The sequence below is a fragment of the Manduca sexta genome, chromosome 12, assembly GCF_014839805.1.
Source record: "Manduca sexta isolate Smith_Timp_Sample1 chromosome 12, JHU_Msex_v1.0, whole genome shotgun sequence".
NCBI lineage: Eukaryota > Metazoa > Arthropoda > Insecta > Lepidoptera > Sphingidae > Manduca > Manduca sexta.
In genome coordinates this window covers 6347938-6420026 of record NC_051126.1, presented here as the reverse complement: position 1 = coordinate 6420026, position 72089 = coordinate 6347938, and the positions used below count along the sequence as shown (strand labels likewise).

The 72089-nt window shown below is 34.4% G+C and overlaps 2 protein-coding genes across 2 annotated transcripts; both read left to right on the top strand.

Moving 5' to 3' along the window:
* The first annotated feature begins 12931 nt into the window (after positions 1 to 12931).
* LOC115440390 lies at positions 12932 to 13802 on the top strand. The gene is made up of 2 exons (XM_030164668.1): positions 12932 to 13291; positions 13513 to 13802. Exons 1-2 carry the CDS (start codon positions 12988 to 12990, stop codon positions 13800 to 13802), a joined length of 594 nt encoding a protein of 197 aa, XP_030020528.1. The 5' UTR covers positions 12932 to 12987.
* A 6751-nt stretch (positions 13803 to 20553) lies between these two features.
* Positions 20554 to 68320, top strand: LOC115440421. Its single transcript, XM_030164708.1, has 6 exons — positions 20554 to 20870; positions 54972 to 55138; positions 59549 to 59732; positions 62755 to 62894; positions 65765 to 65987; positions 66745 to 68320. Exons 1-6 carry the CDS (start codon positions 20813 to 20815, stop codon positions 66822 to 66824), a joined length of 852 nt encoding a protein of 283 aa, XP_030020568.1. The 5' UTR covers positions 20554 to 20812; the 3' UTR covers positions 66825 to 68320.
* Positions 68321 to 72089: the final 3769 nt, after the last annotated feature.

Below are 72089 nucleotides of genomic sequence, written 5' to 3'. Positions count from 1 at the left end.
CCAGTCATGATTTTGATTTCTTTATGCAAGTTAAATAGGTCATGTGTTGCATTTAGTTGTTCCAAATATTCACATCTTTGTTGGTGCCAGGAGTTTCGAGCGTACCGTACTTCTCTCCGTATCTCTCTGTTTAGAGTTTAAAGAAAAACGTAGAAATAATTAATATGCATGGATATCTCGGCCTTTAAAATTTCGTCATATTAAATTTTATAGGCCGAAATATCCATGCATATTAATTATTTTTACGTTTTTCTTTCAACTGCGAAAACTGATCACTAACTAGACGTGAATTTAAATTCTTTACTTGTCAATACTTGTTTAGTTACCCAGATTAAAGGTGAAACAAAATGTTGAAAATGGACCTTAAGCTATAACCTTAACATTGAAGATTTTTTCGGGGCTTTTGAGGCTTCTTACATTCCACGTTGCAATGCTATAATGGGGCCGCCCGGAGATTCTTCGCACCCCTGTTCCATTTAAGGAACGCCGAGCACTCGGGGCCTTTTCCTGTACTTTATTCATATGTAAGCTGATTACTAGGGATTATTAGTGCAGTGGTTTCCCGTTGCCTTCTGCACCAGACATTTTAGAGGTGACTTACTCCTCTAGGCCGCTGAAGCCTCTTCGGTTTTCTAGCAGGGGGCACCGCGACGGCTGTAAGGCCGTCGCCGTTGGCTATTCTGAAAAGAACTACCAACGCGGGCAGGCGAGGATTACAGTAGGGTCGGATGAGATGTTATGCTCCGGTCTCCCTTACCCCCTTGTAAGTTAATATGGCGTAAATATTATACAGATATTATCTCACGGCTTCAATGCTTATTACCAGCCTCACTGACATGGAAAATATCAATAACATTGTTAAGAAATGTTATCTACGACATGAATAGACAGACTTGCGTAGTGACTTGAATGAGTTTCATGCAAATCGGCTCACTGACTTGGTTCATATTTGCGGACAAACGGACATCTGTACAAAATTCAGTGCAACCGGACCGTGGAAATAAATTCACCGATGTACATAAATATTTAAGGTATTTGACATTGATGCATGTTCGAATCGAATACACCTCCTACATTTTTAAAGTTGGTTTGCATATCTGAAAACATTTTTTTCAAATTGATGGCTATTTGATTGTTTGTATTTTTTTTACTTTTTGCGTCAACTCGTGAATGCTCGTTTCCAATTAGGTAACATGGACCGAGATTTATGGTACAATAGTATATCCAGTATAATCGTTTTTTGTAGAGTTTTTTTTTAATAGAAGATGGTAAACAAATTTGCGACCAAGAACTGGTCATAGAAACTGTGGCAGGCCTTCAGTGAGATGGGCCGACGACTTGGTCCACATGGCGGGACGAAGCTGGATGAGGACTGTCCTGGTCAGAACAACCTGGCGTGCTTTGCTAAAGGCCTACACTCAGCATTGGGAGAAATATATAGGCTGAAGAAGAAGAAGGTAGGCAAATGATGTGTGCTGTGATGGTAAGGCGCCTGCTGCCGTAGTTGTGTGGTATAACATAACTTTGAGGTCTCGTTTTCGAATCCTGGGTCAGGCGAATTGGTAGGTACAGGGGTTTTCCGCTCAGTATAAGCTTAAAGTCTAGAATTTGTGCCCAATATGGCAACAGGCTCGCCTTGGGAGGCGAAGGATATCATGAGACGGAAGATACTTGGCAAAACGTAGGAACAATTTTGCTTATCCCTTCGGGTATAATGTTTATTGGTATGTAATTACTACCGCCCATAAGCACTTGTACTATCATAGATATTGTAGGTACAGGTATGGTCGCTTTGAAAGGGGTAGAAATCTGGATTAGCAAGATTAGTTAGATTTCTAAAATTCTAACTGACCGAGTGACACGCGAAGCTGACAGTTTATGTATGTTTTCTGTGAAACTGGTATCATCCCGGTCATGCTGGCATGTTTATGCTGCAGGCAAATTTGAGTACTGAATTCAGGTTAGCAGTTCTGATCTGCATAATATCTCACTCAGTCAGTAATTATATCAATTATCATTTCTGCTTTCATTTTATTCATAATAACGGCTAATGTATGACAAGTTTACAATAAATAATTGCTGAAATTAATTTTTTTAATGTATGTGGTATAATATTATATAATCAGAATCGCCGAGAAAAGGAATTACGAAACCAACATGAGTTCGAACTTCGAAAATATTTCCGTGAAATAGAACTTTACCGTTAAATAAGCCACGAAAAAGATAAAATAGTTAGAAGCTGCCTTTTTTCACGCTTCTTTAGTTTCGTATGAAAACAATCGGTTAGCCGAGCCAGCACGCGAATTGGGGCTAGTGATATAAACTTTGCGATTACTCGAACATTTTTCGGCTCACATCTTTCATGTCGTCACGAGGGGAAGATAGCGGAACGATAGACAAAACGATAGATTGCTTTCCATTCCGTATATTGATTTTCCAAAGGTACTCCGAATTTCGGAGGTCTACGTACACTGGTCCGGGGTAAGCCATGTACGTCGCAATCTCAGGGATATTCTTTGGATAACGAGCTAAGTTCCACCTAAAGATCTAGTAAATGTTCATTCTTCGCCGGCAGAATTCGTAATTCAAGTTCCATTTGGAAGGACCCATAAAAATAATGTTTAACACAAGTCTGTGATAAGCTTTTGTGTTCTGTATTTTTTATTGCCAAGTTTTATTGCTTGTGCTTAGATAACGTTTTAACTGTGTTTAACAATTCTGTGGTATGCCTTAACATTGTTTTATTTCCTCCAAATATTATATTCTTTACATGTAAGATTAATCGTCCTATGCAAACTACGATGAAATAAAATCCTTTCATTACTTAGTCTTCATGTGAATAATAAAAATAAGTAATCCCAACCAACACTAACGACACATTCTAATTACCAACTCGAAACCATAAGCATTTGTTTATAGCCTTTGAATCAATCTAAAACACATTATCTTTCGATTGAACTTTAAAACCCCTGCGACGTGTGATTTAGAGCAATTTTCAGTACAGAGTTGTCTACGATTCCCCGAGGTCTCAGCACGACTGCATTAGGAGCGAAATACGTGTGCTTATGTAAGAAGTCGGTCTCACCGTCTAGGTGACATTGCGATCAGGTACAAGGAAAGGGCCGCACACTCGACCATTAGCTGGTCACCAGTCACTACTTAGTGACCGTCAGAACTGCACTCACAAAGCTGTTTCAGCAAGTCATAAAGCGTAATGTGTTTCAAAAGATCTAGCTCTGAATTTTTGGAGATGTTTTTTGCGAACATGCTCGCCTCTGTACGTAGATAGGGCAATTTTGTTTTTACCGAGCATTTAGCGAGGATTATTTGGGATAAAAAATATTCGATTTTCCAGAGGTTGGAATGTTGAAAGAATTAAATAAATAATACGCCCTAACCGAGATGTATTCAGGGCACAGTCGAGTGACTTCAGTCTCTTTACGAAGATACATTTATATCCATTTATTTGGCGAATATCCTCAACTGTGAAGCAACGTCGGCGACGAAACGAAACGGATGGATACGTTTCTATTGCCTTTGAGATATTTCATTGGCTTTCACGAATACGGACGCCTCTGTCTTGGAGATCGAATACTCAACACTCATATGAGCTCCTGAATTGTTAGCTAATCGTTTAATCAAATGTGAACTCTGACTTTTACTAGGTCTTCCTCTTAACCACCGCAGCAGAGTTTCATTATACTGATTAGGCAGATATTATGGCTTATAGTTCCTAGGAATAGTATAAGAATTACCAAGTATTCTATCATAGTGAGAAGTTTATCAAACAGAGCAACCAGCGGCCAAAGATATAACCTAAGTATGCAATATATACAAATAGCGAAAATTTTATATTTAAATAACTGTTTAGTCGTATTTAACGAGTCTTCGAACTCTTTAATACCGACATTTATTGATGTAAAGAAAAATAATAAATCACTAATTACTAGATACTATTAATAGAAATTACGTCATATTTTTCACGGTATCTTGCTATCATGAGCAAATCTAGCCTTTCCAGCACTGGAATAGAATATTCGTTTAAACAATGTTGTTGAAATGGGCTTTTCAATAGGTAACATAAGATCACAAGTAAATCCGAGGTCTAGTGGGCGGGTTGGGAACAGTCACCCCACTGGGCGCCGTGACAAGGAAAGGGTTGACCGAGCGAACCTTTGGGCGTGTTATCATGGTAATTATATTTCAAAAGAATAACTAATACGTGGTATATAGGGGAAGCGGAAAATACGTCTTGAACTTACTTTTAGAAAAAATAAATTTTGTGTAACAAAACGGGAAAAAGACATGAATATTCTTTAAATATATGGCCAAATATCATCTAAATTTGTTTTTTTTTTGTTTAAATAATTTTCAATTCGGTTATTATCAATAAAACAATAACCAATGAATCTTAAGTTAAATATAACAACTACAATCACAGATTATTAGATAAGGCTGCAAAAGAATGCGGAATAAACAGAATAAATATTTTTTTTTTTTCAATCCAATTAAAACCAACGTATGAACATCATATTGATAGCACGAGTTATTAATAAGCGTTTTAATGACACCCATCGTTTCCGATGATAGCATTTCATAAGAGATTTCACGCGTTAATATCAGCAGAATATAATTTAACGCCAACCGTTCAATTTAAGCAGAAATTTGCCACCGAATGGTACATTTTACCCGATGGAAAAGCAGATTGGAATAATTGTCACCTTTGTGTGTACATTAAATTTATTAGTTAATTTAAACGGGCAGGAGTTGAAGTATCCATTTATTTATGATTTGCGTAATGCACCAAGCTTGTATCAAGAGTACATAAGGAAACATAATAAGACGTTTTCTAGCCAAGATGATTATAGAACCAGGTACGGTACATTTTTAAATACTTTACGAAATATTAATCGCGTAAATTCTAATCCAGGATCAAAGAAAGTCGTACCCAATAAATATGCAGATCTGACGCCAGAAGATGTCAAGGAACCAACTCCAAGAATCGATGAAGAACTTAAAATCTTAATGAAGAAGACAAAAGAACCACAACTAATATCTTTATTCAAATTAATACACTGAAATACTTTATTTGATGTTTTAGTGGACACAACGGAGAATTTGCAAGTCATATACAGCGTATCTTGAGTGAATTAGTCACTTAACGTACTAAGACTTGAGAACTGTTCAATTTCTGCCAAATTGTTCGGATTTCCGGTTAGATGAGAGTTTTCCCAAAGGGTTAAGCTAGTTTTGAACTTTATGTTTGTATTCAAGCGGGAAAGTTGTCATAAATATTGGAGCCTCTGGTTGTCTAACTTGTACGAACTACATCAAACTGCTTTGTTGACGCAAAAGTTAGTCAGCTCAATATCCTGCGCCTCATAAAGTAAGCGATTATGAACTCAAGTAAACGCTTACGATAATGGAGCCTTGTTATATTTTTCTTGTCCGTGTTCAAAGAAAAATATCCTGATATGGCTTTCTTTTATATTGTTATTGCGATTTGCTTTAAGCGCGCATTTTCATTGGAATGAATTTCATTATAAAACAGAGGCATGCTAGACTATTGGTGTAGTAAAGTGAAATTCTTGAAAACCCTGTACGATCAAAAACTCATAAAACATTCTTTTGTTCTATTGGAAACGGGGAAATATGATCCGCTCTTGTTTTGAGATGTCTGCGGACTCTTTGTGAACGGTCGCGAAACTTGCGTTGCTCTCAGAATTTTCATCATTGCTTTGCCTTGTCAATATATTTTTGTAAAGAATTTCTGGGTATAAATACATAAAGTTCAAAATACACCGATTTTGTATATTTGGGATATTTTATGATTATAGTTTCAATTAATTCTTCCTTAATAAGAAATATTAATTTGTGTTCTAACCAATGAAGAATTTTTCACTTCATACTATATTTCAATAATTAATTCAGGAGTCAGATGTAAACACCGATCACACATAGGTATTATTGATTATTAAGTATGCTGTGTTGAAAACAAACCTTATGTTATTTATTTTAAGTATAAAATATATTTAAAAAATGTTCACATGTCTTATAATTAATTTATGACTAAGAGATGCAAAACGTACTAATACATGAATCCTACACTGACTTGGAGATATTACGGCGGTCATATTTCATCGGGTCGTAAATTAGTCATAGCTGAAATGTTTCATATAACATTTTTTATGTTATAAATTTAAATTACTAGTTATAGTTATTTAACGGCTTACTCATATTCTAATGAAACTATAAATTTATGATTTCTTATTATAATTCAACTTGTGAGCTACTTGTTACTGTTATTTGTCTAAGAAGTGGTCTGAGCTGAGAATTTAGTTATTATAAATAAACAAAAACAATCACACATTATACCTTTACCCCCGAAAGGATATGCAGAGGCGCAACTGGAGCACCAATTTTTCGCCTGTGTGATCCTCTAATGACGTGATAGGGGGTGAGTCTAACGCCATATCTGGCACAAATACACGAGGCTGACACTCAGCAGGAAAACTTAATATCATTTTGCCCGACTCGAGATTAGAACCCAGGACCTTAGAGCGGTGTCATATCGCAATACAATTACACTACCGAGCCAGTCATTATAATTTTTAAATATTGTACCTTTATTATCTTATTTGTCCATTGTTCTATTGTTCCAGCTAATCAAATCTTCATAACTTAATCTTATTTTATTATAAACCTCAAATTATACTTTTATCTATCCATATTTTGCGGGTAACCATATCTTCATGACTTAATTGTCTTATAAACCACATACATATTATTCACAAATGTCTTATAAAGCGTTGTTATATCCCCATAGTAGATTTATGTGACTCCGCATATCTGGATACCGGTCGATACTCTTAACCGTCAGTGTCCGTGAAACGTGACTTTGCGGCGGAAAGACAATGCCATGCCAGCTTAATGCATTTTTCACAGGAATGGATTTATCTCGGCAAATTGCAAATTTCAACGTGGACCGTGCGCGCGTCACACTGTCAGAGGAATCGAATGGGTAAAGGTTCAACGAAATAAATTAAAACTAGTAATTCCATCTTGTCTCGATTTTATTGTTTCGGATGTTAGACGTTTGCTTCGCTCACCACGCTTGGGAATTCATGACGTGCGAGTTATTTGCTTGAATAATAATAAATATCGATTCACTGAAGTTTATTCGTGTAGATTAACTATTAAGTTTTAATTTCTACAACACAGAGATATAATACCGGCTTTGCGTACTTTCAAAATTAATTTAAACCACAAAGTAGACAAAACAAATCTATTTATATTAAGTGAAAAGATTTATTAAACGATATAACCATTATTCTGGAAAACAGCTGTTAACGTTAGAAACAATAGCGCTGTTTAAATAATCCGCAATTATTATTGGGTACAAAAGTTTGTCGTCTGTTCGTAATTATTGGAATATTCAATTAACGTATTACAAAACAACGCGTTCAATCAAAACAATCGTGTATACTTTACGCGGTAATTATAATTGAATGAATGAAATTAATTCCGCGAGAATATTTTCCGATAATCTCGCGTCGAACCATAAAATGCTTTTAAAGCACAATTTTAACTCAATTCATTTGCAAAGAGTGTTCGGTAGAGTCCAATGTATGAATGAATGCGTCGGCCGTGCGCGCTCCACAAAGAGAAATTCCGCTAGGACCACATTAGTGAGCTTCTACAGCTTCGTATAAATGTGGGCAATTTGTGAGAACGTTTATCACCTAAAGAAAAGTTTTGGCGACGTTCTGAAACTGCCGCAATTCCGCGCCGAAATTCGAGGGTTAATCACACTGGTCATACATCAACGCTTAATTTAATACTAGGAACTTTGTTTGGGATTTAGTTCGCATGTGTCGTGTTCGTGTCCATCTTTTGTGAGTGGATTCTGAGTGTTTTTCGTATGTGATCTGAGATTTTTTTTATAAGTATTTCCAATAATGTACTTAAGAATTTTGCACAAACAATTTCAGTTCTTAAATGGAAAATATTGCTTTTTTTATTCGGGCACGACAAAGTGTACTGCACCTGATGGTAAATGGATTGAGGTTCAGTAAATATCGATTGGCGACAAATGATTACACCTCTGTAATCAATATAATTATGCCGGCCTGTTGGAACGGGAAATACACGGGCTGATCCCGGAACGCGATACTCTTACGTGAGCCACTACAGTGGGTTTTAATACCTTGTGTACTGTGGTTCGCTCGGGTATGCTGTATTGTATTAAACTGGAATAACAATACTTTCATTCAACTATATGCATTCCTTAGACAATTACCTATAGTCTAAAACTAGTCTTTAGTTATCACTTATGGTAAGATGTTAAATAGAAAAAATCCAATCACAAAGAAATAATCTTTAATTCAATGAAAAATTTACTCAAACGGAAAAACCACAAATAAAAGCTTAAACTAAGTCGATATAATAAATGACATTTGAAAATCCTATGCGTTTTTTTTTCTCATTAAAAACTCCACTAAATAAATCATCATTACATGGATAAAAGTGGACGTACGGAGCGACATAGTCGTGAAATAACGACCAAGCTCCTTAAATAAAGATTAAAAAAAAAAAAAAAAAATCATACATTACTAAACTAAAAGCAATGTTATGTACTATCGCAATTCGCCTGGTTTACTGACGTTTCGCTGACACAGCGCTCATCCGAGCGTTACTAGAAAATTTACAATATTTCCCGTAGAAAATCAATTTACCCCGATAAAGTGTTAGTCGTGAGATGCTGTCTTTTCATCTGCGAAAAAAGTCACGTATAATGGACGCTGTGAACGGCTTGTAAAAGAATAATAGCACCATAAGGTAGCCGATCACGATATTTAGAATTATATCGGATTAAACATAGGTGCTGTTAACGCCATATTTTACAGTTTATTCGTGAATAATGTTGCGAAATATTTTATGGTATCGAAATATATTGACATAAGGTTAGTTTTTATAGTAAGTGCTGTATGTTTTATGCCATAGATTTATAAGTATTGCTATGATTTTGGAGTCAAGCCGACTTTAATTGCTTTTTATGATTTAAAAGATACTAAACGAAGGACGATGTTTTAATAAATGGAAAATAAATATTATGAATAGATATCGTTACTTCGTGTCCCAGCCTGAGGCCTTTCACAGTAAATTACCTTAAACTATTCTAGATTGCCTATTTTGTTCTTTGTTTTTTTTTTCAGTTATACAAAAGATGTAACGAGCATTTTTATTTTCACTCATCTTCAGTATAATAACCATTTGATTAAGAAATGAGTCAGCCTTAAAATATTTTTTGTAAATAAAAAAAAAAACAACATTTTTTTTAACCTAATGATTAAAAATTATGAACGATTAATTAACTTTTCACTTTAATTGCAAGGAAAACAATTATGACGAGATATAAATTCACGTGTAAAAATGAACGTAAATTTCCAAAATCCCACGACCAATCAATTCCATCTTCCCATTAATTTCAGATCCCAAATTTTGATGACCAAACGTATTTTCATTATGATCGGGCGTTCCCAATTACAAGGGGCCCTTGGTTAAATAATTATGATGACGTCATTATTTGTTACACAATCATCCCCGTACCGAAGGCTATCTGATGCCGATCCTTTCGTTGACGTTATAAAACAGTGATTTATTTCGCGTTATAATTTTAGTAGAATATTTTTTCAAATTTGTTACCCGCATTGCTCACTGATGGCTATAAATCATCCACGCCTTTGAGTTTGATGGTATATGGAAAGAGAACCATAAAAATGTATATACGGAAAAGAACAAAAATAAATATGAGGTCACAGGGAAAAATCTGTATCAACCCTTATGTTGTGATGAAAACTTCGTCGTTATCTGATTGCTCGATTATTGGCTGTGACGCCAGCTCAGTGTTGCTTCAAATAGAATGTTTTTTTTATTTCTTCTTGTTTTGATTGATTTCGTGTTCATGTTTCGCAAAACCGTGGGTATGATTGGAAATATTTGTGCGAAGTTACTAATAGAGGTATTTCTGTTCGTTGGTGAATTATTTGAAGGTAACTAGGTCGCGTAGTGAATTCGCTGTCCTAAATAGCCTATGTTGTCTAAAGATAGCGTATCTCTTTATTGATTGAAGAATACTTAGAATCGGTTTAATAATTTAAGAATTGACCCTTGTATGATGTCAGTATTAACTTTAAAGCTAGTTGTAAAATCGACAAAATCGGTTAACTTAACGTGAATATACGTATTTTGTTATTACTTTAATTTCCATTTTGATAAAAAAATAATAAGTTTTGTCGTATAGCGTGTTTATTGTTTTCAATATAACTAAATTATACCAAGATTGGACATACATTTTGTAAATGGGTTCCCATCTTGATGTAAATAATCGATTCACACCTATCACTCTCTATAGCAATGCTTTCGGGAAGACGAAATATTGTATCAAAACAATATTTGAAAACCTAACATGAGAAGAAATTATTCTGGTTTGTTTTTTTTTTATATAACAGTTTCAGCACTTCCTAACTGTTCAAAACTCTTTTTAACTTTGTTGAACTTATATTGCTTTTATTTTCACCAACAAAACTACTTCCGAAGATGATTGTCTCAAAGATGATTTTAGGTTTGTTGCAGGACACGATTTCCACTTAATAGACATTAGAATCAATTATAGAAGAAAATATTTTTCAACATCTCTCAATTAAATTATGACAGAATCATCTGGAGCAGTCTCAACCTATCTTTCTTCATTCTGTCATAAAAATGTAGTTCGAGACAAAGATAGATGGAAATTAATGAACGGAGGCCTGATTTACAGCAGTTCCGCTTGTATCGAATACATTGGGAATAATAAAACCAAGGCAGTTCGACCAAAAAGCTTGTATTCCTAATGAGCGAAAATTTTAATCGCCCGGCTTTAGATTGAGCATGGAGAGATTACCGCAAGGCCTAACGCATTTAAAGTCGTCCCGAATAACATTAGATCAAAGAGGTGAAATTAAATTCGTATTTTTGTAACTGCTGCTAGATTACGTATGATTTGATTGTTTTGTTAATGGAAATTTTGATTTAATCAAATGGTGGTACAATAAATTACAATACCAGCTTTTGTAAATGGTAATGAGAAATATCTTAGCGTAAAACCGATGATGTTTGGGCAGTGAATTATGTTTAAGTTGTGATACGAGGTTTATATGTTCAAACGTTAATAAAAAAAAGCGCTCGACCTCGAAGAAAAAAAAGTTTTCACCTATGTTGTTCATAGAGATCAATAGTTTTTTTCCATTTTCGTTTATATTTTTAAGCAACAATTTTATTGTATTCATGTTATATTTTTACGATTTAATATCTATACTATTATATAAAGCTGAAGAGTTTGTTTGTTTGTTTGTTTGTTTGAACGCGCTAATCTCAGGAACTACCGGTCCAAACTGAAAAATTCTTTTTGCGTTGGATAGCCCTTTGTTCGTGGAGTACTATAGGCTATATATCATCACGCTATACCCAATAGGAGCGGGGCAGTAATGGCTAATCTCAGGAACTACCGGTCCAAACTGAAAAATTCTTTTTGCGTTGGATAGCCCTTTGTTCGTGGAGTGCTATAGGCTATATATCATCACGCTATACCCAATAGGAGCGGGGCAGTAATGGCTAATCTCAGGAACTACCGGTCCAAACTGAAAAAATCTTTTTGCGTTGGATAGCCCTTTGTTCGTGAAGTGCTATAGGCTATATATCATCACGCTATACCCAATAGGAGCGGAGCAGTAATGGCTAATCTCAGGAACTACCGGTTTCAACTGAAAAATTAGTTTTGTGTTGGATAGCCCTTTATTTGTGGACCGCTATAAGCTATATATCATCACGCTATGACCAATAGGAGCGGAGCAGTAATGAAACATGTTGCAAAAACGGGGAAAATTATGAGTTTTGAGAGCTTCCGTTGCTTGCGCTGCGTAAACGGTTAAAGTTATGCAACAATGATGTATGACGGGATTGTTTCACTTAAAAAGTTCTAAATAATATAACAAAGTCCCCCGCTGCATCTGTCTGCCTTAACGTGTTAAACTCAAAAACTACCCAACGTATTTAAGATGAAATTTGGTATGGAGACAGTTTGAGACCCTGGGAAGAATATAGGCTCCCGGGAAACTATTATTTTTATAACGGAAAACTTTAGCCTGAAAAACTTTATAACGCGGGCGGAGCCGCGAGCAAAAGCTAGTATTTTATAAAAGCTATGCCAAGTAATGCCTACAGATTTATATTCGTGTAATAATATAACTTACTATCTTAAGTGCTAAAGGATGAAACAGTAACAATGTCTCTCAAAAAAGGTTAAAACTGTTGGCAATAACAGATTTTATCTTTTCAATGTAACATTTCAAATACGTGCTCAAAAGCTGAATGTAGAGAGAACGACGAGTAATACAAAAATACGTTAAACAAGTATTGGCGATGGCTGTTGAAGATTTACTTTTATTTAGAAAGGTCGGAAGGCAGTATGTGAGAGCTAGTAATAAATAAAGCTCACATACGTAATGTTCGATAGGTCCTTGAAGGCCATATCGAGTCGAGCCCTTTATAGCAAAACATGCTTTAAAACCAAGTAAAATTTCACGTTTGGGATGTTCTTTTTTCCTTATTTTCAGAATAAACATCGCAATTTTTGCTTCCATATTACCTCGAATAAGATGGAACATTAGACTTATGCACGTCTAGTTCTCACGGTAGATCCTTGATTATTGAGTAAATTAAAATCTGTACATAACTTGCAATCGGATCGAAGTGGTAATGTATAAAGTCGTTCGTTATTACGAGAAGTGATTGGCTATCACGTGATAGAAATCAATTTAGTGGCGCAACGAATGGGAAAATTGCAGAATCAATCTAGGATTCTTAACCGAGATAAAACTTAGATACTTTTAGATCGATATACTGTGTATTTCTATCGCTTTATGTCATAAACTTACTTATGGATTAAATATGATTGCGTATCATTTAATTGTTATTTATTTACTGTGCTCATTTTTAAATTTTGCATTTGCAAATGTTTACACCGACAATGATATCAAGAAAATGTTCAATTTCTACAAGAATAAGTATAATAGAGTTTACAAAGATAAACAAGACGAACATCGTGGACTTATGAACTTTATTAGCAATGTAAACAAAATTGAATATCTAAACAAAAATTCCTTAGACAATGGGACTGTTTACACAATAAACAAGTATTCAGATCTCGACTCGGACGATGTTAAACAACATTACGCGATTACTGTCAAGCCATGTAAGTAAGCGTTTACAAATGTATTATATCTTGGCAGAAAAATTCGCAGCGTTCATATCAGCCGCATTAATATACATACGTATGTACCCTTATGAATCCTGGTGAGACAGAACCATAAACCTAGATGTCTTTTATAAGAGCATGTACTGGAATTACTTCTCCACACTTAGGCAAAGGGGAAAAATAAATCGTATTTCTTCATACAAATTTTATGTCTGCAGTTATCAATATGAGGAATCATGAGGAAACCGATGCTCTGAGAAATAAAAAGCAAAACGATGTGGACGTGACGAAGTTTTACGACTTGGACAAAGCTGAAGATTTGTATGATAATTACATGGAAAAATACAAGAAGAACTACACGAAGAAATATGATCGTTTAGTACACTATTACAGATTCGTAAAAACCCTTGTTGAAATTAACAAGGCCCGTTTCGATGGAAATTTTAGCGTAACATTGGATGAAAATGCTGATGTTTTAAAAGAGCCAAATGAATATTTCTATACATAATAAGTCTATTCATTATCCGTACTATAAAATATTTCAGATTTACCAAAGAATTTATAACTTAGAAAAAGATGTTCACGGCAAGAATTATAGGACTTGTACTACTCTAAAATGGAAACAAGTAACCAACATACGATATGTCTAGTCCCATTTTCTCAGACAGCGGATTTAAAGGAGTATACGAGTGAACACGGCCGGGCTTTGCGGACTTTTTAAGAACACAGAGAGCCACATAAACGTAGATTATAGCTTCTAGTATTTCAAACGATTATATAGGTCGAATGTGTATTACTCCTCGAATAAAGTACTGGCCGTGCTCCAGTTAACATGTAGATTAAACAAAGGATAACCCAAATTCTAAAAGTTATGAATACGAATGTACACCATGTAGGTATGCCATATTTTAAACAACAATCTAGATTACCTACGGCATGGTATGACTGGCATAATGTATAAACAGCAGAAATTCAACTAGCTTTGTTTAGAAATCCAGCACCGTATTTCATTATGTGTTGTACATAAAAATGTATGTTGCATTCATCTATTCACATTATAAAACAAAGTCCCCTTTTCTTTCAGTGTATATGTTATCGATTTTCTCAAAATATACTACTTTCTATCCCGGAAAACTCCTACACGCGGGCGAACTCACGAGCAAAAGCCAGTTTACATAAATTTGTCCGTTTCTAATCAACGTTAGAATTATATTTTATAATACTAAAATAATTTACATAATAAAGCTTTGCTTAAACAACGGTAGCAGTACATAATATCATCCACTAAATTAATAAAGTACTTAGTTGATTAGAATAGGTCGTAACAACATTCCAGTACATTTAGTTCTTTATGTTTATTTTACTCCAATATGAAATCGGCCTATATTTGTATCATAATTTGCTTAAATTCTTACAACTGATTGCCTTGTTGAGTTCGATCCTTTTTGCGGGATCCAATCCCGGGGCTCAAATGCGACCACTATCTACATGGCCACAAAGCTATTGTCTCAACCTTATAAGTACATGTTTAAATAATAAAAAATAGTTTATGACACTTGAAAAAGGAACACCATATAGTCGATAGCTAAAAAGCGTAAGGCAGTTACGTCTGATCCCATTGAAGTGAGCAGCGGATTGAAAGCTTTACACTGAACGTTATTCTGCCACTACGGAATTTCTCCAGGGATGAATCTATAGTTCGAATATACAAACGTCGTTACATTTAGTATCTTACCCACTGTTCCGTCCGACCCGCGAAACGTCTACGCTATCCGAATGCGCGTCGAGAGAAAATCTTCGATAAACAAATCCATTTTAGTTTTCATTTGTATCAGTTTTATTATAGTTTTATTTCATGCTTTATGTTTCGTTATTTGTATGCTTATTAGCGAAATTGGTTGTAAATTTTGAGTGAATTGAGATTAGAACAATTTGTTGTTGACTCTAGTAATGGAAATTTTGTAACATTGTAGCTGTATTTTAACAAAGGTAGTAATACTTGGGTTGTGCATTCAATGGTATAATACATTCGTTCCTCGTAGAGTCATTAAAAAAATATAGTGTTTTATTTAAAAAAATACATCTTAATCAGTCGCAGTACTTTGTACACGATGTAGTGATATGAACGTATGATAAAGAAATGCTCTTAGAAAACTGGGGAAGTAATAGTTTTATTTCTACGTACCCTTTCGAAAATACATTGCACCAGTCTTTCTCAAAGTGGGAGATAACGCCCTCTCGTGGGCACTGAGGGCTTTCAGGGGGCCGGTAAGAAGTCTATAAGAAAAGGAGAGCGATGAAGGAATACTAACTTTAACTCAGAAAGAATAGGATATATTATCACACTATTTGTATATTTAAAACAAATAAATTGACATAATATGAGATCGTATGGACTAGACTAGACATAGTCACTGTGTATGTCGAGATATTGTTAAAGTTTCATGTAATATAGTTATGAACTTAGCTATTACAATAAAAGTACGCTAACGTGATTCCAATTTATGATATTGAATTAATGCCAAATCTCTTCTATATTTGGCAAAAACGTTCATTCAATTAATCAGAGTGTCCTAACAATTGTATACCGGTGTTATTAATTTTACTAGCTGATTGCAAATTCTGTTACAGAGAAAACAAGCATTGAACTAACATACTGTTTGAACACTACATAGGATGTGACGATGGAACAAATTTTTGATGCAATATTCCAATTAAATTACAAACTATATATAGAATATCAATCTACTAGGTATAGGGTTTGTTAAGGTGGATAATAAGGCAATTTTTAATTCTGTCGCCTATCAACAAAGTGCAATTTGCATTGTGTTCAGTTTGGCGGACATTGTAGGCAATGTAGTTTAATCTAGTCTCAGCGACACTTTAGACGACCCTTTACCACCTTCAGACGAGCAGCTTGGTCGTCTCGTCTTTCACTGGTATAAAATATTTTAGAAGGCGATGATTTCGCATAACTATTTATATAGTAATACCAATCCGCTAGGCTTCGCATGAGTAATTTATTATCTATAGCCATTACTTCTGGTGGTCCAATCCTTAGCAAACAGGACAACTCGTTAGTCTAATATAAAGATTACCTAAATATTTCAGTAATTTCTAGCCGTTTTAGAGTTCATATGGAACATATATACACACATATATTTTTATGTATAAATAGACTACATAGAAACGAAATAGACAGTGGAACCTAATCAAAAGGTATTAAGACATTTTATATCACGTTTTCTAAATAATATTGCGTTACTCTAACACCGTAAAAATTTTAAGAAGCCAATAAAATACGAATCGGCCGTTTTATGTCACTTTATCTTACGAGGTAATATCATAGAATCACAAACCACGTTATAAGGATCAATAATATAGAAATTTACGGTGTCATCTTACACCGGAAAGCGATAATAAACGCCGAGTGGCGCCATAGCAATGGCAAGTTTGTAAGAAGTGTGTGGAATACTTAAGTGCTCCTTGAGAATTTTGCTTAGTTTATATTATTTACGTATTTTTGACAGTGTTACGTTGTATCATAATTAGGGACATTAACAGACCTTGCCATAATATAAAAGCCATGTATGATATTGTCAATTATTAAACACATCAAAGTAGTATATGGTGAGGGTAACCTACTAACAGGCTATCAGCCTCAGCCTAGAATGGTCACTGGGAGAGTATGAGACATCAATGGAACTATTAGAAGGATTGGTAGGACTGGGAAATGTGGCGAGGACAAAACACTGCACATTCCTAACGTGTGGCCTTGGTGTAAAAATACATTAATGTTGATTCCTTATTACTCATTTAAATTTTAATGACACAATCCATAGTGTTATTTAATAAATTGCATCATTTATTTTGTATATTGGTTGAATACGCATTGGTTGTAGCCCTAAAATATGATCCCAGATCTATCTAACGTAATTAATACAATAAATAAAGTTCATTCTAGAAATAGATTTGGTGCACATTCACCACCTAACCTTATATAGATAAAATAATATTGATTAGGTCATTATGTTAAGTCATCACCTCAACATTTATTTAAATTCTTTGGAGTGAACCATTACTCAACCCATTCAATTTCATCTATCTACCAACAGTATCAACGTTGTACACAAGCACACGCACACGCACACGCACACGCACACGCACGAGGGGTATAGGTACATATTGGTAGGCAGTGTCGCAATTAGTGCATCAACTTTCTTCTGTATGCGCTTTATTGCAAAATGTGATAGGGGCGAGCCAGTCGCCATCTCAGACACAAATTCCAGACTTCGGGCTGATACTGAGTAGAAAAACCCAATATCTTTTTGCCCGATCGCAGTCGTACCGTAATACTACTACGCCACCGAGGCAGTCATTAGTTTGTATCTATGTTAAAAAGGAATGAACAATTTAATTTAAAATTTTAATAAGTTAAATAATTTGCGATTTACTTAGAGCATTCAATAAATATTCGTAAAAAACCATTACTTATGAAAACAGTATCAATCAATTATGTTTAAAGCTAAAATTATCATAATGGGATTATATTATGTCACTTCCTTTATTGTTTTTATATCTAATTAATATACGCGATACATTAACTGATTGACTCGTCAGTCGTCACAACCAATTTGGTACTAAACGAATTAATGACCAATAAACAGCAGAGATGTTCGCTCTCAATACGTCTAGTAACATTCGGTTTAGACTAGGATTTCGTAGCTTTATCCGTGCGGATAAACCGGCTGAATTTATCTTTTTACCGTACGCTTTCAGGCATGAGCGTTTTGTTTATTTATTAGCATTGAATGTATACGGAATGATTTTATGATGCAAGAAAAAGTGACTAATAAAATGTTGACTGACAATAGATGATTACCCCTCGACACAATATGCCGACTTGTTGGAATTGTACGTGTGTGATAAGGAATATAATTGTTTTAATGTTTTTGTCACTTGATAAGTTAGTTGTTTGTTCGCATAGGTTTTATTTTTTTGTTTTTTTTTTTGCATGGTCTGTTAATTTCCCAACGTATTTTTACTTTAAATTTTCATGTTTAAGTCAATCTTTACCCAACTCAGTTACAGTCACTGCATAGTATATTATCAGTAACTTACATTCTATAGGTACCTACCGAATTTATTATGCAATCTATTATGTATAAATACTCACAAAGTTTACGCAACGCCCTTGGTGTATCGGTAGATAAGTAGTTAAGAGAAAAACTCCAAGTAAACAGGTGCCGCTTGCGTTACATTGCCGGCCGCGAGCTAGCGTACAACGTACACTTGACATTTTATGAGCACTAACATTCCTTAAAGCACACTCACATAAACCGCTAAAACCGCTCCTCTTTCAACAAACCGGCGATACGAGCTTGTACCGAATAGATACCTTTTTCTTCCCACCGATTGGATGGGAGGTCGAAGTGCTAACTTTTTGTTATTTGACACGTATGAAATTTCAGTGTTATGTTGCGTAAAGTAGGCAAAAGTTTACGACAGCCCCGCTGGGTGTAAAATATGACGTACGAGGTATAAATTACTTTCACTCCTTGTAGGATGTTTGTCTCCCGAAGTTGAACAGTGGCAATTTTTTATATGTTCGCGAATTGTTTGCCTCAGATCGTGAAATATTGTAGTTTGATAAGTTATGCCACTCAGTTGTATTGAACCCTTAGCTGTTCTGATCGACACCTCATTCACTGGCTATTGATATTGAAATCGATTGCTTAAAAAGGAATTTATTTTTACGCTCTTATGTTTTGTCATAGACGATACTGACATTTATAATTCACTACGTGTTGGTCACGGCTTCGCCCACGTGAAGAGCCTATCCCGCTACAAAACTCCCTAAAACACTGATATTATTTATAGCGCCATCTATTAAAATATATGAATAAAAAATTCCATTATTCCCCATAGAAGTAAATTATCGGGATAAAAGTAGCCATGTGTTAATTTAGGACATGACCTGCCCGTGTACCACATTTCATCCAAATTCGTGAGATTGTTTCTGTGTTAACTTCAAGCAAACATCTAAATATCGGAACGTCCTAATATTTTCACAAACTTTCGCATTTATAATATTATTTGTATAGTAAGATAATATTACCTATAATGTATTTTAAATTTTCTTGTTTTTCTAATACAAAATGTTTGTACTGTAGAATACGATGTTTTTCCCATGTATACCATGTGTTGTATACAACCGCTTATTGTTTCACGGATTACACGTTAAAATTATGATGCTAATATAAATGAAGTAAATTTTAATGCATTATGATATTATAGTCATACTTATTTCTAATCAAAATCCGCCCACTTAAAAATCGGTTCTTAGGGTAAAAAGTAGCTTAAACTCTGAAGGATAGTGTAGCATCCTATTAGTAAAAGAATTTACAGAATCGTATCATTAGTATCAAATATTAAAGCGTAAGCTTTATAGAATTAATTTGCTTCTAATACGAACCTATTTTATATAACATTGTGAATTTCATTGGTGATTTTTAAATAAATAAATGATGTTAATTTAATTAAATACTCGACTTCAAACGTTGAGTGATTTCGGTGTATTCATCTTGATTCTTTTGTAATAATTCCAAGAATTTATCACTTCTTTTGTTAATTTCTATACGGCCATGTCAACCTTATGATTTCTCATCTAAATATTTGTGAAATACGCGACGTTTTCCTTTCGAACTACAAAAATATTTCTCAGTTAATAATGTAACCAAAATTTTGGTGGAAAATCACTGGTATAATAGAAATGATCGAATAATGACAAGGGTGTGACAGTCAAATTTGGTGCCGGAAGGTGACACGACGCATGAAGAATTGTGACGTTTTCATAATTTCAACAGAAATTGTGCCTTTTCAAGTAAAAACTTAACAATTCTCTGCTACATATAGGACGCTACATTTGCGTTGCGGAGAAAATACTAATGTGTAATATTGTAAAATACAAAATTAGTCTTTATTGTTAATAAGTAAGTCATTTTGACACCTAAACAAAAATTAATACGACGCAGATTCGACAAATTTTATTTAATGAATCTCGCTTCCATATAGATCAGCTAATAAAAAATTAAAAAATCTTAACTTTCTTATAATCATTTGTCTAAACAAACAGGATCTCATTTTATCAATTGTCAAAGTTTAAAAACTTAATCCACTTAAGGCCCTTAAAGGGGAATCCACACTGCGCATGACATTACCCTAGCGGGAAAAACCAAGGACATTAGGCGGTCGGCCCGAGCGATGGTAGCACGCCTGCCCCGACTGTATCATTCAAATATGGAATACGAACGCGGCCGGTGACTTGTAAATAACTGGCAACTTTTCAAGTAAAATAATTTTGTGTTTTTAAAATTTTCTAAAAATATGTTAAAAAGTGCCATTGTGTAGGTGATAATTTGCGACCAGAGACGTAAAAACGGTGTAATTTTTTTTTATCATGTGACTAAAGTTATAATTTAATAAAATAGTGAACATTATGGACGTATAATGTAATCGATGATGTGTATAAGCGGCTACTCAAAAATGAAGCTCTTGGCACTAATTGCGTTGTGTGGTAAGTTATTAAATACCTTTGTAAGATGACATAAGATTTAAAAATTATGAATTTCTTTAAAAAAACTAAGTTGTTTTAATGTATATTTTACTTGAAGCCACATTAATGTTGCTTCTTTATCAGTATAATTTTACGATTGATCAAAATGCGTTGTATAATGTTTCTCAAAATAAGCTAAAAATCACATATTATGGTCTGGGGATTAAAATATATTCTTGATAATCCAGAAAACCAGTATCATACATTATAAACGTGGCTTTTATGCTAATTACAAAATAATATATTTTTGATAACGCAACCCATTTTATCCAAGCCCGTTAACCTGTTTCTAGATACGGTTTTTCAAACATGATTAATATTTAAGCGTGGTCGAAAGGGCCCGTTGTGTAAGAGATGTGAGTTATCATAATTATATGTCCGCACAGCCCTTCAACCCCCGATAATAGGGCGTGAGATTTATGTTTATGTCCACAATAAACGGCGCGAAGTTTTAGTAGGGGCCTCGATGACCGGCTGCTAACCTGACGTCATATTCTTCACATATTCCCTATAAATATAGTTTAGTACGGTTCAACCCTCGATACGCCGACCCCTAAAATACTTATCTGTTTGGTCGAATATATCCTAAAAGGTTAGAGCCTATAAATCCCGGCTAATAATTTAGTTTCGGATTCACATTACCTTCACGCGTAAATTGCTTTTTTATGTTGACAGTGACTTTACTGCTCTGATTTTCGAGATCTGTATAAGCGTAAAATAAATATAATTCAAAGGCTTTTATAAAATTACGTACCATTCTTATTTATTTGTGAATAAAATTTATTCAGAGTCAGAACGTAACAGAGTCGTGTTCGAACATTAAATTTATCGCCACTTAAGGGTGAGCTAAAATTTAGGGGAGCGCAATGGAGTCCGATGAACCAATAAAATTTGAATATTTTGATAGCAAGCAACGAAGCAACATCATTCAAATTCATTGAGTGTGAATTAATTTCTTTTTATCGCGTATGTGACAAAGTGGAGCGCTATATTAAACGTTCGCGTATTTGTGGGTTGTGTTCCCACTACGTGAAGGGAATCGAGATGGTGTCAACAAGGGTCCAGGGTGAATCGTAAATATCAAATATAGTATATATAAATGTATTGCGTAGACCTCCGCCCGATGCTCAAACAGCGTTTCTGTGTGAAGTGACCTCTATGAAACGTCTAGGATATGATTAACGTGCCTGGAAGCTGTGCAGTAACTGGCAGGCTAAACTAGTCAATATTCATGAGCTACTGGAGCAGATTTCTTATCTGAATCGCTGGAAGACAGAGATTTAGTTAGGCGTACCGCAAAGTGGTTAGTTAGTATAGGAAAAAACCTATTGTTTCACCGACTCTGAAAGATAAATATATCCAAATAGATTTATTGTTTATATGTTTCTTTGTTTTATTATGTCATCTAGTACATTTTACTTTCTGTATATTTTATCACTTTTCATAAATCTGGTAAAAAATACATGGTCCATTCTTTTAAATACAAGTGCTTATGGTAAGCGATAGATTAATACGACTACGTCAAGCAAAAAGCTGACGTCACATCTGATTTCTTTGACATCGTCATTCCTTTTCAAAGGCTAAGGAACCGCAATAAAAAGTCCTTTTGAGGCAATATCGGTTTTTGAAATGGAGCGTGAATATCAATGCTGATGTGATGATCGCGATTAATGAATATTGCTTGGGGCGTATTCTTGACATAAGTTAGCGTACGCAAAATACTAGCGATACGTTTATATGGAAATTTAGTATCTTAATTACATCGAATGCACAGTTAAACGATTTGGATTTTAAACCGCTTTGCCAGGACTTGGCATGAGGGTAGACAGAGGTGTGAAACCCACAATTTGACAGTTTATTAAGGCTTATGCAATAGGAATGAAGCTTATCAACATTGATCACAAATTTATATTGACGCCTGATACTAAGTAGAAAATCCCAATATCAGATTGCCAGAGCCGGGATTCGAATCTGAGAATTCAGCGCCGTTATAATACCGCAATACAACAACCCCACCAAGGCAACCTAATATGGGTAATACATTAAGACGTCTGAAAAGTGAACACAGAAATCACTGAATGGATTTGAATGTTTGGCATATTGTATAAGATCTAAAGGATTCTTTTTAAAGCCCGAGAAAGCGTAACGGGACGTAATCCGTCAGAACGCTCACGAAGATGAAGACTCGAGCAAAAACGGTTATTACCATTACAGGTATTCTGTTCCATAAATACGCGTGGTCCATTTAAAAATCGAATTCATGTCTTCAAGATTAAACACACAACACGCTATCGTGGACAGGGAAAAGGTGCGACCAGGGGACCTACTTTTTACATTTCACATTCGCCACATACTCTTCTACTATACCAATAAACGAATAAATTAAGTTTAATTTATACGTCTGGTGTGCCTTAATATCTTTCATTCCCCTGGCTGAATGTAGGTGAGTCTATTAAGATCACCCAGTTTTATCACGGATGTAGGTCTCAGAGAAAAGTGTGTCGTACATAAATTAGTTTTTAATTTAGAAACACGAAATAGAAAGGTGTTAACCAGAACTTTAATGTACACAAATCACGCTTATATTTAATTTTCGCCATTTGTGTTTAATTTTCGCCATTTGTGTTCCGTCCCATGGTGTGATAGGGGGTGCGCCTATCGCTTTGGACACAAAGTCCAAAGTCCGGACTTATACTGAACAGAAAAAACTAAATATAACTTTACCCGATGTTCGAACCCTGAACCTTAGAGCGATGTCGTATCGCACACAATGCAACTATGCCACCTAAGCAATCTTTAACAATTTTTAGTAAATTCCAATGAATTAAATATGTAAATTTCATAATAATAATTGCATGTAAATTAAATTATAAAATTATGGTAAAATATATTTTTAAATAAATATCAACAATTATTCAATCAACAAATATAATAATTAATTCCTTAAAAATTCTACTTCTTAGTTATCATATATATAATTAATTAAGACGTTCTACATATTTGGATGTTTGTTAAAGTATACTTAGAAATGGTTTCAATAAATTTTATTTTGGGGAAAATTCCAAAATTTTCACTGGAACGCATTTGCGTGCAAAACCTAGCATAATATGTCAGCCTTCTAGACCTTGTAGACTTCCCTGGCTTGTAAATACTAATGATAGGTTTATTCTATAATCTACACGATGGCCTAATAGGGATTCTGTATGCAAATTTCGTTGACATGTATTCCTTCAATAGACAACGATAATTAAGTATATACACTCATTTCAATAACAGCGGTGTCAGCGTGGTGGTATCCAGACCTCTGTCTGGACAGTAAATTCTATTATTCGCTAGACAGAAAGTGAAAATATTTAAACGAAATTGAAAGGATAATTACTAGCTTACTATATTATTTTGAATTATAAAATATGGTAACAATAATTTCGTTTTAATTTCAAATAAATGTAACCACAGAAAATTGCTTTTCACATTTGTAATCTATATGTTAATACGTGAAGAAAAACTCGGCACATTTCGCGCACGGATGAGTGTGAGATTTGGTATAATTAAGATAATAATATAGAGAAGTCTCAAGGAGGGCAGAAGACGCTTATTAAAATTCAAACTAAAGAAAAACCCGTTAAAGTTATTGGTGGTAGGTCTGTCATATGTGAAAGTCCGCACCGTATATCCGTTGGTACTACTGCAATGTCTATTTCTGTCGCGAAGCAGCAGTGTGTAGTCACTGTTGTGTTCCGATTAGAGGAACATTGTAGCCAGTAGAACAACTGGACATAATAAGGCTTAACATCGTATGTCTCAGGATGGCGAGCGTAGTGGAATAACAAACAATGCTTTGCAATTGAAGGTGTTGGATGGTGTTTCCACTATTTATGGGTGGTCGTATCGCTTACCATCAGGAACGGAAATCTAGTCACGTCATGTAAAGCAATAAATAATAATAATAATAAAAAAAAAAAAACACGAAATTCGTCTATTAGGCGACCACTAGTTTTAAATAATCTCTCATTATAGTTGAAATAGAGAATAGTTGTAGTTTTGCATTTATTTTTGTATATTTTAACTCTGCATAGCGCATTCGCCTTCATTGTTACAGAGCATTTCAATTTGTAAAATTCAAGAACAAAAACCTTTGACGATAGAAATTAAAAGCTGCAACAGAACGTACCGTGTGTCTTTGTTAAAAATGATTTTGTGCTTTTTACGGTACCTGGGACCGCATTGAGAACATTCTCGAATTAGATCGTGTTTTTATTTTAGTTGGACAATTTTGCAACGTCATTATATTGAATTGCAATTCAGCGCTCGATTCTTAGAGAGTGTATATTGTACGTCAAAGACAATTGTGTCTGAGTGTTACAACTACTATAGGGTTTTGTTGCGCTTCCAAGCGCGTTAATATATTTCCGAAATAACTCTGAAAAGTCTTCCACTAGTTATTCTATTTCGAAACCAATTAACGTTTGTAAAACTACCTTTACAAAAAAAGCCAAAAACAACTAGCATGATCAAACAGAAGGACAAAAAGACAAAAATAAAACTTGTTTTAACTTAAAAGTCTGCAATACCCCTTTGAGTTACTTTTTCTAGAGCGTACTTAGTTTAGAAACGTTTCTTAAAGCGATTCAGCATGACAGATGCACCACTAAGCAAAATAAAATGGAGATACACCAGACGCGGTAGATTCAAATGAAGGAATAGACCAATCCAATTGTTTTAAATCCATAGCTTTAATAGAAATAACTCTTTTTACGCCTCGACACTTCTCCTCTTTAATAATAATATACCGTAATCGTGGAGTTTCCAATCGATCAGATTCCGAATAAAACATCTCTGTCATGGGAGGCGAGCGTATCCAACAAAATTAATTACGTTAAGTTTGAAATCCCATGGATATCAAACCGCGCTCCGTAAAGTTTTATAACATTTATTCTCATAGGCTCAAAGGTATTTATAAGTTTCAAGTGCGTTGGAAAATATTAATGTACTATGTAAGCGGGTCGTCTCTTAAGATTTACTGTTTGGGGACCATCGGATTGCTAACAAGCACTTGTGTTTTATTGTATTGTTTAAAGTATTAACAAGGATTAGAATTTCCTTCTTTGTTTTGTCCCGTAGGGGTCGGCTCTGCGTTCGTACACCCCTTTTAAATTTGTCCTAGGTTGTTTGCTGTGCTCAGCTGCGCTCGTTCTACATCTTTACAAGAAGATATTAGCGAGGGCGGCACCGCAAGTAAAAGGTACTATAAGAATATCACCAACGAGAGATAGACAATGGGTAACAAAACGGTGACGTCTATTGAAATCGTAACAATAATTGTCAGTTGACAACGTCTACTCTACAATCAGTAAACAGCACTCCAAGCACAAATAATAAAGAAATACGCTACGTATTCATATCAAGTAAGTTTGTCAATATTTGTCTACAGTCGTTCAACAATGCTGTACCTCAAAAAAGACATTAATTAGCTTTGCTGATTCCCATACATTTTGAGTTTACTGTTACCATGGTTCCACAATTTACTACATTCGAATTTAACACACAACAAATCCACTCACAGGCGCTGTTCAAATTCCCATAAAACAGTTTACTTAAACGAAACCATAACGTATACCCCAAAAAATCGTGTCAGCTACTATGATCTTTTCCACCCATCAGAACTAACATAAAAAGGTACCGACAACACGCTCGATACATTTCATACGCTTACACGAATTTCAGAGGAGATTACCGTGACAAAACACATGCCCGCTTATAACGTCCGTGATAAAGTATAAAGGGCCGGCGGATCAAATTGTGCGGACGAATCTACGTAGTCAGGATGTAGTCAACTGAATATTATGATAAAGCTACCAAATAGAAAATGCTGTATTAGCAAAATTGCGGATTTCTCACGGTCCAGTTGTTCGGTCCGATTATGCCTTTTTAGTTAATAATGGAGGTTGGCGAGACTGTGTTCGAATCTCAAGTTTGAATTTGTTATTAATTATTTATGTGCTGTGAAGAGAGATTTAAAGTCTAACCCCCTTATTCATAAACGTTATTCATCTAAGGACAGAGCATTGCTATGATAACAAGTCTGTTTCTCAATGCTGACCGCAGGACAGCCTTTGCATAGACATAGGGCCGTTGTGATTGGCTAATGTTGAGAGTTTATGAATTCGGGAGTAATTTTTTTAAATTATGTGGTCATTGATTTGAGTAAGATAATAGCATAATTATTGGAGCCTAATTTAGGATTCATCGAACCCCATGTGGGTTTAGTAAGTTAAACTATTCTGTTGTAATATTAAGAGATTTGCAGTGCAAAAGAATGTTACTCATATATTATACAGATTACAAATAAAATAATAGCTGGAAGTGCAAAAAAAGCTGCTAGTCAATAATATATGTCAACTTTCTAGGAAATTGTTTGTCTCGTTATAAAATAATGTAGATGACACCCAATTTCCTTTTTGAAACCTATTACGACCCATTAATTTGGGTAATGGCCTTATGCAAGACTGGGTTAACTATACTGTGATCGTGTAAGTGGTATGTAATAAAGAATCAACCATTTATCTCCGTTGTAATCCAGTAATTCTGGAAGTAATTACAATGCCGCGGTATTTTAATCCCTTCAAAGCGACAGACTCGAAACAACATCCGCTGACAAGTTAGTTAACGTCTTAAATTAATTTTCCTTTAAAATTTGTCAATTGTCGTCGAAATTATACGAAGTTCGTCGTTCCTTGACAACGTGCGGCTGGCTGACGGCCAATATTTTATTCCGATTTTATTTGTTTGAGGGAATTCACTGCTAAGTTTATCTGTTTGCAGGAGTGTACCTGATAGTTATTATGACTTTTTAATCTGTTTATGGATGCAGAAATATAAGAGGGAAAACAAAGTATTTTGAACTAAAAATAACCTCGAAAAATAGTGGAACAATCTAAATAGTTTATCTAGGTGCGTGCATTGCCTTTTATTATAACACACACACCCATTCAAGTCTTCATCCCTAAATAGATAGACAAATGCGCAACTGGTGCACTTTTCGCTTTGCTTATTACCCCCATGATGTGACAGGAGGCGAGCCTATCGTCATATCGGGCGCAAATTGCGTATAAAATTATATTTATATGCCCCAATGTGAGATGTACTTACATAATGTGTTATATAAATTTTAGATTATATATTCAGACATTTCATTTCATAGGTAGTATATATTAAAACATGTACATCTTGAAGTCCTTAATTAAGAATCTTAATTAAGGTGGAATTATTCACCGTGAATAATTAGTTCTCCTTCATAATGTACGTGGCTTAACCTTTTTTATCAAATTTGTGAGGAAAACTGACATGTCTTTCAAGTACGTAATTTAACCTTAAGAACAATTTGAAACATAATTAAGGAAAATCTAATTTCAAGTGTAATTATTGCTATTAAATTTGTTATCTTGGGTTTGTTGTAACATAAAAGTCTAATGGGGTATTTAGAAGCTGTAACAGGAAGAGGCTGGGGGCCGTAGTCAAAACGCCTTTTAAAATCATTTACGCTCAGAGAAAACAAAAATATGTATGGGAATAATATATCCGAGCGACAGACTTATCGCTACGATATGTTATTCCTATAAATTTTCCTATTTTCTATTAGCGTTAGCGATTGTAGAAAGGTGTCTTGGCTACAATTCCTGGTGTACGGTGTTATCAATTGTATTGCGACCACCGAACACACAAGGAAAACTCATCATTATGAGAAATATGAAAACATTATTAGGAAACTTGCATGCCTGAGACGTTCTTTATAAGAATTCTGAGGGTGTGAGAAGTCTGCCAATCTGCACTAGAGCAGCTTAGTGGACTAGGGCCTAATCTTTCTCAGTAGTAGAAGAGGCCCGTGCTCAGCAGTGGAAGAGTATATAATACAGGTCTCATATTATTATTATTTTTATGCTGCGATGAGGACTACGTGTACAGAATGGCTGTTACTTTAGATGCACTTAGTGTTCCTTTTTCCAACACCACTAACTGCAATTTAATTTGTCGTTGCGCTTGTAAAATCTGTTATGCAAAACACACCTTTTCAGGAGAAACAAAATATTTTTCTTTAACTTTATAATTTAGTTTATTTAGTTAAGAGAGATAATAAAGTACATTGCGACTGCAACTTACTGTCGGCACATAAAATAATATTAATGTTTCGCAATGTAGTTACTTTATTAATTCAAGTAACTTAAAAAGAGATAAAATATTTGCTATAATGAGAATTGTTAGTTGTATTTGCGACACATCATGGATAATCCAAAAAATAATCTGATCCCAAGATAATATTTTTTGAGGAACTACCGTTATAGCCTTTTTTACTTACAAAATAAGAAACACATACATCGGCCTACGAATCCTACAATAATTCATATACATATATATAGAAATTACGTTCGTCGAATTGAGGGCCTCCTCCTTTGAAGTTGGTTAAAAGTAAATAAAAATTTATATTGAACTATATAAATATCAATTGTGATGATAGCCTAGTTGGGAGTTGAAAGGACTGCCGAGACAAACATCCGCAGGTTCAAAATTCAAGGACACGTTGTTCTTAGTTTTTTTTTAAGTTGTGTTCGCTTTACCGATGAAGGAAAACATCGTGAGAAATCCTGCATACCTGAGTTCTCCATAAGAATTTCAAAAGTATGTGAAGTCTGGCAACCTGTATTAGGGCAGCGTGGTGGACCTAAGACCTAACCCTCCTTATTAATAGAGGACGCCAGTGCCCGACAGTAGAACGATACATAATACAGGGCTGATATTATTATTATAAAACGAATTACTGTGGTTTTCACTTTGGTTCTTTAAGGATTATTCTCCATCACCAATGAATTTATATGATCCCCTCATTGTGTTGATTCGTAACGGGTGCATACTAAAATTGTTAATTCTATTGAAGCGAAACACATAGGAAAGCGCGCTGCGTCCTGTTGTACGGGTTGCCTCTTGGCACTATTCCAGTCAACGATTGTAGTTTACTATCGCTGTATGCCGATCTATGGCTATTATTTTCACTGGTGCACTATTCAAACTGCTTCGGCATCCAATGGATGAATGGACTTGAAAGAATTTTCGCGTGCAACGACCGACTACGTGCGTAATGAACGTTTATTCTTTTGTCGGTGATTCGAAGCTAACGTAATAATTTGTAGTGTAAGATGGAAGTCGATGAATGCATTAGAAAATATAAACTAATATTTTATTACCATCCTCATGAATAATAATAATAATATCAGCCCTGTATTATATACTTGCCCACTGCAGAGCACGGGCCTCCTCTACTACTCAGATGGATTAGGCTTTAGTCCATCACGCTGGCCTAATGCGGATTGGTAGACTTCACACACCTTCGAAATTCCTATAGAGAACTTCTCAAATGTGCAGGTTTCCTCACCATGTTTTCCTTCACCGTTAAAGCGAACGATAAATTCACGAAGAATACACACATGATTTTTTAGAAAAGTCAGAGGTGTGTGCCCTTGGGATTTGAACCTGCGGACATTCGTCTTGGCAGTCCGTCCCACATCCAACTAGGCTATCGCCGCTTACCTGGCTCTCATGATTAATATTAAGTACAAAATATCTACCGCACATAGTCCTCCCCTTAAGATTTTAGTCCTATTTCTTGGAACCGGTTTTTTTATTCGCGTCATAACTGTGTATATTTTAGAATTTACACCGAGCGCGAAGCATACTTGAGAAATATCACCTTCTCTGTGTTTACCCTACAAAGTACGTCATAAGTTTTCAAAGGAAGAAATTATGTTTAAATGATTACTGTACACAACATTAGTACACAAATTGTGAGACGTTTTAACAGTTTCTATTTCATGCATAATATCTTATTTATATTAAATATTAAAAATATTATCATATTTTTATATTACTTCAAAGCGGACTGGTAGACAGGATCTCTACCATTAAATCCATCTGTGTTAAAAGCATATAAAGTTATATAAATAAATAAATATCCCGTTTAAAAATTCAGTAGGGTGTTACAACTGACAATAAAATCGACTTAAATTTTATGTATACGAATAAAAAATGCACGTAGAAATATGACATAAATATTTATGCTCGGTGCGCTGTCATACATAAACTCTAGGGATAAACCCACGGGTTATCTGGAGTTATCTTGTATGAAGAAAAATGTGTACGAACGTCTTCTGTTGCGCAACAATTAAATTATTTGTTTTTATACTTGAGATGTTAAATGTCAAGATTACTCGGTTTTGTCATAGTACTATAACAGAAGATGTAATTAAAACTACAAAAGAAATATTAACGGCCGATGTTGATAAACTAATTTTATCTCTATAGAGAATATGAAGCGAAAAGAATTAGTGGACTAACTATACTATTAGATCGATCGTAAAACTTGAACAATCAGCATAAACAACTATTGCTCTTTGATTGATTTATTTTCGGAATTGATCAGCATCGGTTATGAAATAAAACTGAGATACAATACTTTAATTAGAACATTGTGGTAGTGAGTATCTATAGTGACTAAATATTAGAAAATGACGCAAGACAATTAATCGCAACTGGTGAGGGTCAGAACTAACGGAGGGAGTGAGTGTACTTACCCCATCGAACCACACGTTTGGTTTCATATTGTTAAACAAATATCAGTCATGTTCAAAATACACACAAGGTTAAATTTCAATTATAGTGAAGTTTAGTTCCGTATGGCTCTGACCGTCTGCATCGCCCTAAAGCCGACTTATAAAGGAACCGAATATTCCATTGTCGGTGTTGAAATATAGCGCACGGGAATACATGGTTTTACCAGGATTACAATCTTGCGTGTGATAGTCACTATTCAGGCAGATGCAAGTTCGGCAGCCTGTTCTAATTACTAGCAATAAATGTATAGGTTCTTTTCTGTATTCTGCCAAATAAATCGTAATGCATCTGTAAGAACACACACACGCCTTTTATCCCCGAAAGGGTAGGAGTAGGAGGAGGAGAGGCGCACCTACTTTTCGCCGTGCGAATTCTGTCCCATGATGTGATTGGGGATGAGCTTATCGCCATATCGGGCACAAAGTCCAAACTCCGGGCTAATACTGAGTGGAAAAATACAATATCACTGCCCGACCTGGGGATCAAACACGAGAACTCAGCACCGCAATCGTACTGAAATACAACTACGCCACTGAGGCAGTCTTTAAAAATTAAAAATGAGGGTAATTCAATTTCAAATATGTGTATGAGATAAAGTTAGCGCTTATCGCGATCGCTGTCTTTTATACCCGCATTGTTAGGACTGTGACGTTTGTCTTATTACGTGCACCTTTTTTATCTTATTTTATAGTCACAACAACCCTTCTACTCGATTTTAAAGGCTTTATTTACTTATGAGTAGTCTACTGCTTGATTTTGGATGACCTCACTTTTGATATAAGTAAATATACAGCTGTTAAACAATAACAACAAAATAATTAAAATATTATTTCGATTTAAATGATAGAACATATAGATATTCAGCAAAATTTGTGTACATGTTTACAAGAAGATAATCAATATGATGAAAAACTGGGGTTATATCGCCGGCCCTAGAATGAGTGACGATGTACTTAAGCACCGCATTACTTCACGTTGGTGGGTGCTTCCTACGTCGGCGGGATTTGAGCGATCGTTCTAGCTGACCTCTACTTTCCTATGACGTAACTCGCCTATATAATGTATATGCTACCAATATTCGTTAACAGGCAGAAATTGGAACTAATTGAATTGCTATAGTGTTCCGAAAATTGAGTAACAAGGGTTTTATAAAATGAAATTATGAGAGTATTGCATCGAATGGGGAAACATGAGTGCCAAAAAAAATTCTAGGAGCATGACAGAAATGTGGACTGCAACACAACCCTATTACCCTGGAATATGGGTAAAGTCTATTATAGCTAGGTGCTATTCGTTGCTTTGTTTGCGTGAAAAGCCTTTCCCGCTACAAAGGTCCTAGAAACACTAGCGATTCATAGTGTGACTTATACAAGATCTGCACTATCTATTTAAACAAGGATAAAAAAATCCCATTATTACTAATTTCCATTAGAAAATTACAAAATACAACAAATTACAGGAATAAAATTATGTGCTAATTCAGGGTCTAATGTATCCGCCTTTTTCAAATTTTATCTAAAACGGTTTAGTTGTTTCTGCGTTTACTTATAACAAATGTTCATCCAAACATTTTCACTAACATTCGTGTTTATAATAAGTACCTATTAGTAATATGAATATTAGTAAATTGTAAATTAAATAAAATAATGGACTGAAGACCCTAGGCACCACTAAATATCTGAACGTCTTCAAAACTCGCATTTTATAATATTGAGTAGGATAGTAGTAGAAAGTGAAAATATGTGGGATGCTTGTTTATCTATAAGACGATATCGCACTTTAAATATCTTTGCTAATAATTATTATCACGATTTTTAAAAATAAATTTAATTAAAGAATATGAGATTATGCCATGACCTGTTTTCAAATTGTAATTTAACAAAATTGTAACATCGACTCGTTTCTACACAAGTAGATTTGTGTTTAGTTTGATTAATATGTATCAACATCTTTGTTTCTAACCATTAATTCAAACGTTACATCACTACGCCGAGTAAGTATCCAGTACCGCAAAAACCAACAATGATGGATCATTTTAACACAATAACACGTAAGATGTGCGTGTACCACGAGAGTTCTATAGCCTTTTTTGTGCTATCTTATGATAATGGATTAAAAGATTGTCTGATTCATTAATTTCATATGACTCATCATCTATCAGCCCTTATTCAATTAGGCAGGGTCGGAGTTTGCTATTTACGATCGGGCTACGTATCGTCATGAAATAAAATTCCAGATTAATAAACTTTATGAGAGATAAAAGTTTGAATCTGGAAATCGAATTTCGCAGTATACACTTACGCGTCATGTTTATGTGTATTGTTTGATGATGTCAGAATATACGTCGTTTTACTCTATGATAAAGATTGCAGATGTTTCAGTCTTTTTGGAACTGCCTTGAATAGGGTATTTGACTATGTTTGATTTCCTGTTATATGTAACAGGAATGACTACAGAAAAGAAATCCTTTTGTGAAAACAGCATAAAAATTCGATGGGAAAGGACGCAGTAATTCATATTCCAAATATTGCTACATGCCGGAAAGAGCGCTTAGTGGGGATATCGCTCCATCTCTTTCTTTCTCACGCCTCGTATTCCCGATGACGTCACATGAAAGTATTTCGTTCCTTTTCTGTTTTTGACAATCACCCCTACAACCTAATTTCAATGGCTTATAACGTATATTTTTCACCAGTTTTCAATAATTACTTCTGTTTTAGAATTAATAGGGCGTACATATTTTATAAAAGTTATAAATAAAAACAAGTCATATACCCTATTTAAAATTTTATTCAGTTTAGCTTTATTATTTCTGCATCATACTACTTTTTACTGCGGGAATATATTATGTTGGGGTGCACGAAGTCGCTAGAAGATAGTATTTCACATAATTTCGGACATGGTTAAAATATTATACATGATATCACAGTAAACGAAGAAATTGCAATAACATCCATTACAAAAAATCAAAACTTATGTCGTATTTAAATTATTAATTAATATTGAAATGTCATCTATTAATAACAAAATCAATATACGATTTCTGTATTAAATGCATACAATAAAATAAAGCGTTATTACCGCATATAAATCTTCCTGTCCGTACAATCGAGTAATATCGATGGCTTTACACGGCATTACGGAGCTTTTGCACGGCTTAATAATGCCCTTTGAACACTTTAATTTTGAATATCACTGTTCAATGTTGAGGTATGGGAAAGAATTTATATCAAAGCGGAGTTATTGATGAAATTAACAGCGTTTATATCATCATCCGTATTCATAACAGAAATGGATCAACTGACTTATCAATGATTGATGATGATTTCTTATATTTCCGCGATTGTTAGACATTGAAATAGATTTTATGGCGGTTATTTATATTATTTTCATTAGTTTCGGAGACTGTAGCCTTAATGGTCACGGAGCGGTCTAAGGTGTTGATCGTTGCAGGTTAAAATAACAATATCCTACATTTTACAATTATAATTGTTTTTTTAGTTCTTGACTTATATAGGTTAAATTATATAGATTAAATATTCTTTTATGGTGTCGTTTGAAGGGTACCTCACGTAATAAATAATAATACTAGCCCTGTACTACATATTACCCACTAATGTCCACGGGTCTTCTCAACTACTAAGAGGGTAAGCTTTACTCCATCACGCTGGCCCAGTGGGGGTTGGCATACTTTATATAGCTTCGATTTTTTTTTTAGATTTCTTAAGCATTATACATAGTCACTGTGTTAATATTTTACTTTTTTAAGTATTACACACATCTATGTATTTAATAACATAGTTACATCACGCTGTAGTACACAAAAAAAAATCCTACGTAATTAAGTTTCGTTTGATTTGTTTATTTCTAATCGCCCAATGGAATATTTTTCCAAAACCCACGTTTTCTTTCGTCAGCAACACGCCTACAATGATTCGGGAGGTGTAGGTGTTGATGGACGACGATCATTTACCACAAGGTCACGTTTTCATTACATTTTAGTTATATTTTATACTGGCAACTGGCAATACTGGCAACGAAACGTCGGTAGAAAATTATAATATCGTTAACCGCGATAAAATAATTTTATTTTAATACTGGCAACTTTAAAGCAAATTTATATTTATACTACCAAACTGACCCTAATACTACAGAAAAACCAGATCGTGATCAAGGTTCAAAATCGCGTAACCATTATTTACTCCTTGCATTAGGTCGTAAAATGCCGACAATGTAAATAAAATTACGGCACAGTTCATTACCTGAACATTCAGCCCAAACCATTAACCTTATAGGTAAATCTACATACAGACCGCGATATTCTTCAAGCCTTCCACCTACTCACATCAATCTATATCCATTTGAACCCTTCACGATCATCCCTGCCATTAGCCTGTCGTAATTATTTCGGCCCTTGTAAAATACTGGCTCACCGATGAGGTCGGATACCGCATAGGAATTGTCAATTTCGCTTAATAGCACGATAAGTGCGCTCCGATAGCCAAATAACCGATAGTCTGGTAATTGGTTTTTATTTATTTAGCGAAATTTGCTCAAATATTTAATTATTTGCGCAAATAAAGGTTGTTTGCGAACTTCGGCGTGTCGTGTGGAAGTTTTCGAAGTAAAGTTGTGTTGAATGCCAAATATTGTTTCACTTGACCTTGCGATACGTTATTGTCCTTAAGTCGGGAAGGACGGCAATGAATACGAAATAGTAATTGGATAAAGCTGTATGGTTGAGTTCTTACTTTGTGAATAGAACAATGTATGTATGGTTATTCGTTATCTAACTGAAATAGTTGATAGTTAACATAACAACGAAACTATTCTGTTAACCTTTTTTTAAATTCGAATTATAAACCATATAATATAAATAAAATAGTAGGGTAATTATGAATAAATTTGGCAAAATTAAATCAAACTTCATGTATAACCAACCCACATAGGAAATAGTAATAACGTGGCACGTGAAAGAATATTCAATAACTGTTACTCAATCATTCGCTGAAAATCAAAGCCGCCATCATCGAAACCGTCACGAGCTATTAGCATTCATTTCATTATTAATTCCTTTCCCTCTCAGCAAAAATCGAATATCATCAAAGTGAAAATACACAGGCATTGGTAAAATTACGAATGCCAAAAGATTTTTCGGGGTGTTCTTACACTTTTATTTTTGTACTTGGCATTTTTGGAATTCGATGCGGGTTTTAAAGGATTGGTTAAACTGATGCGGTTCATTTATCTTCCTGGCTAAGTAGATGAGTATAATATCTCGATTTATAAAGATTTTTATGTCAAAGCTGAAAGTAAATCAGAAACTGGTGGTTATTTTATATATAACGAAAATATGCTTAGCAGAAACTTAGAGTTATGACTGGTACGTTCATTAATTTGATACTGGAATTAGTACGAATTAAACATGTCGGATTTATAGGATGTTTTTCATAGAAATACAGTGGTTGTAGCATTATAAACTTTACGTGGTAACAAACGAAATAATTAACCTCGATCACATTATATTAAGAATTAAGTTAAATTATTTTGGTTAATTTAAATGTAAACTAAGTACTGCATTACTAATTGATGTTATTATTCATATTCCATTTCCAGCAAACGCATCGTTTCAAATCTACAATCACGTAATGAAAACGATGTTTACATGGATCAAATAGCAATTCAATATTCTGGATTACGCATCGTCATGCTGGTGCCGATAATTTCTGCGAGTTCAAATCTAATGCAGTGACTCAATTAACACAAATGTATTATTATTATGTTAAAAATATGGGTCACTGACGTGTTGTGACGTAGACTTTTTAATTTTGATTTTATTTAAAAAAGGAATACGATGCTGTCAATCAAACGTTTTATTATAAAAAAAGAAAATGATATCAGTTACTTTGTTTGTTTCCCGTCTTTAATTAATTTGCAAACCAGTGGCAACCAGTTAGTAATGTCCGACTTATTCAAGAGTGCGTTATGAAGTAGCAGCGGTCTTGTTTTGCGTTATATCAAAATTAGTGAAACAAAGGATTTGTGGGTTCGTATCATGTTCATTTTCATAGGGATACAAACATTCTGAGATATATTCGCTTTACATTTATGAAATAAAGAAACGGATACTGATAACATGTTTCCGTATATTTTGAATATTGTATTGTAGTTTATTAATAGTTTAATTTTAAATAAGTAATATTCTATTGGAATAAAACTATCTTACGGATTTTATTGCGGTTTTTTATTATTATAATTTATTTTTTTTCCTTCTGCGATATGTTTTAAAAACAGTGTTTGCGCCGACCTAAATTCAGAGTAGGATATAGTGGAAAAGAACAAGATGAATTACAATATAATTATGATTCAGATATTATTAATTAGTCTTAGACACTTATCTGCGATTCACTAATTTTGTTAAATATTAAATTATTGCAGTTTAATTACAGTTAATTACTCAATTATAATAAAATGAAAACAAAATATTATTTATGTAATACCCATACAGCATTCATAATCTCAATCAATAACAAAAGACTTGTACAATGTACAGTCCGCAAAAAAACAAAGTGTAAAAACCAAAACACACGGAATTTAAAATGCAACATTCTTTTATTTGCCATTTAACAGGGACCGTAGTAAAACAAGGACGTATTATAAAATGTAATACTTTGACAGTTCGGTGGGAAGCTGGCTCGGGGCCAGGTTTGCCGACAATGCTTCTATCTTTTTGCTGTCGATATCATTGGAAATCCCCAGCTATAACGTTTTTCACCTAGTAACGTTTCGCGCGGAAAAAATTTTTGGTAACCGGTTTCACCTGGAAAATATGACACGATTTTATGTTTTTGGATTTCACAATAACAATTTGGTTGCAGGTGGGTTTATTAGCTGTTTAACCTTATTGGGTATATTCTGACTGCCTCGGTGGCGTAGTTATGTATGCACGGTACGGCAACGCTCTGTGGTACTGGGTTCGAATCCTGTGTCGAGCAGTGATATTACGGTTTTTTGCTTAGTATTAGCCTTGAGTCTAGAATTTGTGTGAAATCACATCATGGGACGGGACACACTTGGCGAAAAGTGGATGTCCTTTGCCTAACCCTTCGGAGATAAATGCGTGATGTGTGTATTTGTGAGTATACTTATTCTGACATATATTTGATTGGGAAAGTTAATTTCGCTTCATTAGCGAACTTGCGTGCACTTAGCAGGAAGAACATTATTATCGTACACACGGGTCTCATTTCGTCCCCGAATTTTTCATGCATGTTTATTGCGTTTATTAAATTGATGAAATAAAAGTTTAGCAATTGGTAATCACACAGTGAAAACCGAATAATGAAATATGGGAAATATAGTATGCTAGGTAATAGGCAAAAAAGAGTTTATGACAGATATTCGTAACATTGTTTAATAGGTGTTAGGTAGCCGGTTACTATCCACATCAACTCAGATGTTGGCAATCCACTACAGCACATTTATGCCGACATTTTTTACCACGTACTACAAAACTATGGAACTAAGCAGCATTTTTGGCCAAATACGTTAAACCAATTGCCGCCAGCATCATTTCCGGACAAATACGACCAGCCGACCTTAAAAAAATATATTCTCACCTAAAAGGCCGTCAACGCATCTCTATGCCCCCTGGTATTGCGTCAGCACTCGGCGCCACCTACCACTGTATCGCCTTCAAATACCGCAAACAAATGTACTAAGAAATGTACTAAGGGAGAGAAAAAAAAAAATAAAAAAATAAAAAACAAAAATCCGCGATAGAATCCGGAAAATTAGTTCAATTTTAAATGTACTAAGGTTTGCGCCATTGTCACGGGCCATACGATTGCTTAATACTATATCCCAGAGCTTGGATATATGTTACATGTCAGAATTCACAGAAATGGCTCATAGATGTATTGAAATCAATTGTTAAGATTAAATCTGTATAACATCGCATTAGTATTGACTGTTGGTGTTATAATATATGTATAAATAAATACATATAAAATAAATTTTCATGGGCGGTGGTGATCACTTACCATCAGGTGAACCGTATGCTCTTTTGGCTTTTACAACATAAAAAAGAGCTAGTCTGATACACTCGGTGCTATCCTTTATAGAGGAGAAATAAGAGATTTTTTTCCGTATGTGAGTTGTTTGTATGTGATTATGGAGAGCAATAGTAAAACTGCCATTTCAAGACAGTTTTCTATGACAATGGTTACAATTTAGATGTTCATTCGTGATACAAACAATATTACGGCACTGTAACTTTCATATCAGATAATACAATCCACTAGAATAAATTAAATTTAACACGTTCAATAATGAACTTAATCTATTTAATGAATACATCACATATTCGATTATTTCTGTAAATACAAGCGATTAATTAAACGTTTGATATCGTGACCACCAGCGTTAGCACCAACGTGGCTGTCAGTGAATTGCAAAATGAAAACCAGAGTGTAAACAGATATTTAAATACAATCAGCGACAAAATTGATGAGAAAATTCAAAATTTAAAATCGCGATATGATTTCGTTTTCTTCGTAAAACCTTTTGTTCAATAAAATTTATTACAATCGTATTATTTTATTTAGGTAAACACAAATAATTACTACTCCTACTTACTATTATATTAATATTATTATTTTACGTGTATTTGTGAAATGAGGTTTTGAATTTGTTAAACAACTTTTGTCGGTGTCTGTACAATGTTTTGATACAAATGCCAGTGGCACATTTCTGAGTAAAAATACGAAAGTTGACTTAACGGGTCCGATTGTCTGCAACTTTAATACCGAAGTTAAATCTGGTTTGCTAGACATATCGACTTGTAGAACAATAAATGTGTGCAAACTTGTTTTGTTATTTGCTGCTCAGTGACCATTTAGTGTCTAGGTTTTGTCTTGTTTTCGAGTCGGTTCAGTTTAGTCAAGTTTGTTTGAATGTGTTGAAAGTTTGATGGCTTAACACTGTTTACGTCTATTTCACACTTCTTTTATTGGTGCAAGTCGGACCTTACGTCATAATGCAATTTCTATACATACGTACTCCAGCAATTTAACCTTACAAGTATGCAATAGTATTTTTTTTGTCGTCTTTTTCTTGTAACAACACAGCAAATGTTGATGTGATTTTCCTTGTTGATAGACCGGAGAGCAACATATTTTAATATTGGAAACATGAGCGCTACATTTAATACCTTAATTCTGGGAAAATAATTCCATTTGGGCGCAATTGCTTGCGGAAATTACAAGTAAAGTTTCCTAAATAACACAAAACCGGATCAATTATTCGCTATATATTATCCGAAGAAATGTCTCCAGCATAAAAATATCGCTATATATATTCCCGGGAGAAAAAGTAACCCATATCCTTCGCAGGATCTCGAAACTATTTACATACTAAAAACTATTGAAATAACCAATAATTCAACCGTGAAAACGTAACTAACAAAGTTACTTTTGCATTAATTATAAGTATGGAAATATAGATCTTATTATTTTAATTAAAAAATGCAATAAAGTTCAAAATTGTTTTATTAGGTACACGAATGTTAATTGGGTTAATACAAAAGTGAACTGTTTAAACTGTTCGAGTCTAGGTATGTGCAGTCGCGAAATTAGATTATCAGTAGAATCCCCTCAGGTGCTTCCTGCCATGTGTCGCACGCGAACGTTACAATACCTTTACCGGAAATGCCGTGTCTGATGACATCATATTTGGGCGTAGTATTTATTGTCTATGACTTAAATGTCAACGATTTTATCTATTTGCTATGTTCGGGGAGTTCCTTATATTTCCAACCCTAATAGATACTGAATAGTGTACACATCACATAGAAGGTCGTTTTGGGGTCAGTGACTGTACGTACTTCCATTGCCTGAAGTAAGTTGACATAATTCAGATGATCATTGGGAAACGCAAGAACTCTGGTAAGGTTAGTCTTTTTTATTATTGTTATTTATTTTTAAATGAATTCACAATATTTCTTTATATATTTTTACAAACAATTTATACGAATAGTATTTTGACTAGTGTTTTGCAGATGGGGTGACGGAGGACGACGAAGTTCCGCTATTTGACACATAACTCGCCTCCCTACGATCTTATTATTAGGACTACTGGAATTACTATCAATAACTACAGTTTGAGAAATTGCTATATTATGTTGGTCTATGATTGAAAGCAGTGGCGTAGCTTACCATGGGGAGGTTCTATATCAAAATTTTTTGGTGGCCTTTCCAGCGCCAGATTTTTACTTTCCTTAAGTAAAAGTCACTCACTCAGGTTGTGCCGCTCCGCATGTAGTGCACCCCGCTGTCTATTGTGAGCAAAAATTGATCCTCAGGTTGGGCATCTTGCTAAGTTTAGCGTAAGGGCTTAATAATGGCCTCTAAAGCCCCGTATCGTTGATATTGCTGATACAGCGGTAGCTTCGCCCCTGGTTGAGTTTTTTACTAATAAAAAGCACATAAATAATGGTAATAACAAACCTCTTTATTGTATAACCCATAGAACATACATAAAAACATAGAAGAAAACAAATACAAGACATGGTTACACATGTCCTAAAAGCGATTTCTTCCAGACAACCTTTAGATGGATAGAACAGAATGAAAAAATAGATGGCGGTGTATAATAAACGAGCGACAAAAGAAAAATACTTTATCTTGATTATTTGTTAAATTTTATCTTTATAATTTTTCTAAATTAGTTAATCTTTTCTGTAGGTTAGGTAGAAAAGTTCGAACTATAAAAATTGTATGCAATCTGAGAAATAATAAGTGAATAAATATTACAACTCAGTTTCCCATTGAATTGTATCACCTTTTATATTTTTCTTAGTTTATCTATAATATAGTAGTCTGAAGTATTTAGGTCATTCTTCATTTTAAGTCGAATGTAATTACAGAATAGAAGTAAAGTAACCTAGATTTTAAAGCGATGAGATCTTACCAGCGGCTTACTGCACTATCCACTGTCTAACACTTATAGTCTTACTTATAAACTTGTTTTAGTATTAAAGGGTGGTTAAATATCTGTCAAAACATCACTGGTTCCTAGTTTAAGCCTTATCAAGAGGCAAGATGGCGGGTTTTGAGTTACAGCTGATCGAGTAAATTTGTGTTTTAACTAAGCATAGCTTTGCGAATTTTTTATAAGACTGTTAGGTACCAACTGCTTTCGGTATTTAGGTAGGATTACGAAGCTGTGGGATCATATTATTCTTTTTATGAGACGAAGCGACGGCGGGAGTAAGATAATTAAAATACAAAGAGCAACGAGACATGACATCTCGTTTCGTCTTCTGATATTAGACAAACAAACAAATTGCTTCGTCCCAGCTGACTCTTTTGACCTAATTCCCCTAGGTGTAGCGTATTACAATGTTTGACAAGTGATATACTATACAAAGTTGTTACTACGGTTCTTATGTACATTTTAATCAGTGAATAATCTAGTGTTTTGTTTCTTGAAACGAATTGATGTACGTAAGAAAGTTGCAATATACCTACGCAACAAGAAGGCTTGTGTTAATAATATATAAGGTTGTATAAATAAACAATATGCTTAGAGTTAAAAAAAATATTGGGTTGTGAATTTTATATGGTTTATTTACATCAATTTAATATCCGAATTATGCCTTCATCTTAATGAATGTCAAAAGGTAAGTGATAACAAACAATGCGATAGAACAAGCTAATAGAAATAGTTCGATTTTTCAACGCAATAATTAACGTAAATGAAGACACAACTATACACAAAACTTGCCTATGATACATTCAAACATAAACAATAAATCAAACAGTAGATATATTTTTCATAAAACTCAAACCAGAATAAGTATATATAAACATATCCATAAAATGATTCCAGAATTTAGGGTATTTGACGGCCACACATAACTATTAACAAGAGCCCGAGGGCACTAGCCAACTTCGATACAAAAAGATCACAAAGCCGCCCTGAAGCCTTATATAATTCAAATACAGTACTTTATCGAATTAACCACGCAGATTGTAGGCTGGTTTTCTTTACAAAGTGAAAGCTGTGTGTCTTTTTCTTAAGCCTCGGTGTGTAGTGCCCTCCAAGCAAAATTCGACCTTTATGCGTTTTATTCCGAACAATAGAATCTTTAGGTTTAGACGGTCTGCGTGCTGGCTCAGCTCTGATAGACCGCTGGATCTAAAGAAATGATAAATTAGTCTAGAATTTCGATTTTACAACGTAAGGTTAAACAAATAATCTGACCGTGGATTTATAGTGATTATATAGTTCAGAGGTTTCCAAACTTTTTTCTCATCGACCACATTTCTAGTTTCACAGAGAAAATGCATTACCACTACCGCCCAACTTCGGGGGGGGCGTCAGGACAATGTTATGTTGGAGTCACCGTGCCTAACAACCCCTATGAATATTATCTGCCTATATTGATAGATGAAGACAAGCCAATAAATCAAACCAGATAAATTTTCGTGGACCTCCGCTTACAAACAGTGAACCCCTTTTTCACTTTTCCAAAATTATGTCTGTATTTTTTATGAATTATCGCATGCGATAACAATGACGGAAAACATCGCGCGGAAACCTGTATACCTAAGAAGTTCTCTATAGGAATTTTGAAGGTGTGTGACGTCTACTTATCGGCACTAGGCCAGTGTAGCTTTCGCCGCACATTTTTATGTATGATGTAAAAACCTTACGCTTAGATTTTATGACGGGCCGCGTGCCTGACTTTCTCTTTTCTTTCATCTCGGAAATTTATATCAAAACTCATAACATAGTACCAAACCCGAGAATCCAACTCATGGCCTCTATTGTAAAATCTATATACCCTTCTACTACAGGAGGTGATAAACCATGAAATTATTAATTCACATCGCGTAATTAAGTGGATGTTTGAAGCAACGATCTATTTATGCCAGTGAGGCCGCCATCGATGAAAATTAAATAGTCTCGACGGAACGCGCAAGTGCCTTCTTTATTTATGCAGCGTCGAAGCTCTGAATTATTTAAGGAATCTCGTAGAAGAGTTTATTGAAAATCATTATGTATGTAATATTGATAATTATAATAATGAATTGGCTTGCAAGCCTGGTAGTTTTGAGATAGTGGTGATGTGTAGGACGGCGTAATTTGTTCGATTTCCAGCTGGATGATGGATGGAGGATGGCTGCTGATGGAAAACTATTATTTGCATGTTTTTATTTGCCAACCTAACTCATAGACTGCCTGCGTGGCATAGTTGTATTGCGAATGCGATGTGATTATCGCTTTAAGGTGTCAGATTCGAATCCCGGGTCGAATAAATTGATATTTGGTTTATTTACTTGGCCCGGAGTTTGGAATTTATACCCGATACGGCGATAAGCTTCATATCATATCATGGGACGGAATATACGTGAGAAGTCGTTGCACTAGCTGCCTCTGCTATTTTTTTCAGAGATAAAAGAAGAGTGTGTGTTTGGTTTCAATGCAATCACTTTTCACTTTCGCACATGATAAAGGTTAGATAGATTCACGCCCTATTACGGTACCGAAGTAAGATCAATGAACCGAGTGTGGTATAATCATATGCCTATCCCCTGGGGACAAGGCGTGAGTTTATAAAAATATAATTTCCATATTTTAATATAAACTTGAATAATAAAAGTAAATATGATTTATTTTCTCAAGGGCTTAAATGTGTTAAAGTCCTTTGTGCATTATTAATAAGAAAATATTTACTTCGCTTAGGATATTCTGTAGATCTAAATTTGGTAATTATATTATTATGTTATTTGTATAAATAAACATACCACCGTTGTAATTTTCATGGCTTTTTCTTCAGATTAAATAACTCTACCATGACAGCTTAATACATAAAAATAAATTAAGAAACAAAAAAAATCTTAAAAAAGGAAGAAAACCGACATAAAGAAACCAACTGATGAAAAGCATTCCAAAACAAAATATTTCGCTTAAATGTTCGTAGTGGTCTGCAAAGTGAAATTCGAAAGAAAACTACTGCAAAGTGAAAATTCTAAATAAAAACAAATTCTCTGTTTCGTTTCTAGGGCAATGGTAGCAGACAAAGTTTTATTAGAATAGTTATTTTTGTACGATATCAAGCGTTCGCTCAACTGGAATCATTCAACTTATAAACCTTATTTCTTCCGGCTCTGGTTGACACAGCAATACAATAAAACTTTCATGAAGGTTCAACACTTATTACATGGAATAATTTTATTGCTACTGACTATCTTCACTCGAAGTGTGATATAAAATAACGGCCAATGAAAGCCAACGATGAAGCACATAGCTATGTTGGTGATTGTCTTGGTGGATTAATAAAGGCGTTAGTCAAACTAATGAAACAGTTACAACAATGAATATTCAGTAGACGCTGACTTCGTTCGAAACTTTTGACATTTCGAATGCGAAGCGTCTAGAGCGTCGATTCGTTGAAACGTTCACAGCAAAGCAACTTAAGTAAATTACTTAGTAGAACCCTCCGCCATAATTATTATTCAACCTTTATCCGACGCAAATCGAGTAAATTTGTCCCGAAATTACTTTTATTAAAAGCATTTCTTTCCCTCCACCGAACCAAAGTGCTAAAGTAGAGTAAATGGACTGGAATTTCCGTTTCACGTATAAATTATACAGAAATATTATAGTAAATAACTCTTTGAAGAATTTGCGGTATGAATTTTCTGAATGTCGCTAGACATCCGTAACGGAATGATTTGATTTCTTCCAAATAAGAAAGTCGGCAAAACATTGTTTCTTGAAGGAGGCAATTAGGTCGCGCCGAGATTATTTTGTCAAGAGAGCTTGTCATCGGAGTCGAAAACTTTGTTACGTGGGTCGGACCCTTCCGAAATTAGTCGTTTAAGATCGCGGGTACTACATTATCTCAGAATTATAATTCTCAATTAACACTGTTATTTCTTGCTGCTTTAAACTTATCTATTATTCATGGCTTAAATTGAAGATGTTTAAAATTAAGCGAATGGAATCACGATTTTCTTAGAAATATATTCTAATGATAAAATAGGAAATTGTGAGGTATGTTTTCTGTTTCTTTCCGCTGCCTACATTTTTTGGTGGTGTGTCAGGTTGCTTTGAAAAATATATTTTACACACTTTACTAGAAAATTGGATTTTAACCTAACAACTTGTTTCGTGAGGTACATTTATCTGGAAATGTTATAATTTTTTTTTCTTTCACAATTAGAAACGTGCAATGCATAATCATTCGCATCACAACATAAAATGCACAAATTTATTTAATATCATGGAATGTTTGTTGCGTTTATGATTAGAAGTTAAAATATAACGATTGTGTGCTCTTTTAAAATTTTGAAATAATTTAATAATTTAAAACATTTTCATGATAAATCCTTAGATTTGAAGTACATTAAACAGTATATCCCTATAGCCTACTTCAGAAATCCAATTATGCATAAGATCTATTTTCCTTTAACGCATTCCATTCTGCAACCGGACTAGGAGAGTTCTATTAGTTTTGCACATCTTCGTCAATAACCGAACGTCGCTGAGAGCCCGAATTGCTTTCTATTATAAGATCAATCGAACTGTTTATTCAAATCTGGAATAATTCCCTAGTATAACCCGAGTTTGAAACTTCTCCGTGCCAGACGCAACGACCTAAATTACGAAGTTATATTTTCTACAAACTAAATGCACACCTCGATGCCTCAATTTGACGGCGTAGTTGTATTGCGTAAGGGTTAGAAATACCGTCATGTCTATGGTTCGATGCTCGGACCGGGTAAAGTTATGTTTTATTGCTCAGCATCTGCCCGCAGTTTGGAATTTTGTTGAAATTCCAATAGGCTTCTTTTGCGAATCTTTCTCTTTAAAAGCGAAAAAGGAAGCTTTCTTTGCGGACCTAGCGAAATATGGAATATGGCGGTATTACACATCTACCTACTCTTTTAAAAGTGAAAAAAGCAAGGGGATGTATACTAATGCACCACTTAGTTCAAATATGTTTTACAATAGATTCAACGATAAAAGCAAAATAAACTAAGTCACAATTTTATAGAGTTCTTAAACGGTTAAACTTTAATTCGAAATGCGATCTAGGAGTTCCTCTAATAAATTTATGTCTACGATAAAACTATTTTAGAAATTATACGATAGCCTTTGATATCTGCTGAGGAGTTCCTTTGTTTATTTGTTTGAACGCGCTAATTTCAAGAACTACTAGTTTGAATTGGAAAATTCTTTTAGTATTAGATAGCCCATTTATTGAGAAAGGCGTTAGGGTATATAACATCACGCTATGACCAATAAGGGCGGCGCATCAATTAAAAATGGTTGTGAAAACATGGAAATTATTCCTTTCGAAAGCTTTTGCAGACACTGCCTAAACGTTTAGTTACGCAACAATCATGTATGACGGAATTGTTCCACTTATTTTTTTTATTTAATTAATTAATTATTCTTCTTCTTAGTCGTACACTCCTGACGGAATGGTCGTGGTTATGGATCGTCTGAAAAATCGCGACTTTTGCAAGACTTCTCCATCTCTCGCTATTCATGGCACTGCGTGTACATTCAAATTTAATATTTTATTATATTATGACACAAAGTCCGCCGACGCGTCTCTTTGGGTGTCTGAACGCGATAAACTCAAAAACTACTGGACTGATTTTAATTAAATTCGTTATGGTGATAATTTGAGATCTTGGGTAGGACATAGGCTACTTTTAACCCCGGTAAAATAAAAAGCGGGACTTTCATTCCGGATAACATATTCACGCAGGCGAAGCTGCAATCAATAGCTAGTACAATACAATATCCCATAATATTCAGCGGCGATTACGGGCAATGGCAGTTCATGGTACAAACCCTAGCAATCGTAATTCGTATATTGCGCTCTTTTCAAACACATAAATCATACTAATTAGAACTATCAAGGATGCTGCGCTATTAATTAATCATTAGGCGGAATGACATACAGAAACGTATGAAATTAGCTAAAACGAGACTAATAACTTATTCAAGAGAATAATTTATTTACGCGGAAGACATTTTGCATGAGAAATGTGTTCTAATTTCTTAACATCAGGTGTTTTGACGGAAGTACTTGTTAATTGTTGTGACATGTTGTAGATGAAAATATATCTTGTGTGAATAAGTAATAATATGATTTCTTCCTAACCAAATTTCGGCCACGGCGACCAATCTCAACAGAGATCAGCCAGATACGAAGGAGATATTATAGTGCACAAGTGTGTGCGCAATACGTAGATTCATTCTCTGTTCTTTCACCCGCATAGCCCAGTAGGACGCCAATCCAGAGGGATCAGGCGCAGGCCCAACGGCTTTACATGCTTTAAATATTCGAAATATAAATAATACTTCACTGGCTCATTTCTTTGCAAATTGCGTTAAGTTTTCCGAGAGTCTCGTTGAATTTAAGTTCTGTGTCTGTTTTGTGATTTCTATTATCTCACCTAGTTTACTATCGGTGCAGCAGTGTTTGGAAAGAATATTTGCCTGAATTAATCTGTCGATCACATCGCAATGTACTTGCCGTTAGGACTTATATTGCCAACAAATCTTAACCGAGTTTAAATAAAACTTGATAGATTATTCTGTTAAATAATGACACACAATTAACTTTAATCTTAGTTTGAAGCAAACATCCGTTGCCAAATTATAATTGTAAGTTTAAAAATGTTTAATAGGGATGACCCGAGGTTTGGCCGAATAAACAACGTGTTTACGGTTAAAGCCTCCTCTGCTCCGTAAACATTTACTTCCTGCGTTTAACATGTTTGTGCGGTACACATTTTGTTGAAATTTATAACGGACAATTTTCTTTTCAAATTATTTGGCGCATACTTACTTTAGGATAATCATTTTTTGTTCTTACCTTTTAAAGGAAAACATAAATAATATCATTATTAAAGTCTCGTTTTGTCTGTCTTCTTCAACTTTTATCTAAGTACAATATGCTATCAGCGCAAGTTTTTTTTTTCAAAAACATTGTACACAGTTTTTCCGTTCACGTCTCGATAAATCATTTCTGGACAAATTGTATTACAATAATCCGAATGTTGCCTGTCTTGGAAATCGAAATCGTAACATGTACTCATAGTCTTTGAGCTTTTTAAAAATGAATGAGGCGACAAAAATAATCTTTAATTAACAATTAAACAAAATATTTGTCGGAAACACGTTCTAATTAATTATAAATAAAGTTCAAACAACATTAATCTCAATCCTTGCTAAAAGTAAAACGCATTATTAATTATAATTAAATCATATAGTTATACTAGAGGTAACCAATTTTCAATAAAGTTTGCTGTAGGTAGTTTGCAAAAACCGCTGTTCATTGCAATAACCTCTCTATTACCACATAACCAATGGTTCGTGATGACGTTAATGAAGTTATGAAATTAGTTTTATTATAATTTTGATACTTAAAATCAAACACATATGCGTGTGTGTGTTTATCTCTCTCTCTCTCTCTGTGTGTATAGCGCACACGCGCGCGTGTGTGTGTATGTGCGCGCGCGTGTGCGTGCATGTGTGAGCGTGTCTGTGCGCATGCATGTGTGTGTGTGTGTGCGTGCGTGCGTGCGTGCATGTGTGTGTCTGAGGGGCTGTAGTATTTTTATAAGAATGTGACTATGAATTTCAATTGTTCCCCTATAAAATTAAAATTCTAAACATATCGCGTGTATTTTAATTCTGAAATCCCTTAGCAGGGTCATGTGCAAATAAATTAAAAAATAATTAACGTAATTCAAATATTTAATCAACTTGTAGATGTAAAGATAGGACACTACCTAAACCTAGTAAATAAAATAATCAAAAATACTTACGTATGTAAATTACAACAATATACACTTTTAATTAAGACGAAATTAATTTTAATTTAATTTTCAAATCCTTGGCGCGTCCTTTAAAGTTTTGTATTACATCAAAATTATAATTAATTATATCAAACGACAATAGGCGTAATGCTTGTACTTAATTAATATTTGCTTTTAACGTACTGCGCGGAGCTTCGAGGTACTCTTGTTACAAACAGTTGTGAGAATAAACTTAAATCCATATAATTTCTTCGCTTTTGTTTAGACTATAAAATTGCGTTTAATTAATGAGCGAATTCTTTAGCAAAGTGATTTCATTTTTTTCACGTTGAGATACTTTTAAATATAATGAAGATAGCTTTTGCTACTAGCGAGAAACGTTGTAATCCTTTTTAAGATCATTACGTGCACTTACGAAAGACAATATGTTTAAGTATTTATATTTAAAGAAAAGACATGCGTAAGACTAGGCAGTATGGTCGGAAGACTATAGCCAGTTCTCTAAGGACGAATTAAAAAAAATAAAAACATTACGTGCACAGAGGAGTGTGAGATTTGGCATGATTAAAGTTCATATTGATGTGTAGTATGTGGTAAAAATATATTTCGATCGAAACTTTCGATCCTTTAAATGTAAATTACACTTGGTACTTGCACTCAAGCACATAGATATATGTAATGAGGCTTCATAACTTTATTAGTTTATAATTTATAACTTAGATCTTTAATTTACCTTGTCTTGTTTTTTATATGGAGTTGTAAGTGGATAGCATACCACAGATCACGTTCTATCTGTATGCAATATAACCAACTGTGCAAAACTTGTAATGGCCTTGGTACCCATAACACAAGTTAAATCTTATCTTGGGTACCATTGTTCAATATAACTACTACATATTTTTGTTATATGTGCATTTTATAACTGAGCATATAAATTGTAAGTGGTATCTGTTACATACCATGTTTTTGTTGGAAATAAATAAAAAAAAATAATAAAAAAAAAATATATTAAAGTGGCCGGTCGAATTCTGACCAATGAACGACCGCTAATATAAATAAATCTGGAATATCACACATAATTCCAAATTATACGCGAAATATTAACATTACCTACGATAATCCGAATTATTCAGCTTTAGCGAGGTAATTAATTATACACATAATTAATCAATTATAAAAAGTATCCTATAAAATTATTAACGTTGAATTTAAACTGTTGGAACAATATTAATTAATATTTATAACATAAGTTTAATACGAATTGTTGCTTTTAAGCGTTATTGAAGTGTACGAATATTGTAAAGTCTCGTGTTTTTTATTCCGATCCGATATATTTCGATTCGAAAAATTACACTCTAAGGTCCTAGGGTTTGGTATTTGCGCCTGAGATGGCCATTATGTGCTCGCGCCCTAATACATCATGGCTCATGTGAGTGGAATAAGGTCGGCGAACTGTGAGTGCCTACTCCTTCGAAAGTATGTACACATTACTATGTTTATGTACGGAACCCTGCATTCTATGAGTCCCGATACGCACTTCACAGTGTTTTATTTAACTTTTATTCTCTTCCATTGCCTTGACATACTCCACGCTAATTATTTCTTCAATAAAGCTATATTATACAGAAAAGTCATTTTACTTCACACGTAATGTATTCAACATTTATTTTATTGAAGTTTTTAACTTAAATTGCAAATGTAATTTGCTCAGGCATTTCAAGTCCTCATTTGTTTATTCGAATGGTTATGAGCTAATGAATAAACCGTTAACTTTTGATTGTACGTTTATTCCAAATATTTATGTTCCATTGAATTTCTGAAAGTATTTCTAAATGGTGAAGTAATTTTATTATGCTATGGCCGTCATGTTGAAGTCTCGCGTTCGATGTCCGTGTCTAACAAAGTTTATTAGGTTTTTCTGTTCAATACCAGTCCGATGTCTAAAATTTGGTCCAGTTAATGGTAATATTCTCCTTATTACATTGGACCGATACAGACATTGCCCAATGTGGACACCTTGGTCAAAAAGGATGATATACCTATAATTGGGATAATTAAACAATATTATTATTTTTTATATATTTTATTTATTGCTTGGTCGGTAAGTCCGGTAAGTGCCAGCATTCATGAGCTTAAGGCAAGAGAGTGCTGGTAGTATCGAAGCTGGGTCCTTTAGAGTACTACGTTGTACTGTGGATTATTATTATTATTATAACACATCTGACTATCTTTGAAAAAGGACTGCGGCTTGATGCTATGTATGTAACATACCAAGTTTAACGCGTGGTTACGTTGACGTATAAGTTTTGGTTAGAGGTATCAGCTTGAACGCGCGGCTGCGACGTTGTATAAGTTAGGTTAAACTAAAAGGGGCTGAGTGCTAGTTAGGTTCAGGAATTTAAACGTTTGACATAACAGAGCTTTAATCATTTATCGCTAATTATCAGGTTAATATTCAATTTTGGTTTACTAATTCTGTCTGGATTGTTGCGTTTGAGTTACATAAGGAGATGAATTGTTATCATTCTTCTAGAGATTTCCCTTGTCTTCTATGTACTTTAAATTCTATACTCTGACTAGCAAGCGTAAGTGGCACTAGGCAGGGTATTACAGTTAGCAAAACAGACTGCAGGCGGGGTTAAAAAGTTCTCTAGTGGAGATACAGCAAGTACAGCTTTAGACGTCCACCAGCAAGATGGACAGACGACTTGGTAACAGGCACTTGACAGGCATTCCTACGCCTGAGGAACACGCTGGATGTAGTCTACTTTGACAGGTCCGTCTGCAAATATTTAGACCTATGTTCTGAAGTGGACTGCATGTGACTAATTGATTGACTAAATTACAACATGTGATTATGATGTAATCTAGTCAAAAAAGGAAAATAATATCTATTGACTAAGGATCTAATTATTTAGTATTCTAAAAAGAAATCCAGATGTACGGTTTTAGAATAAGTTAATACAGAATTCATCGAAATCGCTTAACATATCATTTACTCGTTGGATAAATAACCAGCCACACAATCAAATTATTTCTGCACTTAAAATACAATAAAGTCCGCCTTAATAAAAATCTAAGTTTGCATACCAAATATTTTGCGTGTACAAGTATATCATAAAAGAAAATTTACGGACGCTAAATGAACGTGTGTATGTTATTTTAACAACGTGTTATAATCGTAAAAATCCTCCGCACGTTAATAAAGACAAATGAGTTAATAAACTTCACGTAGCGTTCATAAAAATATACTAATTTGGCTGCATGCCTACAAAGTTTTTATTGAGCGACTTAGCCCGGACAATATACAGGAGTGTTGGCTGTGCGTTCCAATTTGGGATACGAGGCTATAATTAATGGCACTAGTGCAAATTCCATTGAACTGCTAACTTACATGATGGGTTAGTAACTACAAATTATTACCAATTACGGGTGCTCTTTGTGGCAGCACAATTAGTACACACCGCCATCTAGTTAACATCACTAGAACTGCGATGAAAATCGATAATTAGAAAATAATCACATTAGATGAAGAAACACAATCCTGAATTGCGGTAGTAGAATTTACCACCTCAGAATTTCTATTCCGAGAATCGTCGGAGGAACCGCGACCGGTCAGGCGCAACTTCTGCCTGACTGAAAATCTTCCCCTTCTATAAACGAACGTAACCTTCTGTTCTTCTACGGTGGCGTCCACCTATACGCTGCTACACTCTTACTTTACTCCGGCCTCAAAATGTCTAGAACCAAAGACTAAAAAGTCCATACTAAATTATCGTCTTAGCGAAGGTGACTATTGAATGTTTATGGTTAAACGATAATTTAAATTCAATTGGACTCTAAATATTTCACTATGTAATAAATGTTATATTAAGCTGCTGTTATGAGACATTTTTTTCCCGATAACCAATTTTTATTTCATGACATCACGTGCAAAGCATCTTACGATAGCTAGTATTTCATTATAAATCAACAGCTGGTATATCATGACTAACAGTCATGGACGTTAATAAACGTGTAGAAGTTATTTTCACAACATGTAATCATAAAAAGTGATTTTTGTCCGTTGTTGGAGAGCTCGCGCATATTAATTCAATCCACCTTGTTTACATTTAACGCATTTTTACCGTGAAAATGGTCCGTAATTAAGACATACACACGAGCTGGCCGGGTGGAAATTAAATGTGATTTCAGGGTCTAGAGAGCGAAAAAATGTAACCGAGGTAGAAAGTTTTTTCGGCTCATTTTAATACACATAATATTATTTGTCGCTGTTAAGCATCAAAGCTGATTTGGTAAGAAAATGAAAACTAAATTAATAGTTATAAAGTGCATTATTAAATAATTATTAAAATATAAATAATAATATGACAAATATTTAAATGAGATAATATTTTATAAGTTAGGTACTATTTAGTCCTTGTTTTTCTATGATTCCGTATATTTTTCCAGCGAATTATAAGTAATCTTCGAATTAAACATAGTTTTTTTATCTTTTTATAAGCGTAGATAATCTATGATATTAAATAGTAAATCTTTCTCTTGTCCCCAGCAATAACATCAGCGCACGACATAACGCAGTTGAAGGTGCCGTTGTACGCCGACCCGCGGCGCGCCGCCGAACTCAGCTGTCATTTCCAAATGAATGACCAGAAACTACACTCTGTCAAGTGGTACAGGGACATGAATGAGATATTTAGATACAATCCGTCACAGAAGGTGAGTTGATATTTATATTTTATAGCTGGATGGCTAAAGATCAGTTAGAACCACGCATTTATTAATTTAAATTTTAGTTGGCGTCATTGTCAATGGCGACGCATGATGCTTACTATCAGGCGAAAGGCCTTCTAGTTTCATCATTAATTTGTATAAAAGTCTTGACAACCCCCACGAGTAACCACATGCAGACAGGTTTTTGGCTATTCCATTAGCCATTCGTAGCAAAGCTACCGATTTACGCCGGGATTCTGTGGTAATATTATCTGTTTAAGTTTCTGCTCTAGCTGATCCATTCATGTTGAAACAAAATTATCCACAAAATGGCTCAGCTACCATAATTTTTTTATCAAAATGTAAAATCATGTCCTCAATCTACTGCACTTAAATTCACAGGCCTGTGTTGTTTCTACATCATTTTCGATAGCTAACAAATGAACAACCCCGGCAAAATGGTAAGCAGTTTCCAAAACTTTGCCATTTGGAATGTTGGCTCAATAAGTTGCGGGTTTACGATTAAGTTTGTGAGTTGCGAAAATATCTTCAAGTTATAAAGTCAATAGGTCTAATATTGTACGTTGCGGGTCAGTTATCAACTTTGATGTTGACGGGTAACTTAGGTTGGCAAAGAAGGTCCAAAAGACTAAAATAGACGGTGGAAGTTATATTGATCAGAAAATTCTCTTTGACGATAAAGTTGTCGTTTTCATATAAGTGATTAATTCTAAATTAATATTTTATTACATTTTTAATAAAATATTAAAAATGTAATAAAATATTAATTTAGATTCTGTCACCTGGTGTTCTTTTCTTTTTAAGGCGATACCTCAAGGTCCATTTTCATACATTTTGTTTCACCTTTAATCTGGGTAACTAAACAAGTATTGGCAAGTAAAGAATTTAAATTCACGTCCAGTTAGTGATTAGTTCTCGCAGTTGAAAGAAAAACGTAAAAATAATTAATAATCATGGATATTTCTGCCTTTAAAATTTCGTCATATTATCGTATCGCCTTAATATTAATCTTTGCCAGTTGTTTGTTGAGATTTATTACGTAAAAACTGTCAAAATATGAAAGAAAAAAAAAAACATTATTTGATTAGAAATATTCATATTTACTATAATTTTTTCGATAACTTACACTAATCACAACTTTCACCATATGTAAAAAAATTAAGATAAAAAGATCTGATAGAATGAAATATCTAAAAATACTTCGAATCTAATAAAACACATTATTGCTCAACCAGAACTCAAATTGATTTGGCAACAATTGAATTAATTTATGTCTGTAATAAAAGAAGCTCTTAATAAATATGGCTAATAAATAATGGAGTATAAAAGCGAAATGTCAAGAAATTAGGCTAGATTTGGTTGGCAGATGACGCGACACGTTGAGATATTCGTCATTTTGCAAATGTGTACGTTAAGTATTTTTTTTTGTTTCGCGGAGAAAGTACCTTGTTACTACCGCCTAGCCTTCATGAGGCGACTGAGCGGTTATGTTGGAGTAACCGTACCCTACGGCCCGGCGTTGAACCGCCCGAATTTGATGATGGCCTTCGGGCGAACGCCGGGCCGAGACCCTAGCACTATATACGCCCTACGCATGGCCTACCAACTAAAAGTCCGCGGTGGTCCTGTTCGGCGCATTTGGGACGGTTGCGGGCTTCCTCTGACGGAAGTATCTAAGTCTTCGTCCCCAGCCGTCCCTGCGCGGTGCCGCCTAGTGGGGCCGTCTCCTAGGGCTCAGAAACCCCGCGCACCGAAGACCGCCGCCGGCGTCAACGGCAGCATGAGGTCTATGTTCTATGCTGCCGTCCACCCCGGCATCCAACGCATGATGCATACTAAGGGCGGACAGCCCCCTGCTGCCCGCCGATGACCCCCCAATGGCCCCTATTCGTCGCCTCTTACGACAGGTAGGGGATACCGTGGTGGAATTCTCCAAACGCCTCCAATCCACAGGGCGAATGTATGTTAAGTCTAAGTGCTATAGGACCAAACTCTTCTGCCGAATTACACAATATTTATTTTATAAATACTTCTTTTTATTCTGATTAAATATAAAAATCTTTATATACAAAAACGTCCAGTATCAATGTACAAATAAACAGTGAAAAAACTTTTCTTTGATGTATTGCCTAACATAAACTTGCAACGCACAAAAGGGTTGATTGAAAAAGTATGGAGCAAAAATATACTGTTTGACCAAAGGAGAAAATTCGACACACAAAGGGTATGAACCCTGCTTTTGAAATCGTTAACTCAAACGTATAGTAAAATTTTATTCGATACCTACATTTTTACGTTGTATCGTTGAGTAATAACACTCCTAATATAGGTACTGGTAAAACTAAAAAATCTTGCTTTCATCTGTCTGTATATTCTATTAAAATTATATCAGTCCTGTATTATACACTGTCTTACTGCTGGACCCGGGTCTCCTATACTACTGAGAGGGATTAAGCCTTAGACTACCACGCTGGCCTAGTGCAGTTTAGCAAACTTTACATACTCTCAAAATTCATAAAGAGAACTTCTCAGGTGTGAGGTTTCGATGATTAATTTTACCATTAAAGCAGGCGATAACTCACAAAGAATACTCATATAACCTTAGACTTTTCTAAGGTTATATGAGTATTCTTTGTGAGTTTTCGTTGTAGACTTCAAAATTCGTGCAAAATATTTCATCGATATAAATAAAAGTGAACCAAATAAATCCAACACATGCAACATTCCTCGAGCGAACGGTTTTTTATATATTTTTTACTAACGTTACGGATGTCAACAATTTTCAAGCTTGGATAGTATATTTGTACAAATAACAAACGAAAATAAAACAACTCGCTAAGAGTGAAGCGGTGTTCCGTGGCACAATTTACCACTACTATTTAAAAAGTAAAGGCTTATCTTTTAATACCACTGCTCGGTGTAACAGTGGTTTCATAACATAATACAATTATTTGAACTTTCTTAAATGTTTTATAAAATTCATAATAACTTCACTTTTGTTACTTTGTAAACCGAATTTTCCCTCTAATTACAATTTTTATCTATGGTTCATAAAGACATATCAATAATATAAATACTGTGTGGTGTTGCTTGAGACTTCGTCCACGTGAAACGCCTTTTCCGCTATAAAAGTAAACACTATTCGATGTCAGCGCCATCTATTTAGTAAATTTGTTATTTTTTCCATGGAAGAAAATTAAAATAAATAGCATTTGAGTTTATCCAGGACATCATTTATCAGAGTGCCAAATTTCATCGAAAACCGTTCAGTTGCATCGGCGTTTACTTCTAACAAACTTACAAATATCCAAACATTTTTACAAACTTTCGCATTTATAATGTTAGTAAGAATTTATAAGTGATAGATTAATTGGGACTGCAAAGGTCTGCCGAAGGCCTCAGGATCAAAACCCAAGGCACCTGAAGGTCTGATTTTTCGAAGTTACATGTGTATTGATTGTCAAATATCGCTCGCTTGCATGGTGAAGGAAAACATCTTGAGGAAACCTACATAACTGACAATTCATTATATGAAGTATGTCAACCCGCAAGAGGCCCTCGTGGTGGACTAAGGCCTAAACCCTTTCAGTGGTAGAGGCAGCCCGTGCTCAGCAGTAGGCACTAGGCAGTATATAATACAGGGCTGATATAAGTATACAACGTATTTGTTCTTTATACTTTCCATTGGTTATGATTACCAGGTGTCAAAAATAGTATATAAGAAATATCTTTAAGCTTTATACTGAATTATAGGTATATAGGTAATAGAGGCTTAATATTTTAAATGAATAAAGTCCTTAGGGAATAACTTTCCAAAATATTCTGAATTTGCCCTGCCGTTAGTTACAAACTACGACCTGTCGAATCCAGTCAGTCGCTGTTGATTTTGGGTATACCTGCCCCATCTTACTACACATATAATATTGAAACATGGGTTCCCCTCATAAACATGTTAAAATCAGTGCTGTATTTTCGACTCTTGAAATTTACATGATAGGCATTAAGTTAATCACATTTATTGGTAAGATAGTGAGGGTAAATCACCTTATTGGATTAATCTTAACGGTCTAGGACTATTTACCGTGAGATTCTAGGTTCGATTCTCACTTCAAGCAACCCAGATTGTTAGTCGTTAATATTACTATCGACGATAAATAAATGTGAGTTTATCAATAGTGAAATTTTTCAAAAGGTAAGCCACGGCAAATAAAAATTGCCTTAGTTAACATATCGCAGCTAATTTTACGGAAAGCTAAAACTAAGGTTAATAAACCTAAAAGGGAAGCCGGTAGGTATATGGATGCTTCGCCACTGGTGGTTATTGACTAAAAATATTGTGAATCAGAAATTCATCAATTACGTCATAACAAAACTAACAAAGCCTGTTTGTTTCAGCCATCAATACGCCTGTTCAATGTGACAGGCATCATGGTTCAAGGCGGTGAATGCCAGACGGACTCTTGTATGGTGCGTGTGATGCCGCCGCCGATAGCCACGGGCGCAGCCTACACTTGCGAAGTGTCTACTGAAGGACCCAAGTTCCAGATCGCGAGGAAATCAAAACACATGACCGTTGTTGGTGAGCTTCCTTATAGAAAGGTTTTCTTAATTACTATACAAGCAATAATTTAGAAAAATCCACGAAAGACGACCATATTTTTAGTACTTATCAATATTTTTTATTAATGTATGCCTATATCACATTAAAGGTATATACGTAGCGAAATAGGATAAAGAAGAATACGCATATTAACTTCAAACTGAATGAAGTAAAATTTAAAGATTTTTTAACTATGTTGTTCTACCATTTAAATAAAAAAATATTATTAAAAGTTTTACAAGCTTGTTTGACCAGAACAGCGAACTTTTTGGCACCTCTTTGAAAATTCATTCTAAGCGAAAATCGCTCAACCATGAAGCCATGTTTGAACAGATATAGCTGGTTTATATTTCCAATTTTTTTATGAAAATACCAAAAATCACAATCCGCAGTATATTTAAAGAGATTTTTGGCGTACGCATTTGCTCCGTTAAATTGAACTTACGCATGAAAAGGGAAACTTGTTTAATTAAATAACAGCAAATTAAAAAATACTAACCATTTATTTCCATATTTTTCCATCATCAAAATACTGAGAAATATAAAGCTTAAAGAGTATGCATTTTTGCGCTCATTTCAGGTACGAATCATTAGTCGATAAAAATTAAAGAACATAAAATTTTTCGGACGAAAAAAATGCAGTATAGTTTAAAGGTACTTCGAAACTAACTTATAATAAAGCATGCAGGATTTATTATAATTTAATTTCAACCCTCATCATCAGAAACTATCAGCAATTAACGTGTAAGAGGAATTCATTGCAAACTCCCTGCTCCAATGAAGTGAAATAAAGTCAAACTTTGAAGACTAGTTAACGATTAGAGACTTCGGCTAATTGATTCCTAAGTTCATCGTCGTCTTCAGTAAAGCGCATGTAAAATCAATTTTAAATACATGATTTATGCAGCTTAATAGGGAATATTTATATATTTTTATTTCGTAGTAGCTTTGGTTCGCGGCTCCGTCCGCGTGCAGGAGTTTTCCGCGATATTCTTCTTTCCGACTTGCTTGACATGTATCGTTAAATTATAACCAAATTACACAAAATCATTATAAATTGTAACCTATGTGTTATTCTGATGTATGGTTATACATCAGAATAACACATTACAATATTACTGTAAAGTTTCATCTAAATCCGTTCAGTAGTTTTTTCGTGAAAGAGGAACAAACAAATATACATACATCCATCCTCACTAACTTTCCCATTTGTAATATTAGTAGGATATATTTTTCAACACCTGCCTCGAAAGTTTAATTACAAAAACTAATGTGTACACATAACAAGCATACCTTTACAATATACTTTTACAAAAAATACCTAATAACTTTTTTGTATTGAATGCTTTCTGAATAAAGAATCAGCACATACTGGATAAAGAATTTAAAAACAGTCTGTTAAAGTAAGTGCAATTCGCAAATCGAATATAGTTAGGTCACAAAGACTTAAAATGTAATAAAAGAAATGGGATCTAAAAACTTGTATTTTATTACTGAAATGTAAGCATTTATTATACTTGTTTATTTATACACACTTGTACATATAATATATATTTAGACATACAATAGAATATAAAAATACAATAGAATAAATCAAATATGTCTACTTCAGACGTTGAAGAAATAAGACACTATTTTCTCAACTCAGCACATAAATCTAGACCAACGAAATTGAAAGAGATAAAAAATTCAATTGACATAATTTTCTTCGTATTGTCAATTATTATCTCGGTTTTTATTCTTATACACAGAATCTAGCCAATTATATGATGTAATTTTGCAGGCCGTTTATTTATCAGATATTCTATTATGAAGCCATCAGATGGACATTACGGTTCGGGGCACAATACACTGAAATGATTTTGTTATGATGCTATCATATTATAAACGTAGTTTTATAGATAAAATCGAACCCAACCTTTCAAATGTAATAAGGATTCTCCGTAGGCAGTTCAATTCAGTATTTCTCTTAAACATAAAGGTTGGTAGTGGTAACTCGTGATTTAAAAATTAATGTAATGAAAACAGAATTAAAGTCAAAATAAAATAATGTTTATAAATAGAATTTATTATGTTACAAATAAATTGTACTATTTTAATGATAAAATATTCTACTAAGTTACTTAACAAGTATTAAAGCAAAACAAATATCTATGTTTAGAATAGACGTCTATAATTATTATACGATTTTATAAGACTAAAATATGAAATCATATTTTAATATAAAACTAATAAGCTTATAATATGACTAGCGTTAAATACATTACTCAGTGCAATGAGCAAGAATGACAATTTTCACGGAAGCGTAACTAAGGAGGGGCCAGGAATAGTCACAAAGTGTACAGGATATCTTTTGTCTTATACATTTAGATATATTTAGATTACCTACACATATAACCCGCAAACGAAGCGGGAATCTACTCAGATATAATAAAAAAGTTAAATCAATATAATATGTCACTTGTGTTTCAACCACAAAGACCGAATTTGCAATACAGAAAGCATACACAAATCAAACTGTCACATCAAATATTTGACTATTTTCCTCTCTTTTTATAGAAGCAAGAGTATGACGTACACATATATTTCATTCCAGACGAGTGTCGCAGAAACAATTTATTTAAACTTCTGAAGCCCCAGGGCTTATAGTACCAGTACTATAAACCATTGTAATATTTCAGCTTAGGCCGAGTGCATACACCAACGTAAAAGTTTCGGTTCGGATAAAACTGAACCGGTTGCATTGTGACTACTGACTGTAAGGAGTTTTATCGGTGCAATTATCTCCGCACCAGAATCCGGCAACTCGACGGCATCAATGTGGCCGCGATCTAACAATAGCTGTCGTAGTTCGAATTTAAAGCTTTTAATTAACTTCGGCATTCCTATTCCACAATGGCGAACTCTCATTGGATATTTATTAATTTGTGTAGTACAACTGTAACTCACTTAGGACACCTGATTTCAGTTTTAGATGAATTCAAATCTATTTTGCCTGCAGCGATGCCGGACGGAGACCCAGTGATAATTGGGGCGCCGAAAGTGCTGAAGCCTGGGGAGCAAATATTCCTCAACTGCACGTCTGACTACTCGCTACCATCCGCTGACATTAATTGGTACATCGACGATGAGCTACAAAAGGTTGGTACACAATGCGCCTCACAACGCAATTCATTTGCTTAATTCGAACACGAATGCATTTACGAATCAAATTTCAATCAAGGGAGTGATCACAGTTCAATTATGCTGAGACGGTTTCGTGTTTGTCCGAGAAACTAAGTAGAAAACATGGTCAGTGTTTGTACAATCTAATAGATTACCTGTTTAAAGTGCAAAGGTTCGGTGGTGTCATTACCTGGCTGATTTGCAGAATTTAATTGACATTAAAGCTATCGCTAGTAAAGTTACAGTGAATAGCTATTGGAAGTACGTTGTACCAAACAATCGTAAAATGGGAAACAGCTGATTGGTCATGTGTGACCGGAGCTTTACACACAGCGGTGGCACACAATGCACTTGGCAGATAGCTTGAGTCGATTCTGTTTGCTCTCGTGGTATACAGGAATCCAATTTGAGAGGATTAGGTACCCTATTCATTGATGTGATTGGAAACGATAAATTGATATCGGACGTGTTCTGAGTTACTGTTGCTAGAAACTATTAGCTAAAAGTGGAAATATTAGTTATAACTGACACGTGATTGCTAAATTCGGCCGTACATGAGTGTAATAAATGTTTTGTTTTGTATAATAATTTGGGTTATACGTAATGATTTTTTATGTTTACGCGAATGAGAAACATTAAAATAAAACTATTTAGCCAATTTTATCGCGGTTTTTATACTATAATTTTCTACCGCCGTTTCGAGGACTTTGCAGCTTAGTAGTCACGGGGCGGACTAAGGTGGTCATACGAAAAGTCAAAGTTACAGTACCTACATACATCTTAATTTTTTTTAATTTTTAGCTCTACATTACAAACATGCGCGTAAACATAAGACATTATTATACATAATATTAAATTATGTCAAAACTAAATACACCTTCCATTTGATTTAATAAAATAAAAAATATAGTAAAGTTATGAGTTAAACAAAGTTTTAACTTTTTGGTTCTTTGGAATCAAAATAATACAATAATACTGTTGCGTCATGAGCTTGATAAAATGTCAGCATGATTTTTAAATTTCGAATGAGCTCATTCATTTATTTGGACTCGAATAAACGAATTGAGGGCTATTTTGTTTTTGTATCACAATGGCTCCAAAGAAACCTTTCAACATCGTAGGTGACTTGTCGCATAAAAGTATGAGTAGTGCTCCCACTTAACGACTGAGGCAGCATTGTATGAAGTGCGTTTGCATTGTTTACCATTACAGCGGCTCATTGTTAAGCGGCTCTAAGCAGCCGAGGTACTCTTTAAATCTTCGCTAATGGCCTTTTAAAACGACCAGTATATTTTGCCAAAACGCTCTTCCTTTATTGTTGGCGATAAATCTTAAAATGTTTAAATAATTAGAACTGGGAAAATAAACGGAAACACATCGCGACGTAGCGACTTGGAGATATATTTTACATCTGCAGTAAGTTCGCGGAATTTCAGTAATATTTGGGTTTATTTGTCTTTACCGAGTTTGCAGTTTTACGGTGCGGTTTTATTACTCGTAGTGAAAAACAATATTGAGAAGGCTATGTTTGCTATTTACGAAGGCGAAAAATATTTGATAAGTAATTTCCTGTTTATTATTCCATAAACAGAATTTCATCCTTCGACCATATAATAAAAATCGAGGCTTTCATTTACAATCCTTTTCATTAGCAATGTTTGTTTGAAATAAGCATCGTTTTGAAGAAAATTTATTTAATCATTCCGTTGAAAATATTAATTAAGTTGCAAATACGGCATATTAAACAACATTTCGTTGTAGTTTTATACCAATAACGCTAAGTAATCATCCTCAATAATACAATCAAGTTAATTTCTCGAAAACAGCGAATCAGGGGCAAAAGCTTCAACGCGAACTCGCGTACATAAAATCTTTCCATTGCGATAACTGTTGATTTGATGTCAATCTGACTGAATGTTGGTAATTTCGGTATAATCACATCGCTAAGGACGTATGGTAACTTATTCTGTGATTAGCACCCCCCCTCCTTCCCCCACAAATACTCTATGATTTATGAAGTTTCTTATAGTATATAGTAGTAGTATTATAAGCGGCGATAGCCTAGTTGGGTGTGGAACGGACTGCCGAGACGAATGTCCGGAGGTTCAAATCCCAAGGGCACACACCTCTGACTTTTCTAAAAAATCATGTGTGTATTCTTTGTGAATTTATCGTTCGCTTAACGGTGAAGGAAAACATCGTGAGGAAACCTGCACATCTGAGAAGTTCTCCATAGGATTTTCGAAGGTGTGTGAAGTCTACCAATCCGCACTAGGCCAGCGTGGTGGACTAAGGCCTAATCCCTCTCAGTAGTAGAGGAGGCCCGTGCTCAGCAGTGGGCAAGTATATACTACAGGGCTGATATTATTATTATTATTTATATAGTAGTATTTGCCACTTGCTTTTTATTTTTAATGGTTGCCACCCAAGCACGTGTACATTTAACTTGTGTCCAGTTTCGTGTCCAACGGAATATAAAGCTGAAATTTTTTTTCATATTCACGTACAATTTCGAACTGTGTCCGGTCGTTACGTTTACAGATGGCATCTCGCGGTTTGCTTCCCATTGCTTTAATATTTTCACATGTGTATTTTGACTGCCTAGGTGGTGTAGGTGCATTGCGTGCGCGATATGGCTGCCACGCTGTTGTCTTGGGTTGATATACCAATTTAGACAGTGATATTGCATTTTTATGTTCCTTATCAACTGAGTCAAAAATAATGCCCCATAAATGGTAATAGACTCGCGAGACTGAACATAATTCCCAAAATGAGTACTTATACATTTCTGTCTGCCCCTGGAGGGGTGAAAGGGGTGATGCTATGTATGTTTGTGTATTTTGCAGCCCGAAGCGTGGCAGCGGACGGAGCAGAGCGGGCCCCAGCCGGGGGGTCTACGACGATCGTGGCGCGTGCTACGAGTCCGCGTGCCCCCCAACGCGAGCGGGGCGATGCGGGTGCGGTGCGAAGCGATACTATCCGTCGAGCCGCCGGTAGTGCGCGACGCGAATATCATCATAACAATACATTCACGCACTCAGCTATCGAAATACGTATCTAATAATGCAGGTATGGAATTTTCAGCATTTTATTTTTATTGTATTTTGTTTTAGTCGTATTCATACAAATAAATATATTATAAGTTTTTTTTATAAAGCTATAAATATTTCTATGTAGTGTCACGTACAAAAAATCAAACATCCATTCACATTTGTGATGTTATTCGAAATAGAATACAAATAGTTCCACAGTCGGTAACTATGGTGCGTCGTTAAGCTGTGTAACAGGCCGTTGCTCACGTCTCTCGTTGGTTGACAATTTCGTGGACTTTTATGCTCACTATCATGGTACGACTAGCTGAGGTAATTTTAGTGCTTAATCAAGCATCGACAGTTTGTAGTTATTTTTACTTAGTCTCCGATGTGATTTGAGAGCTTAAGTTTATATTATTATTATCCATTGTATTTATATTAAGATAATTACAATGGACTCAGTTAAACATGACCAGAGATGGCATCGTCTATCCTTACGATAGCTACACCCCTGAAAATAATGTAATTTAAATAATTGATAGAACAATTGTTCTTAATTTGAATTTGAAATAAGTCCCTAAATAATGGCAAGTTCTCGCGTTTCATCTTATAATTTTCATGTGCTACTCATAACGTCGTAGACGACTTTAAAGTGACTACTAAGAATCACTCCAGTTATAAATAATTTTACTTGGCTAAAAATAAATATATTATTATTTTGATTATGTATAACTTAATTTAAAAAAAATAAAAACGTTTTGTAGATATTTTTTTATATTTTTCTTCTTTTACAGGTACAAAACTCGATGTGAATGTTGTGTCATTAGTTATAATATGGACAGTAAAACAAATATCAAGGTTTATGAGCTTATGAGAGTCGGTGTGTTATGTGGTCTGGTGATATTAGTGTAAGTATAGTTAATAATCGGCCAGTGATTGAGATATTCAACAAATAAAGTAACTGTATATGTGTAGGTCGATACGATGTAGCGTCAACCAAATAGTTAATTTAATGCTAGTCATTTACAAAAATGAAAGATATTAATGTTTATCGGATTTTTGGGGGCTATTAAAAAAAATATATATTAAAGTAGCCAAAACATTCTAATTTTAACTTATAATTTAAGCTGGATGTCTTTGTATGTTGGAAATGTTTGTTGAACATAAAATAAATTATTTTAATTAAGGATTTTTCTAGTTCTTGTTGGTTATATAATATGTATTTATATGTTTGATTTGATTTGTAAGAGCCACGTATTGCCAAAAAATCGGCACGGATTTTTTTCAGCGACTGCCGTGATCGTGTTATGTACATTTGCGTACACTTGATATTGTTTCATACTTACTCATTGATTTTGCGAATAAACTCCCTTCGTATTTTTTCTGCAGTGTGGCCTTACCCTTATACACTAGTAACAATGAACTTTGAAATAGATCCTCGAATCAATGAAACACTATTTCATTACATTGTTCGCAATGGTTAATAGTTCGAAAATCTTGCTATTACGGCCATAGAATATGCTCTATAAAATCCGAAAAATGTTCAATATTGAATTCCTGCCGCAAATACCAAGCACATAGCGAACTACAAAATTACCAACGTATCGAATCGACGACGCTATGCTCAAAGCATTCATAATATAAAAATTAAAATGACTAGAAATCCATGCGTTTGTAAACTGTATTATTTGTTCACATCAAAACTTGTAGAAGACGCCCATTATTATGGATCATATGAACTTTAGCTGCAAAATATTATTGTTATATTGCATACTGTATATACCAACATATTTATTTCATAAACCTAGACAATCTGTTGCGAGAATCACCTAAACATTGGCGGATTGTAGGTGATGTACTATTGTATACCTAACTGTCTTAATGCGCGGATTAGCACCACTCTCCAAATATGAAAAGGTAACACAGTTGAACATGCATCTAGTCCAGCCGCACGTCACATAACAGTATGAATTAGGGTGCAGACACAATAACGTGCTTGTGCGGGTTGAAAACGGTTTGATCCATTGTAGTGGGGACAGACCTTTAGAAGGTCATCAAAAATGTACCTAACATAAACGTCTAAACCTAACTGTGTCATTATTATTAGCTAGATAATACGGATCGTCGTATAATTTATGGGTCAAGATTTCTGTAGCTTGTCTGGGCGTTAATTAGTTTTTATATAATAAATAATATATAGTTTAATAATAGGCATTAATCTATGGCTGTGTTTCACTTAAGGTAATGTCAATTCTTTGCACGACATCATCTTTTTAACTATATTGTACAGTAACACGAATTGTTTTTGTTAATTATGATTTAATTGTATTTAAAATTTCAATGTAAATTAAATCTATGATATGGAACGTACTCTCTGGTTTCATTTTTACCCCTTTATCTTATTTTTATAAAAGTTTTGAAAATAAATTACCTATAAAGGATTTTAATGGAAAAGAAAACAAACAGAACAATTTGAAACTAAACGTTTCGCAAACAAAAAAATCACCTTTATCCTAGAAAAGTTATGATGTCTCGTACACGCAAACCGTAAATCTACATTAGGTTTGTAACGTAAACGTTTCGTGGAACCTAAAATAATAATAACATAATAACAAAACTATATACGAACTAGGTCAGCATGGTAAACTAAGGCCTAATTCCTCTCAGTAGTAAAGGATGCCCGTGCCCAGCAGTGGGACAGTATACAATATAGGGATATAATATAAATCTATGTCTTACACTTTTAAAGATACAATAGCCTTTGTTAGTCTGATTTGGCGTTGTGTTTTTCACCATACCTCCAGAGCTGAATCAAAATAATTGGGCCGGACCCCATTCGTTAGTCGGCGGGGTCTACCGCAACCAGGTAACTAGCTTTGACACAGGAGACCAATTTGCACCTAATATTCACCTCTTTCATTTAGCTTAGTCAGTCATTCATATAGTTTACTTTCTCAGAATAGATTGTGCTGATTAATCGCATTTGTTTCTATCACCCTATCGTAGAATAGTTTTCGTTTAAATCCTCTTTCGAGACAATGCAAGTTACTTAATGAATATAGTGACCTTTTGGACATTCAAAACGGCTCGCTCAGCAAGTTCTGTCGAATTGTTAATCACATTTCCTAACCTAATCTTACACGTATAGTTTTATACCAAATGAAAATTGTTGACCTTATTTTGATGCCTGTATTTTTATGCTTAATCTTTGCTAAAGTAATAATTGTTAATGAATTTAACCTCTCGGACATTCTCAACCATTCGCCAAACAAGCTTCGTTGATTAATCGCGGATTTTCCATCGAATAGTTAATCATATTTCCTAAGCTGAGTCTTAGACTCTTAATTTTATACCAAATGAAAATTGCTAACTTTTTTATGCCTAATTTTTTTTATTCTTTATTTTTGCTGGAGTAATAATATCATACTAAACCAGTTGTATTTACCTATAATTGTTTACATTAAGATGTAATGTATTTTCCACGTTTCCTATCCCAGTGATTTATGTATACAAACGTTGGTAAATTAAATAAATAAAAACAATCAAACGATTAGATTAGTGGGAATTGTGCGAATAAAATATTAATATTGCACATAACTTTGTGAGAGTATGTACCATAGACAGCATTGATTGTAACTAGCGCATATCGCAAAAAATCTTGATAGCAAATATCATCGAGTCTTAATAAAATATGTATAATTTGGATTATGTTATTATATACAAGCCAATACAAAGCTTATGACAACATTTTGCATATAAAATGTTCTGAACCTACTAGTACTGAAAACATCACCGCATACAATTCTTTTTTAAATTTACTAGCTTCATGAAAATATGAACTTTTATCTCATAACAATAGAGATTCTATTAAATTAATGTTTGACTTAGTACGCAAACTGAACCTTAATGCAATACAATTTCTTTGTTACCGTTTATCAATAAGCCTCAACTCCGCAGATTTTATTAATAACGAACTCTTTTCAAATCCGACCTGCTATGAATGGCAACGTTTACTAAAACGAGCTTAGTTCATTCACATTTTGGCAACAATAAGTTAATAAGACACAGGTTTCCGTAACAATGTTTTGATTTAGCGCGCGCTGGTTAATAAATTACTTCTTAAGTTTAATATTGCTGATGGCGGTTCCTCGGTGGAACGTGTTTTGTACGAACTTTAATGAATAGTCTGCCGGAAAAATTGTGTACACAATTTTACCACTGAAATAAAATGACGGTGTAATATTTGTAAGGAGTAGGTAGAATTGCAATGCTTAGAGTAATTAGAAATACGTACCTTAATTGGATAAATATATTTTGGCCCTCTGAAAATATAAACATCTTGAATGTTGATTGAATGTCGAACTAATTATATGGAGATCTCAGCGAAGTACTATTATGATATTTCGCTACTCGTTGTAAAATTTATCATTAAATTATATAAAGCAAAAAAAGCGGCGATAGCCTAGTTGGGTGTGGAACGCACTGGCAAGACGAATGTCCGCAGATTCAAATCCCAAGGGCACACACCTCTGACTTTTCTAAAATCATCTGTGTATTCTTTGTGAATTTATCGTTCGCTTTAACGGTGAAGGAAAACATCGTGAGGAACCCTGCACACCTGAGAAGTTCTCTATAGGAATTTCGAAGGTGTGTGAAGTCTACCAATCCGCACTAGGCCAGCGTGGTGGACTAAGGCCTAATCCATTTCAGTAGTACAGGAGGCCCGTGCTCAGCAGTTGGCAAGTATATAATACAGGGCTGATATTATTATTATTATATAAAAGCAAGATTATATTACGACCGAATTAAATGTTGACAAAGCAGTCTAAAAAGCCTAATAAACATTACAAACTTATGCTCTGTAACAAAGAACGTTGATTTTATCAGCTTTTACAACAGTTGTTTGCCACAATATTACTCTATTAAAGTTTTGTTCATTTGTGTTACTTAATTGTCTGGAGATAAAATATTTTTTTATGTTTTAACTGTTCTCAACTTTAATAGCAGTAAGGCTAAAAGTAAGTATTATGATAGTATTAAAAGTTGTTATGCCATACTTAATCGCACTGAAAGATCGCTTATAAGCACGACTACGATAATGGGAAAGAAAAGTTAAAATTAATATCATGAGATTGTAACCTCGTCACCATTTTTACTCGTTCCCTTTATTTTTGTAAGAATCTTTTGATATGGGACCGCCTACTATAAGCTATTAGTAAAAAAAAACATACCCCCATAACAACACGAAAACGTTTAAATAAAATATGAAAATCATTTAACATCATGCATATTGTTTAGTCAACCGGAACACCAAAAAAATTTTATCGCGATAATCGCAAACCACGCCTTTAAATACATTCCCTTCAAATTATCCCAGATTAAAGAAAAAGTACAAAAAAATATCGCAAAACCAACACAATTTACAACTTTGTTTACCGTCCTTGTTATCTCCATTGCTTTGAGAATGACAAGCAATAACACCGCGTCGGCAACAGATGTTTCGATCGCTACAGCGAAACAAGAATCATTCAAAATTCATCAGGGGGAGAATCGAGGAACATTCGCAAAGTGTAAAGTAAACAAGTAACAAGGTATAGGAAGCTTGAGTACGCTCCTACCACGTTTGCTTTTATCTAAGTTAGTCTGTAACAAGATAACTAATTTAATTAATGATTAGCAGAGTATGCTTCTTAGTTCTTACTCGAGAGCTCTTAGGAGGGCAAGGTTTATAGGGTGCATTTATTTGCCTTCTATCGTTAATTTAAGATTTTAATGCTTTTGATTGTAATGCTTGGTAACGTTGCAGAGGTATATAGTCTTATAAAAATTTCGCATACCTATGCTTAGTTGAAACACAAATTTACTCGATCAGCTGTAAGTCAAAACCCGCCATCTTGCCTCTTAAGTAGGTAACAACCGGTGATGTTTTTGACAGCTATTTAAGCAATTCTTAACCAACCGTCTTAACGCTAAAACAAGTTTATAAGTAATACTGATAGTGTATAACAATTGCAAAAAGTCCATATTACCCAATTTCTGCCAGCTTTTCTTTCGCAATGCATGTAAAATCTAATTATCATTGGAATGATTTGCAGACCGCATTTATGCATATTATTAGAACCTGTATACTGTGTTGGAT

Bases quoted from the DNA above. Each gene is read 5' to 3' on its own strand.
- LOC115440390 (XM_030164668.1), top strand. From the start codon at position 12,988: ATGATTGCGTATCATTTAATTGTTATTTATTTACTGTGCTCATTTTTA. The intron at 13,292-13,512 runs GTAAGTAAGCGT...TTATGTCTGCAG, and splicing joins CGCGATTACTGTCAAGCCAT to TTATCAATATGAGGAATCAT.
- LOC115440421 (XM_030164708.1), top strand. From the start codon at position 20,813: ATGATGTGTATAAGCGGCTACTCAAAAATGAAGCTCTTGGCACTAATT. The intron at 55,139-59,548 runs GTGAGTTGATAT...TGTTTGTTTCAG, and splicing joins GATACAATCCGTCACAGAAG to CCATCAATACGCCTGTTCAA. The intron at 59,733-62,754 runs GTGAGCTTCCTT...TTTTGCCTGCAG, and splicing joins AAAACACATGACCGTTGTTG to CGATGCCGGACGGAGACCCA.